Here is a 72,089-nt window from a genome sequence, read left to right as displayed (position 1 = left end):
TGGGCTCAGGGCCTGAGCACTGTCCCTGGCTTCTTTTTGCTCAAGGCTAACATTCTGCCACTTGAGCCACAGCGCCCGTTCTGGCCATTTTCTATATATGTGGTGCTGGGGAATTGAACCCAGGCCCTCATGTATAGGAGGCAAGCACTCTTGCCACTAGGCCATATCCCCAGCCCAGGGCTGCATTGTTGAGTGGCTGTTCTAACTTCAGCACAGTGCACTGACTGGAGGCAGTCTACTGGCTTCTGGAACCAGATGCAAATAGAAGAGTGCGGTCCAGAGTCTCACTTGGCTTACAATGATGGTGGCCCATGTGGTAAGAAGCAGACATGCTCAGAGCACTGAATGGTCATCAGGGAAATAGGTGATGGAGACAGATGAAAGAAAAGCCGTGTAGCCAGAATATTTCCTTGATTCTCATGAGTCCTGGAAGATGTTCTGCTATATTGCTAAAGAGTGTTTTTTGTGCAGCATTCTCAATGAGATGGTGATAATAACTCAATACAACCTGCTTGATAGGCAACATGTTTCCAGTTGTGAAAGCATGGTTTTTACAAATCTGATAGCCACCCCAAGTGGTGGTGGCTTCTTTATAACTCTAGCTACTCCGGAGGCAGTGATCTGACGATCAATGTTAAAACCAAGGCTGGACAGGAAAGTACCTGAAACTCTTATATCCAATTAACCACCAGAAAACTCAAAGTGGAACTGTGGCTCAAAGTGGTAGAGCACTAGCTTTGGGCAAAAGAGCTCAGGGGTAACACCTAGGCCCTGAGTTCTGAGTTCAAACTCCACAGTTGACCAAAGAGAGAGAGAGAGAGAGAGAGAGAGAGAGAGAGAGAGAGAGAGAGAGAGAGAATCTACAAGCCAGACAATCTGATGGTATCTTTATCCCTTTTAGGATGAAAATGAAATTATTGTAATGATGACTTTCCAACAAAAGCAAAATCAGAAAAACATTAAGGCAACATTTTTCTATATCATCAAACATTTCAGATTTTGTTTTTGAGGCTCAGTCAGCATTTGCATTCATTCATCAATGCATAGACTCATTTCCCCAAGATAACCTAGACGAGTCAACATAACTACCCAAAGGTTTCCTAGTTCAAGATTCCATCCTACCTCCAGCTCTGGAATCTAGTTATTAATACAAATCATTATTTAGATTTTGAGGTCTACACAACCAAGCTCGTTTACGTTGTATAAATGATATTCTTAGGTGTTTCTCATCTCATGGAGGTGATGGAGCCCAAAAGAGTTGCTATAGTCTCTCCGTTCTGGTTTCGATGGCTTCTCAGGGCCTGTGAGTTGAGGAAAGCATGGTATGTGGGTGAGGTCTGGCAATACTCAAGCTGGTATAGCCAGCACACAGCATTTAGGAAGTCCTGGGGAAAGGCACCGGTTTTAGCTCTTGACACATCGCTTGCAAATCCAGTAATTAGCCATTTTTTATTTTGGTTTTGGACTTTGGTTTCTGTTTCTGGTGCAGATGGGAAATGACCTGTGCAGGGCCATCACGTGGTATCAATAAAATAGTCACTTTTTTCGAAAATGTTACTTCATTTTATTATTCATTAATTTTAATCCATATCAAAAGCCCACTCTATATATTGCCAGCCCTTCCAAATGATAGGTGTGCACTGGTGATGTATGATTCCCTATAATTGATTGATTCCAATATTCTATTTCTGTATTATTGGGATTTGTCCACATTCTTGTGTCTACACCTAGTTTCATGCTTATAATGGTTGTGCAGTAATTTACAGTGTATTCACATTTTAGTTATTCCTCTAATAACTAACATTCAAATTATTCCTGTCGCAGACCCTTGCAGTTTTGTCATTTCAGGATTATAAAGGCATATGACTCATACAGCATTGTTTTTTGCTTTTCTTTCTGGATTTTGTTCAGGAAATGTATGCAGTTTGCTACAGTAACTAAGAGTTTGCTGCTATTTATCATACAGCATAAATGGAGGGACCACCGGTGCATTATGCATGTGCTCAATGAAGCACATTTGAATCATTTCTATTTTAGCTCATGATAAATAAAATTGAGATCAAATTCATATACAGGGCTTTGTGTGAACATAACCTTTTATTTTGGGCAGGATTTCATTCAGGTGAGTAGCAGGGGTTACAGGTATGAGCCACTCTGCCTGCTTGGTTTCTGCATCATTGTTGAAAATGTGATTGGCTTACAATGTTTCTGTGTGCCTACAGACAGCCATCTACAGTTATGGGCTATCGTGTATCCATTTTGTTCATGTGTTCTGTTGATTTTGTCTTGTTGCAGTGGTTCACATTCATCATGTTATGTTGGGTAACCATGGCCAGGGCAAAAAGCCTTTCCCTGTTTAAATCTTAGTGTGTGGGGTCGTCTCTATCCTTCAGTGTTGTGGCAATAGCTCCAAGGTGTAGTGGATATTCAACCAAGTTTATGTAGGCCTTCTTATTATTCATTTAGTAAAGTTTTTAACACTCAGTATTTAAGTGTCAAAGATTCACCAAACTATTTGACTACTATGACTTTTCTATAGTATATATATATATACATATATGTGTATATATGTATATATGTATATATGTATGTATATGTATATATATGTATGCATATATATGTATATATATATATATATATATATATATATATATATAGTTTTGTGGGGTTTTTTTTTCCATAGCTGGGGACCAAACTCGGGGCCTTGCGCTTGCCAGGTAGGCGCTCTTCCGCTGAGCTAAATCCCCAGCCCCGACTATGACTTTTTAAATGAATCTATTGATTAACTTGCAATTACCAAATAAATTTTACATGCTTAGAAAAAAATCTCAAATGGGTAAAATGGCTCATGCTCTTAATAAACCTATTTGGGTGATTGAAAGAATCACAGCTGAAGGCCAGCCTGAAGAGGGAGGCCTGGGTGCTGTGGAACACAGATGAAGTCCCAGTCGCAATGGAAGCATTTAAAGGAATATCACAATCCATGACAGCCTGGAAAAATGTGAGATGTTCTTTCAAATTTTACAAAGACATAAAAAGGTATGCTGTCACGGCCGGCAGAACACCTACCTAGCAAATAGAAGGCGCTGCAACCAGTGCAAAAAAGGAAGGATGGACAGGAGAAAAGAAGAGAGAAAGAGAGAAGGTAACACGAAAGAAAGAGGAAGGGAGGGAGGGAGGGAAAGAGTGAGGAAGGGAGGGAGGAAGGGAAGGAAGAAGGAAAGTGAAGGAAACTGAAAAGTCCCTTATGGTCTAAAGTTGTTTTTTTTTAATTCTATATTGGAATTGCTTTGACAATATTTTATTCATTACATTTGTGTTTATGTTCATTGGAGATAGCACTGTATTGATTTTTGTCTTTTGGTATTGTTTGTACATGGTTTTTGTATCTAAGACCAAAAAATGTGCTAGGAATTTTTCCCTTTTCTATTGTTTGTTTGGAAGAAATTTTACAAAATTTGTTTTAATTCTATGTTTTAAATAATTGGCTCTGCCAACTTTAAATTTTTTTAATTAGTTCCATCCTTTCTCTTCCTTCTCTTTCACCATATGGTATTCCTTTACAAATATAATTTAGGAAATATTTTTGAACTTGTCTTTAAAAAGAGATACTAAGTCATTACTTTTAGTGCATTGGTCTTTTGATCTGGTTTACTTTTTAGTTGTCAGTCGATAACTATTTAATATTTTTATCTTTTTTCCCCCTTTATTGTCAAAGTAAAGTACAGAGGGGTTACAGTTTCATATGTAAGGCTGTGAGTACATTTCTTGTTCAATTTGTTACCTCCTCCCTCATTTCCCCCCTATTTAATCTTTGTCTCTTATAGAGTTTAATTTCTATTAAGAAAGCCTATTCTGTCACTATTTATCATTCCATATCAACAATACTAAGTTCTCACAAAAAACTGGGTCTGCTACACTCGTCCACTTCACTATGGTGTTTAATATTTGTGTTTATTGTGTTGTATTAGGCATCTGTCTTCATGGATAGCAAACCCTTCCCTATCTCTTGTTTATTTTTGTCTGTTATATTCGTTTACCATTTTATGCTTCCATTAAAATTTCAAGATTTGAGGCTTTCCAACAGGCCTAAGTGAAAATTGTACTGCCTGTGTCATTCCTGGTAATTACTATTATAAAGGTAATGCATAGAGGGGTTATAATGACATAAATCAGGTAAGGAGTGTGTTTCTTGTTGTTTTGTTGTTGTTGTTATTGTTTGTTTTTTGTTTCTTGCCAGTCCTGGGGCTTGAACTCAGGGCTTGAACACTGTCCCTGGCTTCTTTTTGCTCAAGGCTAGCACTCTACCACTTGAGCCACAGCATCACTTCCAGCTTTTTCTATATATGTGGTGTTGAGGAATCGAACCCAGGGATTCATAAATTCTAGGCAAGCCCCATTCCTAGCCACATTCGTACTCCTCCAATCTTCTACTTTCTATAATAAAGCTTTAAAATTCTATCTGTAAAAATATGTATAATGAAGCTTTATTTATTTATTTGTGAAATTATTCATTTATATAGCATATTAAAAATACAAATGATGGGGGGCTGGAAATATAGCCTAGTGGCAAGAATGCTGGCCTCATATACATGAAGACCTAGGTTCAATTCCTCAGCACTACATATATAGAAAAGGCCAGAAGTGGGGCTGTGGCTCAAGTTGGCAGAGTGCTAGCCTTGAGCAAGGGAACAGTGCTCAGGCTCTGAGTTCAAGCCCGGACTGGCAAAAAGAAATACAAATAATGGTATTTTCTTAAACCTACTTTGTTTGTTTTTGGGTTTTTTTTTTTGTGCCATTACTAAGGCTTGAACTCTGGTCCTGTACAGTGCTCCTGAGTTTTTTGTTCAATGCCAGCACTCCACTACTTGAGCCATACCTCTCTGCTCCTGGGAGTTTTTTAGTTAATTGGAGATAAGAGGCTAGCAGACATCCCTGGACTTTGATCCTTGGATCTCAGCCTCCTGAGAAGCTAGGACAACAGGTGGAGTCACCATCTTGGCTTGGTATATTCTTACTCTGTACACTACTAATTCAATCTTTAAAATTACTTAAGATTTTTCCTCACGTTTTACTGCAATAAAATTGTTAATGTTTGGTTACTAATTTATGAAGTAACTCTTTTGGAAAGAACTTTGATTGCATATGACCAAGAATGTAAAGACACAAATTGACTACATGCAGAAATGATCATTAACTCTTGCTTCCGGTGACGGTTTGCTTAATACCAGTCAGTCAGCCTGTATGTACCCTAAGGTAGCAACTTACATAGGCTTCAGTCGTGAAATCCCGGAGTCATTGGCTCACACATGTATTCCTAGTTAAACAGGAGACAGAGACCTGCAGAAACATAGCTTAAACCCAGCCTGGGCAGAATATTCTGCAACATTCCATCTCTAATTAACCAACAAAATGCTGGGCTGGAGATATAGCTCCAGTGGCAGTGCACCAATTGTGAGCAAGCAAGCCAACCAAAAGCTTGAAACGCTGAGTTCAAGGCCTAATATAAACATTCACACACGCGCGCGCGCACACACACACACACACACACACAAATACAGACATCAGCAAAACCCCAGGTAGTTTAAGCTCTTTGCTTTCCTCTTTCATGATAGCTACACGAACATAGAAAACACTTTTTGTAAAGTCAGCTCACTGCCCGAGCTGGGTGGAGAAATGCTGAGAAGCTGAGCTGTGAGCTGATGTCCACTGTCATCACTGTTTGCTCTCTTCATGACCCACGCTCACTGGACCGTCGCTTGCTGAGCTGTGGAGTTTTCTTATAATTGCCCTGTGGCCTCTGGATGACACAGCCACATCTGCTGGCGTCGGTCCCTCAGAAGCCGGAGTCCTGGCTTCTGGAGCATCTCCTCCAGATGCTGAGTTAATACTGCCACCAGCTGCACTGTGTGGAAGAGGTCCAGCCAGCGGGACCAAGGTCCCTCTCCATCAACTTCCTTCCCTTCCTCAATTCCTTCGTTGAAACCTGCCTCTTACAATTGCTGCCTACAAGGAATTTAATGCCCTTTTATTATGTTCTTGATTTTCAAAAATAGTTACCCATTTATTATACTAAATTCTCTTATGTGAAACAATGGTGGTGTTTTATATCCCTTACTAGCCTGTGGCTGGCAGAAAGACCCTTTGGTCCTCATTCATATCCCTTTGGATCTTTCTGAATTCTTCTCTGTAAAAAACATTTACAAATATCCAAGCAGCAAACAAACCAAGGAATTTTTTTTTGGTCAGTTGGACATTTTTTGTTATCTGCATTACATTTTAATCTCTAAAAGTTCCATGTCTCAAAATTATGAGCTATTGGCTGGCACTGGTGGATTATTCTATAATCCCAGCTACTTAGGAGAGTGAGATCTGAGAATCATGGTAATTCTCAGCCCAAGCAAACAAATCCTAGGGATTCTTATTTCCAATCAACCTATAACAAGTCAGACATGGTAATGTTGCTCAAGTGATAGAGTGCCAGCCTAGAGTGAAAAAAACAAAAACAAAACTAAGTGTTCAAAGCCATGAGCTCAACACCCAGCACCAGTAAAAATAAAAATTAAAAGCTATCAAGTATCTCCTTTAAAACTATAGCACTTGTTGTAAAAGTAATCATAAATGTGGCACACATGATTTTAAGGATGCTTAATATTATTCAATCTCTGTAAACATTTCACAGGATTGCCTCCCACAACTCTTATGTTGAAATGTTGCTACAGCTTATTCATGATTGTCCACTCAGAAGGAAGAAAGGTGGAAGGAAATACACATATGCATAATCTTATCAGCATCTCAGGTGAAATAGCCTTTGGAAAGCAATGGTTCCAAACAAAAATTAAAATAAAACTTTTTAATTAGGTTATGCTTTGACCTAGATCAAGTTCCATGAGAATATGTTTTCCATTGTTGACCCAAGGGACATAGTTAAAGTCAGAAACAAACAAAAATGTTTTTGACAAAAGAGATTAATCTGAAAGCCAACTCTAAACCAGCCAAACAAAGACTGCAACACCAAAAATGACAATAAAAAATGTGCCCCATTTTTTTCTGGGAAAGATTTTGGCCTGCTTTCCAACGCAGTTCCCAAACACTCACCATTTGAATTCAGCAGATGACCCCAGTGAGCAATGAGAGTTTATCTGACTACATAGGAGACTTATCATGCAAAATTAAATAGTAGCTGGGCACCTGAAGTCTATGCCTGTTATCCCATCTACTAGGGAAGTTGAGATCTGAGCAAAACAGCCAATCGGAATGGGAGGCTCCAAGTTCAAGCTCCAGTACTGGCCACACACAGAACCCAAGCCCAAACCTAGGAACCACCAGGGAAATTATCCTGACCGCTCAGGAAGGAGCTTTGTGAGGCTGTCAGGAAGCCTAAGTACTTTCTGCTTGGACCATGATTCATTCTTTCCAAGCCACATTTCTAACTTGATGAGTTGAAAACATATTTCTATTACTCAGTTGGAAATTAGACATTTTATACTTTGATCAAGAGAAGTCTTTTCCTGGACTTATTTTACTGGATATTCTATTTGAATACCCCATTGCCAGTTTCCAGCATTTGAAGAAAACAGAGAAGAAATGGAATGTAGGTAGGATGACTTCCCATGCTGAAATCTGTTAAAAAAAGAGGTGACTTGAGATACATTGGGAATGTCACACTGGTTTTGTCACTAGTGTTTCCATGCTGAGCTGAGAAGGACAAGGGGTCAACAAGGGGGGCAGCTGGACAAGGTCAGAAGATGGGCACTGACAACACTGGCCAGTCACAGGGCTGCTGGAGGAGCCAGCTCACTTCCAAGTGAGACAGAAAGAGGGATAAAGCCCAGAAGTATCAGTAGCCTCGGTGCTTTGGAGAGTCTTGCGTGGCCCTGCTTACTGTCTTCACTCATCACAGCTTGAAAAAGTATGTCAATAACAACAAAACTAGAATCACAGTCAGGAGAGTGCTTGCAAGATCCTACTATTCACTCTTGTACAGCAGCTGATGTGAACTATTGTAAAAAAAAATGTGTTTGCTTCCTGGAATTTGTTAGAGACAAGATGGATGGACATATTAAAAGAACTAAGATTTTTATCTCCCTGAAGAAATGCTGAATGGATTTAGATGCCCTCCTTCCTCCCACCCCATCCCCACAAACTAATGATTGCTAATTTGGCTATCAAGCTATGCCTACGGTCCAAATCTATGCTGAAATGAAGGGATTGTATTTGCTGGCTAACCTCATTTTAAATAATAGTTTTTCTTCCCTAGGGGAGACATATATGAAATATAATCATCTTTTCATTATGAGGTTGTAGGTTTCATGTCTTCTGAGTCCCTAGTTTAAACACTCAAGAGCCCTATGTCTGAATGAAAGACTTTTCTCATGGCAGCTCACCCTTCTTTAAGCTCCTTTCAATAAGCATGGCAAGGATGCTGTTTTCAGACTTTGGAAGGAATTTCCTCTCTTGTATCAGTGACAATTTTAGAAGGACATTATTTTAAAAGATTATTACTATTTAAAAGAACAGTACCGGATCTTGAGCTTGGGATCTCATGCAGTCTAACTTAGCTTTATTGCTCCACACTGGTGCTCTACCACTTGAGTCACAGCTCCACTTTCTGCTTTTTGCTGCTTGATTGGAGATAAGAGTCTCATAGGCTTTTCTGCCCAGTCTGGCTTTGAACTTTGATTCTCAGACATCAGCCACCTAAGTAGTTAGAATTTCAGGCATGAGCTATTGACTCCAGCTCAAATTCTTAAATATATTTTATTATTACCCAGATTTATATTTTCTCCCCAAACATCATGTTTAGAAATATTTTGTCTTCCAACTGATTTTCTTTCTTATAGGATCATGGCTGTTGAGGATTTCTTTATGAGGTTTGTCACACCAACTGTAATGTGTCCTTATTTTTGTATCTCTGTACTAGAACTCAGGCTGTGAATTACTCTTGTACTGAGCTCTCACCGGTCCCAGCAGATGTTGAAAGACGAATAAATGTACAAATAAATTGTGAGTTGAAATAGAATTCTTCTTATTCTATGGTAAATATAACTTGCTTTTGAGCCAAACATACAGTTTTAATAAGACAGTTTTACATAGCCCACAAAATATTTAAACAAAAGTCCACACAAGGTAACTGGCATTTGCCTTAGAGGGTGAAGCTGTTTGGAACACAGTCTAGTTGGAAACACTGTTGAATAGGTAGAAAGATTGTTCTTGTAAATTAAGGAAATACTCTTTGTTAGAGTGTTTAAGAAAGGCAGTATTACAGTCAACTCTCAGGCCACATTAACTAAGTAAACCTTGGCAATATTATACTCCAGTCAGATTAACTAAGTTAACTTTGGAAATTAACCAGATGATTGAAGTACTGACAAATAAAACTTGTTTGGTAAATGATGTTGCAAATTACAATAGTCTTCAGTGCCTCCAGATCTAGGCTATGAGGTAAGAGTTAAGGGAAAGAAAGATGTTCTGTTATGTAGGTAGGGGTAGAGAAGGGCTACCATAATGTGTGGCAGATAAAAAGGTGGTCCATTGTGGGGTTTCTTGCTCCCATAGTTCCTTAGGCTTCCCTCCAAAATGCCATTCCTTCCCATGATACCCTTGGTGCCCAAAAGAGCTCAGACAAGCTCAGGCCATCCACCAATCAGTGCTGAGCCAGGGGATAGGCCGTGGGAAGCACTATGGGAAAACCCCCATGATATAACAACAGTTCTCCAAGAGGACACCACTGCACTCCTTTTTGGGAGTACACCCCTCACCACAGAAGTCTTTCCACTTTCCTTTCACTTGTAAATAAACTTGCTCTGTCTGTTCTAAATACTTTCTTGCCTTTTAATTCTTTAATTGGCAAAGAAAGTGAATGCATGCCCCTAAGTAGACAGCCTCAGAGAGGAATGCGCCTATTCCCTGCTCAGTGGAAATTCAGTGGCAATCATAGATTACTTAGAGATGATGGTGATCATTGAGCTTTTTCTCAGTTCATTACTGGGTAAGTACATTGTCTCAATTGTCATAGCCTATAGTACATGAAAGGAATTAATGGACAATTACTCTTTTCCTTTTTGTTTGGTTAAATACCAATGCCTCATCTTTAACACAGTTGAGTTTGGACAATGCAGCTTGAGTTATGTCAAAGCTTTTATGTGGACAAAGATTTAACATAAATCCCCACAAGCTTTGCTCTGTTCACGAGTATATGTTGTAACTTGCAATGCTGTAACTTACAAAAATGTTCATATTATCTCCATAACTCAAAGGTAAACAACACTATGATTATAATAATCTTAAAAAGTTGAAAGTTAAACACAGCTTTCCCACCAGAAACAAATGTCAATCTGATTTAATGTGCTCAAACACAATTTTGACTTCATTAAATAAACATTTTAATGTGGCAATATTTATTCAAAGCATGGTCATATAATAATTGATATATAATATATATTTATAATAGTCTCAATAAGTAAAGTGTAAGAATTACAAAAATCTAATTTTATATGATGATTTTGAAAAAATAAATTACAGGAATATTAAGTCTATTCATCAGCACTGAAAAGTAAAATATATGAATTTTAACATAATCTTTGAAGATATTTTGTCAAAGAATTAACAAACCAGTTGGCACCCAAGAACTAGCCATGTGAGGATTTTTTTCTTAACCCCACAAAATTTCATTATTCTCAATATTACATATTAGTTCTACATTTAAGATTGTATTGTTCCAAGGCTGAATATACTTCTAATTATTTAAGACAGCACTGCTAATTTTTTCTTGTTGGTCATGCGGCTTGAACTTGGGGGCCGAGATGCTGTCAAAGTTACTGCTCTACCACTTTGAGCCACAGTGCCACTTCCAATTTTCTGATGGTTACTTGGAGATAAGAGTCTCAAGACTTTCCTGCCAGGGCTGGCTTTGAACTGTAATCCTCAGCTCTCAGCCTCTTAAGTAGCTAGGATTACAGGTATGAACCTGTATTGGTGCCCAGCAGCAATAATTATTTCCTGCAATAGAAAAGTATATGGCAGTATGATTGCAATAAAATCTCACTTCTTACAAGATGTCAAATGAATTTCATATTTTCCCTTACTTTTTGTGCAAAGATGTTACTTTAAGCATCACCTGAATACGTCTTTGATTCTATACAGTTTATACAACAAAAGCAAACCACCAGAGAACAACCCTAGGTAACTCTAGATCTCACCAAGTTTCTTTGTATGTGAAAGACATGTGTAAAATAATTCACTGACCAAGGAGAAACTTATGCAACCAGTGTAATATATTGGTGAGTTGAGAAAATACCTTGTTTTTTTTTAAGCCTACATCGCATTTGAACTCAGGGCCTCTTGCACTCTCGAATTGCTTACCTGTTTTGACAAGTAGTTTACCACTTGAGCCAAACGTCCAGCTTTGCTTTTTGCTGGTTGTTTGAGAGATGGAGACTGTGATCTTTTTTGTCCTCGCTGCTTTGAACTGCAATTCTCCAGATCTCAGCCTACTGAGTTGCTAAGTTTACACGTGTGAGCCAAGGGAACCTGGCTGGGAGAATCCCCTCTGGCTGGATGTGGAAGGTCTCACTGAGCAGATGTTACAGTAAGCATTCCAAACTCCTGGTTTGGGCAAAGTTAACCTCTATTTCATTTTAATATGCAGGGACAGAGACAAGAAGCCAGCGGGAACAGAAAAGTTCATGAGACTCTATCTCCAGTTAACCAGCAAAATTCCAGAAGGTGAGCAGTCTTAATGGAAAAACTAAGCAAGAGTGTGAGGCCCTGAGTTCAAATGCACTCAAATGCACTACTGGCACATGTTTGTGCACGCGCACACAAAGACATTAATCATATCACATGACAGTATTTCATTTTTAAAAATATTTTATTGTCGGGCTGGGGATATAGCCTAGTGGCAAGAGTGCCTGCCTCGGATACACGAGGCCCTAGGTTCGATTCCCCAGCACCACATATACAGAAAACGGCCAGAAGCGGCGCTGTGGCTCAAGTGGCAGAGTGCTAGCCTTGAGAGGGAAGAACCCAGGGATAGTGCTCAGGCCCTGAGTCCAAGGCCCAGGACTGGCCAAAAAAATATATATATATATTTTATTGTCAAGATGATGTGCACAGGGGTGTTTACAGTTGCATACTTAAGGTAGTGAATACATACACATTTTTGTCATACTTGTTATCCCCTTCCTCATATCATAAAAATAGTATTAGTTATCCATATTGCTAAACATACTACTGCTATGAAAATTCATAGAGGATTTATTTTCAACAGAAAAACGTGTCAAAATTTTATATATGTGATTGTTTTGTAAGATAGTTATTAGATTGAAAAATTAGTCACCTTCACCACCATTAATAATCTAAAATTTATCTGAAAATTATAAAGCATTTGGGTGGGCTCTTGCTTGTTATGTATTTTTATCTCCAGACAAAGTACAATAATGAAAACCTATGAATTTAGGATTCTAAGAGCAAATGATAGTCCTCTGTTTACATCTTATATATTGAGATTTTTATTCCTCACAGTTATTTCTTTTAATATTAGAAATGCTTACTTAGAGGCAATGTTATCCTAGGAGGAAATCATCAACTACATGTAAATGCAAAACATGATAAAAAGTGCTTAGGCTGTAAGCATTTTCCACTTGGATTTCAGTCATTAAAACAAATACAAAATAAGGACACTATAGTTACATGTGCAAGATATATGAAAATAAGCCATTTATCTACATGTTTGTCTGGATATATCATAAGATAATCTCCCAAACATAGTTTGAAAAATGGGGAGAGGGAACGGGCATTGAGTGAGTACAATAGTCAGTGGTGTGGCCCAAAATACACCATGCCCAACAATGAGATGATCGAAATAAAGCCCTATTATTAATTCATTATTGTTCATGTATGCTAATAAAATAATTATATGTAAATATATCCACATGTCTTAGGTATCTCCTTAATAAATATCAAATCTTGCTTTTCAATTTATTTTCCATTTATACTATGTAATTTCAAAAGGGTGATACGTTTTAAAATGTCCATTTACACGTGCACAGCATCTTGGTGGTCCTCACCCTGTCCGCCTCTCTCTTGCTAGTTCCCTTTACGCTCAGCCCTTCAAGTTGCCTTGCGCCATCGCCACACCACCATGTAAAGTCTTTTGATTTTATTCTCCCTCCCTGACCCTCTTTGTTCATCCGGTCTCCATGCAATGAATGGTACCTACACCATAGGAGAGGGCAAATGTTTCAATGACTTGTTATCAGAGTGCATGTTAATTATCCAAAGAAGTTTTGTCATGTACTTTCACACAAGTCCAAATCATACTTTAGTCCAATTGATCATGTATACAGATATTTACAAGTATATATCTACACATATACACACATATAACCTTATATGCTCTTATTTATACATCAATATTAGAGGGGAAATATATGTTCTTTGTCCTTCTGATGCAAGCTAACTTCAGCTAATATAATGGGTTTTTTGGTTTTGGGTTGGTTTTTTTGTTTGTTTGTTTTTACCAGTCCCGGGGCTTGAACTCAGGGCCTGAGCACTGTCCCTGACTTCTTTTTGCTCAAGGCTAGCACTCTACCACTTGAACCACAGCTCCACTTCTGGCTTTTTTCTATATATGCGGTGCTGAGGAATTAAGCCCAGGGCTTCTTGTATATGAGGCAAGCACTCTACCACTAGACCACGTTCCTAGACCCAATATTATGGGTTTTGATTTCATCTAATACCTTGGAAATGACATAATTTCATTCTTCATGGCTAAATTATATTCATTCTCATATATATATAATTACATATTTATTTAATGTATTTCCATTTTCCAAAAAATGTGCTTATAATTATCTGCCATATAATTGTTTTACAAATTATAGACACAGATATAGATGATATAGATAAGTACCGAGATAAAGACATAGATAGATGGTATACATATAGATAGATAGGGAAAAAAGAGAGAGACAAAGAAGGACATAATGACACAGATATGTGTGTGTACATATATTTATACACATGTATCAACTTAATCCTTTCTGTGAATAATTCATAAATATGCTTAATAATATTTTACATTGTTATTGTAAAGGTGATACACGTAGGGCTTAAAAATATTTTTGTATTTTCATTTTGAAAGAAGTGCTGGAGACTAACAGAAAGTTTAGCGATGTGAGATGATTTCATCATGTTAATTGTTTTTCTTTTAGATTTTTTTCTTAAGCTGCCGAGATGCTGAGTAAGTCATTTATAATTACATAAACACATCTTTAGAAGACATTCCTATGCAAAAAATTAATAATCATATCCTTCAGAGCAAACCTCCTTGCAGGAGTCAGACAAGGAATGGACAAACTCAGCACTGTGCACACAGCCATAACCTTTCTGGTTGCTCTATGGGAGAGAACGTTTCCAATTACTCCTTTCCCGATTTGTACCTCAGACTGAAAGATTTGTTCTCCGACAACGCCCCTTCCCAGGACAAAATCTGTGAATCACATCCATACTTCCAGTAGTGTCACAATAACTTACTGGTTGTATCATAAAACTTTAAATGGCCTATCTCCATTCGGAGATAAGCTGCTGAGATGTTTGTGTTTCTAGCAAAAGCTATTGTCGTTATTAATGACTTCAGCCTCCTTTCTTAACTCCGTACTTTGTCATTTAGCAAATCATATCTTGGAAACTACTGCAGTGAGGGAATCGTTTATACTTTCTATATACAAGGCATAAATCAGAACTAATGATTGTTTTAAAGCACTTAAAGAACTGTATCACACACAAAACAGTGCTGTTTCAATTGCTGAAAGTGAATAGTGGCTCTTTGCTTCCACTTGGGTGATGAAAGACAGGAGTTCAAAAACAATATTGGTAAACCCAGCAAGGTAAGGTGGTTGATATACCTGCCTGCCTGCCTGCCTGCTTCCCCCCCTCCCACCCTGCCTGCCTCCCTCCCTCTCATCCTTCCTTCCTTTGCTTCTTCCTGTCTTTCTCTCTCTCTCTTTCTGTCAGGACTGGGTCTTTAACTCAGGGACTTCACACTGGTTGGGTTATTTCAGCAATGCTGTTCTACAGCTTGAGACACACCTGTCATCCCTCTTCTTAGTTTTCTTTTCTTGTTTGGTGATCCGTTTGAGATGAGGTCACATGATCTTCTGCATTGGCTGGCTTTAAACCTGGATCTTCCAGGTTTCAGCCTCCTAAGTAGAGAAGAGTATCAATGTGAGTCCTTGGCACCTGGTGAGGGTGTTTTCTGACCTAGTGATATAAGTGTTACACTTGCATATAAAATATATTTTCAACCTTCACTCTACTCTAAGCTCCTGAAGTACAGACTGGGGTTGATCTTCTTTCCTATAGTCTATTTTCAGGTTGTATTTCCTGATAATATATCCTACCCAAATAATATCATATTTTTAAAAATTATTTTATAGATAATTCAAAATTCCAGATGAAAATTCATTTTCTTTCTGGACGCTGCTGCCTCCTCCTGCCTGCCACAATCCTGTATGCATGGCACAAAGCCAGCCCAGAAAGAAAAGTCCACAAACCTCTACTTTTGCTGCCGGAAAACTAGTTTCAGTGGGGCAAGACTGTGATTCCGACACTCAACCATGCGAGGAGTCTAAAACCGATGAGCTATGGCTTTGCATGTGCTGGGATGGGAAGCGAGACCCTATCCTATATCAACCAGTAAAGAACAAAAGAAGACAAGGATATAGCTACACACCAGTGGCTCACACCTGTAATCTCAGCTATACAGGAGGCTGAGATCTGATCAGTGCAGTTTAAAGTCAGCTGAAAAGAAAGTTTGTAAGACTGCAATCTCCAATTGACCACCAACAACAAGGAACAGTAGTAGAGCCATGACTCCAGTGGTAGAGCGTCAGGCCCAGAACTCAACGGGCAGGACTGGCACACAAAGAAACAGTTGTAATGTGTCTGCCTAGCTAGTGAGAGGTTTTTTAGTTCAAACCCCAGTATCACCAATAAACAAGTTTTTTAAATAATAATAAGCAAACAATTCAGACCTTCTGTTTGTAAAGTTCTTATTCCTCCTGATGATGCCGAGCCCACCTGCAATTTCACGTACTTGGCCTTCTTAGATGTGTCACCCTCAAAATGCCTCACTCCCAAAGGATTAACTGCCAGGAATTTCTCTTCTTCATCTCAAGCTGTTGTAGTCCTACCTCCTCGCTTTCTTTTGTAGCTAGTCAACACTGTACCATGTCTGTGTTGTCTTTAGCAGTCTACATTTTGTCTATTTGAAAAGGGAATATTGCTTTAAAATTTTAAGTAGAAAACCATGAAAGATGTGTAACCTATGAATGTTCTAAAGGAAAGAATAGTATAGCCACTACTGTCTTGCTCTGTGTGTGTGTGTGTGTGTGTGTGTGTGTGTGTGTGTGTATGCAAACATGCCAGTAATGGGGCTTGAACTCAGGGCCTGGTCACTGTCGTTGAGTTTCATTGCTCAAGGATATCCACCATGTGCTACAAAATTACTTCTGGCTTTTTGATTCTGAATTGAAGATCGGAGTTACAGAGACTTTCCTGCGGTGGCTGGCTTTGAACTGTGATCCACAGATCTCAGCATCCTGAGTAGCTGGGATTACAGGAGAGATTTAGTCCTGACTTCTGGCTGCTCAGGGTGAGACTTCTCACAGTCGCCGGAAACATTGCTCTCTCCACCTGCACAGGCCTATGCTATGCTGGGTTGTCCTCTTTCTGGAGCTGGATGGCCTGGAATTGTAGTTCACTTTCTTGTGTGTCTCTCCTTGAAGTTGGAAGTAAATTTCAACCGCTGGGAGAGTCCAACTCAACAGGAAAATGTCTGCTTGAGAGAGAGCTGAGGTCAAAGGAGAGGCGGACAAATGGAAAGAGGAAGGGTAGGGGCATCTAGTTACAATGTTTCATGTACAGATGTGAAAATGGAAAGGTGACTTGAGGGGAGAGGCAGGGTTGGCAGAGCTGGGGAGAACGATGAAATTGGTGCCACTGATCAAGATGCCTCGGACTCATAAACTGACTTGTTAATGTGAAACCCCTTTGTACAACTACTTAAAGACAATAAAAATTTAAGTGGATAAACAAATCAATGAATCAGACCATTTTTTCAAGGGAGGCTCAATATTTTCAATGTGTTTTATGAATATCAACATTTGTGATGAACCAGGCATCAGGGGTTCACACTCAAATCTCAAATTCGGATTCATAGCTAGCCTTGGCAGACAAACCTCAAAGATTCTTATCTCCAATGAACCAGAGGAAAAATACAGAAGTAGAGGAGCCACTCAAGGGGGAGAGGGCCAACTTTGCATAAAATAGCCAGGCAAGAGTATACAGCCCTGAGCTCCAGTACGTGCACAAAAATAAATTAACTAATTAACCTGGTGAATGGTAAATGTACTTAAAATGTGATCATTCAGGTCAAATTTGTGTTTTTTTTTCATCTTCTCTCAGTTCTTGCAACACATATAATTAAATGGAAGAACAGGGGACAGAAGAGGGTTGAGAAAATGCAAGTTATGATCAATTCAGCCTTTGAAAACTGAAATTTCACTCTGTTCTATTGTCTACCAAAACCTCAAATATCAAATGAATGGATAAATAATGGTGTGTTCTTATAGCAGGATCTGGCCTTTTAAAAATATTTTGTCTAATAATTTTTATCTGGCTGATTACATGCATCCAGTGGGAATTACTGTTTCTAGCTTATTTGGAAACACTTGTAGATGTTTACAAAGTAAACCAACAGAAATAGCACACAAAGATATGCATAAAATATCCTTCAGAGTGAATAATAAACAGAGTGCCGAAAAAAGCAGCAAAGTAGTTGAAACTCAAACTTGTAGTGTACCAGTATTATTTCTGTAGACACAAAATGGGGGAAATACATTCATGCTATTCAATGTCAAGTATGAACATCGAAGCAATTGATGTGAGGCAAGAGGAATGGGGAAATGATGGAAGGCTAATGTTGTCAAGATGCATTGTGCATATAAACTAACATATTGGGTTGAAAACGCTTTGCACAACTACTTAATGGTAACAGAGAAATAAATTAAAGAATTATTTGTAAGTAAAGAAAGGAAGAAGAAATAAAACTTGAACTGTCTTATGTTGTAAATTACCTGTAAACTTTATTTATAGAAACTAAGTAATCATGACATGGGTAATCATGACATGCCTCACTCTTAGCTAATCCAGTAAAATTTTTCAATCAACTGTTTTATTTTGATTAAAATATTTATTTTTATTTTACTAAAGGCTGTAATCCAAAGCCTTGTATATTCTACAGAAGAGCTTTGTTATTGAGCTAAACACTCAAATTAGTGTAGATATATTGTATGTAATATAGTATATATACTATATGTGATATAGTATGTCATATGTATGACAGTATTTATACTATCCAAAACAAATTCCCAGAACACCTGTTAATCAATTTAGAAATTAAAGTCCTTTTGCAAGTAGAATTAAAACTGACCCTAAGATGCATTTTACTCACAAAGTAATATGTTAAAACACTATTATATAATTATTAAAGACTAAAAACAAAACGAAATTGAAAAGTAAAAATCCCTGCTTCAAGCAAGTAAAGGAGGTATGTATGGCTCTGTTTAAATCATGCTATCATCTTCCGGGTTTTTATTATTTAGAAGAGGTTAGGTTTTTGTGTTAGGGTTGAACCTGGAGTGTGACATATATGTCTACACCAGACTACTTAATGTATAGTCTGTTCTCCTGCACAAAAGGCTTCCTTTTTGGAAAGCCAAAAGCCCAGACTCTCTCTTACAATGCATTACATTTTACTGTTATCATGTAAACCACTAGTTAAATCCAGTCTGATCTGGCTGAAACTTGGAAGTAGCAGACTGCATTGTCTCACATAGCATTTTTAGTTTTATTTTCACTCCCCACCCCCACCTCACCACAATTGTTAAGGACTTGTATACTGAAGGTTCTAAGTGTCATATCTCCCTCTGGTTGCTGCCAATATTTTATCTAATGAATTAATTGTTTAGAGCTGGTGATTTTCTAAAACTACTGTGTGCTTTCTATTTACAAGTGTGAGCACACTGTGGGTGGGCAGAGCACTATCCTGAGAGCCAGTGGCTGGAGACTCACGACTCGCGGTGGGTGTCCAGCAAACTCAGCTGCCACATGACAAGAAACAGGGCCCGACCCTCCCCGCACTCCTGCTTGTAAAAACTAGCGGGGCTGTAAAAATCCCCCCAATTTCAACAGTAGGGTTTGTGCAATGAAACATTCCATGCTTTGGCTTATTTACTCTATGTGGTCAGCAGCGCTGTGCCCTGTCAACGTGCAAAGTTGCAGACACGTTTAAGAAAGCCTGGAAGTTGAGTCAGGGCGACTCAAGTATTTCTTTAGACAGAGCAGCTAGAAAGTTGTTCTTGGAGACAAGCTTTACATTGGACTTGGTCAAGGCATCGTTTAAATTTCGGCTCTCACTTCTCCTTTGTGCTGAGCTTTAGTATGTAGGCTACAGGTAGAGATATTCAGACTCTGAATAACTGGGACCTAGATAAAATTTTAGAGACCCAGTTCTGAACTTTCTCACAATTCTGAGTGTACAAGACTATATAAGCAGGCATGTGTCTAATTTGTGGTGATAGATGTCAGTATAAATGCCAAGACTTCTTCTCTCACATCTTGTCAGAATATTTGGATTTATTTTGAATAAAAGATGTTTTAAAGCATTGCTTGAAAAATACAGGATTCAGTTGCCAGTGGCTTATACCTGTAATCCTAGCTACTCAGGAGGCTAAGATTTGAGTACTGTAGTTCAAAGCCAGCCTGGGTAGAAAAATCCACGAGACCCATATCTCTAATTAGCCACCGAAATGCGAGAGGTGGAGCTGAGACTCAAGAGGTAGAGCACCAGCCTTGTGCAAAAAATCTCAGGGATAGCAGCCAGGCCCTGAATTCAAGCCTCAGGATTAGTACAAAAACTGCAGAAGAATCAGTGGAAGAATTACAAAACAGTAATTGTGAGAGAAATGGCTAAAGAGGAGAAGAAATAAAAAGAACATGCTTTCTCAAAGCTGAACTCTTTAAAGTTGTTTGGAGACAGAGACTGAGTGCTGTTATAGAAACTGGAAAAAGATCCAGATGCATTAATAAAAGTAAAATACATTAAAAGAGGTAGATTAAAATAGCACACACTGGTTATTGGTGTGGCTACAAAATTATCAGAAATACAGCCTCATGCTAAGAAGTGAATTAATGGTTAGACAAATAACTGATTTTTTAATATTGAAGTAAAAGAAAAACTGTATATTCATAAATATTGTAGATTTCTATTCCATAACATGATAGAATGGAAACTGTTTCTAACCAGGCTGTCCTGAAGTGGAAAACAGAAAGAATGAAAAGTGTGTTTATATATTTTTTCATATGTAATATCACACATACATGCAAACCCTGAAGGGTTGGAATAATAGACTAAAATCAATAAAACATTTTGAAATATAAAAGCTGAAAATAAGAAAGCATATCATCAACAGTATATAAAATGAGGAAGGAATGTCTAACAAAAAGAGTATTCATTTATAATTTATGAAATTAAAAAAGTAATTTATTTATGAAAGTGAAAATAATAGTAGATGAAATCCACACTGACCAATGGTCAACTGTACAGGTTAACTCATCATGAAACCATTTCTGTAGAAGATGTTCGTGCTGCTGTGTTTGTGAATCATTTTCTTTTGGGGAGTATTCCTTAATAATGCAATGCATGCCAGGTTACTTCAACATTGTACAAATACAAATGAGAAAAACATCATTTAATTTCTGCTTGAGATGAGTTCTTTACATTTTTCTAATATGGATAATGCTAGGTCTTCATCTTAACAAATTTCTTATCACATTTTGAGAAGCTAATCAATCATTTTCAAAAAATCAGCTGGGTGCTAGCTGGCTCATACTTGTGATCCTAGCTACACAAGGAGGCTGAGATCAAAGCCAGCCAGGGAAGGAAAGTCTGTGAAACTCTTCTCTGCAGTTAACTACCAGAACGGCAGAAATGGAGGTGTGGTAGGGCTGACAGAAAAGTGAAAATAGAAATGTAATTAAAAATAAATAACAATTGTTTTAAAAGGTATTGTTCATTTTTAACAACTTTTAAAAACTGGTAGGAATTTGTTGGTTCTGCCAATCTGTGGCTGTGGGGGGCTTTTCTGATCCCAGATATCTGGCCCTTGTCTACTTGAGCCACAGCTCCACTTCTGGCTTTTTCAAATCCTGCCTGTCAGTTCCACTGGTAACCCCTATTGATCTTATTTGCTAATCTAATGAAGTTCTATCTGAATAGTTTTACTGTGGTAAAAACTTTCAAATTAGTAACTTCATAACCAAAATATTTAAGCCATTTGCAAAAATATGAATTCATGATGTAGGTAATTATTTTAAAATATTTATTCTATTGATTACAATGTGGTTTGTGAGAATATCACTAAAAATTTATTTTATTTCCTGAATGTTCAGTGAAACAATTGGATAGTTTTACTGTGGTCAAAGTATGTAAAGTAGAAACTTAATGACAAAAAGTATCTATGCCATTAGTAACAGCACTAACTCTTGTCAAGTTTTGGGATCATATTATGGGAATGTGACCAGAGATAAGCAATTGTATATTTTCTCTGTGAGCAAAGCAAATATATTAGCAACACCATAAGAAAAATATTGATGCCACTAATTTACAGATTAATGCACAAAACTACAATGGTCATCCATTAAGTAAATGAAATCAAAAGTTAATGATATATGCAATGCCATCTTTAAGTTTTCAGGTTGGAGACACAAAAACTGTGATGGCAACTGCCCCAAATTTAGACATCACCCAACACTCTGAGCCACAGTGGGACCAGGAATTCTCCACAGTACACAAACCAGGCTGATAATGATGGACCCCCGGTGGTATTTGTTCATTTCATGGCATTAGCCATCCATCTCTGTTGCAGGAATGTGGTATAGGAAGAAAAATTCAGTAAATATATATCCCCTTGGGACCGTCACAAAGCTGGGGGTTCTTTCTGGACCCCCCACACTTTGTAAAGAAATAGATTTAATAAACAAACCATTTCTGATCTCAGCAAGGAACTTAGCAGGGATTTTGAAAGTCAAACACACAGGAGCCGTGCTTGACTGTGGTGGTAAAAGTAACATCTGCCTGGGAGATTTAAACAACGGACTCTTTAAATCACTTTTAAGGCCTATGTAGGAACTGGAACAGCCATAAGCGATAGCTCATTCCAGCCAGAAACATGAAGGCTGGAAGCAGTCACTTGCACTCAGATACTAAAATAACCCCCAATTAAAGGGAAAGTAGAGAAGTGAGTTTAAGTCCTGCTTATTTCTGTCCACTTTAAGCTTTCTTCCACCCTTCCTGGTGTTTAGCAATGCATGCAACCTTCTTGAAAGAATGAAAATAGTGGTATATTGTGACCGATAAAATATTAACTTCAGACTGTTAAATCACTTTACAGATTTATTTCAAAGTCACATTTCCCTCCAAATTCATTATTTCAATGAAGAGAATTTATGGGATTTATAGATCAAGTTTCATGTACAAACAAGTACTGATATGAATGTATAAAGAAGAGCCACAGTGGAATAATCAACAAAATAAATTGGAAAACTGGTGTGAAAACATAAATAAATAAACCAGTTCTGATCTCAGCAAGGAAGTCAGATACACAACGTGTGTGAAACACATGCAAATACATTGAATCTTTTATGAAGCAGCCGCCAGGTAAGGAAAGTCTACACCAGGCTCCCTTCCCCACCTTGCTCTGGACCACTAACCCTGTGAAAGAGGAGTTCACCTCCTGAAATGCTTCCTTTTCTCATTCCTCTCCACCACCAGCTGCATTCTGTGATTGACTGGACATTCATTCATCTTCCCATTTTCCCGTTATCTCTAGTATTTACCCACACATTTTCCTTTAAGGGTCTTCTCACACTGCAGTCCACAGGTTCAGATCAGCACTTCAGGGGCCAGTAGGAAGTTTCTGACTCTTGTTCTTTTCCCTTTACCTTCCCCCCTCCCTTTTGCTGCCTAGTCTGGCAATTTGGTGTCTGAATTGCAGCTTCTTAGCCACAGAAGAGGGAGAACACAGTGTGTTCCCACTCCCTTCCCTTTGTGCTCAAGGCTGGTGCTCTACCACATGAGCCACAGCCCCACTTGTAGCATCTTGGATGTTAATTGGCTATAAGAGTCTCATGGACTTTTCTGCCTGGGCTGATTCTAAGCTGTGATCCAAAGTCAACTGAGTATCTGGGGTTACAGGAGTGAGCCACCAGCACGGAACACAGTGCTTTCTTTTATTCTGAGATAGGGCCTTCTTGGCTTTCCTGACTTTACCTGGGCTGTGCTTGAACATGTAGTCTCTGCCTCTGCCTCCCAAAGAAACATCTCCAACCATGCCCAACCAGTGCAGTTTCTATTAGATCCTAAAAATTAGTTCATTCATTATAACTAAAATATCTCAAATATTGTAACGTACTGATGCAACAATGGACACAAGAATAGCATGATAGGAGATCAATGAAAATAGAGCTTGTAATCATTTCCAGTTTTTAACACAGGGTTCAAATGAGATATTTATGAATCCTTAGGGAGAATAGGAGAGTTTACCTAATTAAAATGTAGATGCAATTTAAGCAAAAACCTAATCAGAGGGAATACTGCAAAATCTCTACTCATGGAAACTATTGAAGAAATTCTTAAGAATTTTAAATTTCAGGGAATATGTTAAATTGGAATCATTTTTTACCTATCAAGTATTCAGTCACAATATACTAAATATTCCAAAGACATTTCTTCCTTACAAGTCCTGATAAAATATAGTATGGAGGTGATGAGACAAAATGACCATATGCTCTCCTATGCCTTGTTTGTCTGGAAACCTCTTTGTGAGTTTAATGTCTCTAAAGATACCTAAGTGTGTTGGCATACATAAATCTTTGAAAGATTATAATATTTTATGAAACATGTTTGATTTAAAACTCATCAATGAAGTTAAAAAAGTAAGGAAGATTCCAGAACTTATAAATCATTTCAGAATTGTAAATTTACCCTGCTGACTTTAAAAATCAATAACAACACATGAAGATTATTTATAGGAAATACATTTACCTCTGGATTACAGAACACTCATGAAGCAATAGCTTATGCTTGCTTCTTTACTATGAAAATTGAAAAAATGAAGTTGTTTAAAGCATATGTAACTGTCTGAGAATGCAGGGGTCAAACAATGTACTGGGCACCGCACAGCCATGGGCTGTGATGTAAGAACTGCAATAGATAACACCTGCACTGCAAACAACACAAATGCAAACATTTCAATTGCTCTCTCTTCCCCTCCTGCATCTGGAGTAGATGTAGGTTGGAAGGCCTTGGTGATTTCTAATATAAACACACATATCATTCTTATCATCAATATTTCTATTACATGCTGCAGATCTAAAGAGAAATGTAATATGTAATCAAACATGAAGGATCAAGAGATGACTACCAGAAACTCAAAACAATATATAAATAGATTATAAGAAAAAGTTACCAAATAATAGTTCCTTTAGGAGCCAACTGCATCATCATCAATGCTCCAGGTAGGAATAAAGCTTTGGCAAGTTGGGCATGGTGGCTCATGTGTGTCATTTACGAATCAGCAAGCTGAGATCTGAGCATCGTATTCAAGGACAAATCCAAGGGATTATTATCTCCAGTTACCAGCAAAATGCTGGAATTGGAGGTGTGACTCAAGCGGTAGCATAGCAAAAAAAAGTTGAGTGAAAACACAAGGCCATGAATTCAAGCCCATAAATAAATACTCACTTGCAATCTCAGAAAAATCAAATTCAATTTAAACAATAACTATTATAATATCTCCACTCATGTAAACCTTCAAAGAAACTCCTAGAGATTTTTTTTTAATATTTCTGGTTTACATAAAAGTAGAATCATGCAAATGATGCAGCTAAGCTTATGCTGTTCTCTTCATGCAAAACTATTAGCATACATATTTAACTCTTCTTTATTAGTGTAAATTAATTATCTGACCAGCAAAATTAGGAATAAGTTGGAAGTCATTTTTCATATATTATTGCCCATTTTTTAGACAAAAAATATTTATACAAAAATTTTATATATGTGTCATTGAAGTTAGCCAATATATTACATAGTACAACCAAGGTTCATTTTGTGTGCAGTATCTCTTTAGTGACTTGCTTAGTCTCCATTTACAGGAAGAATTTATATTGGGGGGAATTTTAGGTGAATATAGCAGGTGAAGGTTGAAGTGGGTGTCCAGGGCACACACACAGTGAGGAGGAGAGAAAAACCACAGCAAACGTCTGAGAAAAGGACCAGCCAGAATCTGGTGGCCCTTGACTGTAATCCTAGCTCCTCAAGAGGATGAGATCTCAGAGACACAGTTCAAAGCCCGCAAAAAGCCAGAAGTAGAGGTGTGGCTCACATGATATAAAGCCAGCCTTCAGCAAAAACAAACCAAAACAACAACAACAAAAAAAAAAAACAAAACAGCTAAGGGACAGCGCCCAGACCCACTGTTCAAGCACACAAAACAAACACACAAAAGCAGAGGATGTGTTTGCTTTCACATGAGGCCTTTAGGAAGTTCCTAGGAAAGTCACTGGACATGCTATTGGATTTGAAATAGAATGATTTTTTTTTTTTACCACACAACATGTAACTTTTATTTTCACGTGATTTCTGTACATGAGGAATATGAGAACTGTTTTATAAATGGAACCAATTTTTCTAAAGGAAACAACAAACCAGACAGTATCTGATACGAATCCATAGGCATTTATGATTCAAAACCAGCCAAGAAGTTTGTTACAATCTCTTTCAGCTTTGCATCTGATTCCTCTGAGATCTTCCCATTAGCCCTAATATTGGCCAACAAGGACTGGTGCTGGCTGATAACATGTGACAAGAAAGAATTCTCAAATTTTGTGATCTTGCTGGGCTCCAGTTTATCAAGATACCCCCTTACACCCGCATAGATAACAGCCACTTGTTCTTCAATAGCCATGGGAGAATACTGTCCCTGTTTCAGCAACTCAGTCAGACGCACACCACGACTGAGGAGTTGTTGAGTGGCAGCATCAAGATCAGAGCCAAATTGGGCAAAGGCAGCAACCTCAAGATATTGAGCCAACTCTAGCTTCATGGTACCTGCCACCTGCTTCATGGCCCTGGTTTGGGCAGCAGAACCGACACGGGACACAGACAAACCAACGTTAATAGCAGGGCGAATACCTTTGTAGAACAACTCTGTCTCCAAGAAAATCTGTCCGTCAGTGATGGAAATGACATTCGTTGGAATGTAAGCAGACACATCACCAGCCTGTGTTTCTATAGCTGGTAGAGCAGTCAAGGAGCCGCCACCAAAAGAATCATTCATTTTGGCAGCTCTCTCCAGCAGCCGGGAGTGTAGGTAGAACACATCGCCAGGATAGGCCTCACGGCCAGGGGGCCGACGGAGCAACAGGGACATTTGACGGTAAGCAACAGCCTGTTTGGATAAGTCATCGTAGATGATCAAAGCATGTTTGCCATTATCTCTAAAATACTCTCCCATAGAACAGCCAGAATAAGGAGCCAGTTACTGAAGTGGGGCAGCATCAGAAGCAGTCGCAGATACCACAATGGTGTACTTGATGGCATCTGCATCTGTCAGTCTCTTTACCAACTGGGCAACAATGGATAGCTTTTGACCAATAGCAACATAGATACAGTATAGCTTCTTCTTTTCATCAGTCCCTTCATTGAAACGCTTCTGGTTGATGATTGTGTCAATAGCAATGGAAGTTTTCCCAGTCTGTCTGTCACCAATAATCAGCTCACGCTGACCAAGCTATCCACAGCCTTAATGCCAGTCTGCATGGGTTCCCGCACTGAGATTCGAGGAATGATTCCAGGAGCTTTCAGGCCTACTCGCCTAAGGGTCTTAGAACCAACTGGACCCTTTCCATCAATGGGATTACCAAGGGCATCTACCACACTACCCAAGAGCTCATCGCCAACTGGAACATCCACAATGGCTCCAGTCCTCTTCACAATATCTCCTTCCTTAATCAGCTTATCATTCCCAAACACGACAACACCAACATTGTCGTGTTCCAAATTCAGAGACATGCCCTTTAATCCTGAAGAAAACTCTACCATTTCTTCTGCTTGAACATTCCTTAGCCCATGTACACGGGCAATACCATCACCAATACTTAAGACTCGTCCAGTCTCTTCAAGATCAACAGAGGTATCAGCTCCAAGAATAAGCTCTTCAAGAATAGAGGACACCTCAGCAGTGCCAGTCTTCTGAAGACGGGTGTTAGAAGCATGGAGGTTCCTTGCAGCAATGAAAGATGATCCCAAAGCATTTTTGGAGACCAGCCCGGCACGCCGAGGGAGGGCGCGGGCCACGGCCGAAGCGACGCCACGGACAGCATCTCTGCAGCTTCTCGCCAAGTGGGTCCTCCGCAGCCGCAGCCTCCGGACTGACTGGGAATGATTTTTTTTTTTAAGTTTGAATATTTTGTAGGTCACATGTGACATAAAGAGCTGGCAAATACTTTCCTCATCAGTAGTTTCTCCTGACTCCAGATCACCTGGGCTTGGGTGTGATGGGATTGCTGCAGTGTTCACATGGCTGTCACGCTTTCACACACCGATTTCATGAGGCCCGGAACTGGAGAAGAAAGTGCAAAGCCTCGGGGAGGAGGTGACCTAACTCCAGCCAGGCGCCATCGATGGGCCTATCGATGGGCCTATCGATGGGCCTGGCACCGGGCCTCACCCCTGTAATCCCCGCTGCTCGGGACACCAAGGTCTGAGGACTGAAATGACAGCCCAGTCCCAGAGCTGCAGCTGGGGATCTGCACGCGTGCACACACACACGTGCAAGAAAGCACACGCACATACACGCGTGCGCACCCATGCACACACACGCACACCCACCACCTGATCAATGAGGTTCACAGTGCGTGTCTCCTAGGTGTTGGGAAGCGCGGAATGAAGCCAGGGGGGAGCTGAGCGCCCTGCACCCGGCCATCCTTGCTTATGGAACTCATTTGCATAGTATGGAGCAGGAGGGGAGAGATGCTTCCATGGACCTGTCGCCCGTGGGTGGGGCGGGGTGGGGGTGGGGGGGAGCACGCGCCCCGCTTCCCCCAGGGCGGTGTACCGTGCACTGTGCGCTCTGAACCAGCCCTGCCCCGACCAGGCTGCCGATGGGTTCTTTGTAGCAAGAGGCTGGGGGCACGGGCGGCATCTCAGCTGTGGACAGAGGGGAACAGATGAGTTCACTTTGAAAGACAACTTGGCAAAAAGTGTTAAATGTAAAATTGTATAAAGGCACTTCGATCTCATTTCTAGAACTTGACAGCAGAAAAACATATTATGCAATTTTGTAAAGCTATGGAAAGAAATTTATTGGAGCTGTTTGTGATAATCAGATCATCATAGAGAAATTTACCATTCCAACAGTGGGAGTTACATAATTTATCGTTATCTGAACAATATGAAGTTTAAAAACTTATTCAAATCAAATGTGAGGCTAGCTAAAAGTGACATGCATAAAGAACAAAACAGATCACTCATACTGATTGAAGTATGATCCAATCTTAGAGAAAATGGAAGCAAATAGATTTTAGAACATTCATAAAGTAGAGTTGATGGAATAAGCAACAATTCTAATGTCCGGAGAGTTTTCGTCATTTTTAAAACATAATTAAAACTAGTGCCTCACACCTGTAATCCTAGACTGGGATATAAGTATAGCAGCTCATAATAAGCAGGTTCAAATCTTCACGTCTTGAAAACTCTTATCTTCAATTAACAACCAAAAAGGTGGAAGTGTAGCCGTGGCTCAGGTGGTAGAGCTTTAGATGTGAGCAAAAAAGCTCAGAGTCAGTGCCCAGGCCCTGATTCAGAAAGATCTAAGTTTACAAAGTTAGTTTTGCTATTTTGATTTTCTAAATTTGCACATTCTTTCAGACTCAATTTATCAACAAATGATTATAGTAGTAAGCTGATGGATAGCTCAAAACCAAGTTGAGTACTAGCCTTAGCAAATTGCTTGCCAAATTTTCAATTAATATTAATGGCTACTGTGTTAAAATGAATTAGCAGCAAGAATGTACTAAAAGAATAGTAATGCTTAATATTTGTAATTTTAAATAAACCAATATTGCACAAAATTTAATATTAAGCTTTTCTTTTGAACATGCTTAGTTTTCTTTTCAATGTAGTCCATTGAAGATGAAGTTTTTTTTTGTTTGATTGGAGTTATGTGTCTCATGTTTTTCTTGTCATAGCTGGTTTCGCACTATGGTTCTCATCTCAGCCTCCTGAGAAGCTCAGATGACAGGCATAAGTCAGTTATACAGGCCCAGCTTAAAATATGCTCTGGAATACATTATATCTTAGTTGTAATTAAGTTGTTTAGTAATAAGAATAGGCCATGTTGAAAAGTTTAAGGTTTTTATTTTACTTCCATTTTATTTAAGTGTTATTAGGTAGAAATTTAAATTTTATATTATACTATTTAAGTAATTTAGCTAATAATCATAATTACAGTTATTTTTTATCAGATTTCTGTTCATTAAATGTCACTATACTCAGTTATTTCCGTTTTAAGAAGGAAAATATCACTGTAGTTTCACCCTTGCTTTCTAATTCCTTGTGAGAAATGTGCATGACCTACATTTAAAAATAGAAACACTTCAATTAATATCAATTATTAACCATTAATCAACATGAGTGATTAATATTTAATAAATATATTAAATGTGTTAGGTACTAGATTTTCTTGACTACAGTACAATGGATTTACTTATTCAAGAGTATGTTCGTTTTGTTTTTGTTCCACTGGAATTGGAGCTCAAGGCCTCATGTTTGGCAATAGAATGGCAATTTTAATGAGAGATGTAGGTTTACTATTTTTCTGTCTGGAGATTAAAAAGTGTATCTACCAGACTTAGTATTTTGTGTTGTGGATGGTTCAAAGTTTGTCTGTAAACCAATCAATAAACAGCCGTAGTTCTTCTTTACTTTGATGTGATGAAGCCCCTGGCTTGCCTGTCCTTCCAGCCTGCGGGCTGGGCCCGCCGGTGGTGCTTACTCACAGTCCACCCGGGTTCTGCCCAGTCTCGGGCTGCGCTAAGTGAGGGCTTCGCCACCCAAGGGCAGAGACCCAGCGGGCACCGCCATCTCAGAAGCCACCCTGCGAGCTTTGTGTCTCCTTTCTGGGTTACATTTCAGTTAGAAAACAGTCCAAGAGTAAATCTATAAACAATGCATGCATTCCAAATTAGTACTAGAACACAATTACCTTCATAATTATCTAGTAATTACTCAATACGTTTGTTTGATGTCATTCCAAGTTATAAACGGAAGCTAGGGCCTCCATGTGTGTAACCCCAGCTACACAGGAGGCTGAGATCTGAGGATCCTGAAGGCATGCCGGCCCAGGCAGGAAGGCCCACGAGATTCTTATCTCCAATCCACCACCCAGAAGCAACAAGTGCAACTGTGTGTGGGCCACGGGCTAAAGTGCTAGTGTGCTGGCCTTGAGCAAAGAAGCAAAGCCAGAGCACAGGCCCCGAGTCCTGAGTTCATGCCCTCGTACCAACACACACACGCACACACACACACATCTATATACACATCTGACGTAAATATATACATATGCATATATAAACTGTATAACTACAGTGAATATGTCATAAACCATATAAATATGCATATACACATATATATCCATTTGACCCCAGCCCTCCACAAACCTAAAAGTTGAAAACAATAATACCTGTCTCAGAATTGTTATTAAAAGCGTGGAACTGTGTGTGTGTGTGTGTGTGTGTGTGTGTGAGTTCCAAAACTTTTGAATACCTTCTTTTTGTAAGAAACAAGAATAGTTTTCATAGCAACACACTAAAACAAGATGACCTCATCTGTAGCTGTGTTTATGTACTGACACAGATAAAAAAAATTCGAATAAAAATCGAACCAAGTCCTTTGAACAGTTGACTTACAATTTAATACAATACATACCATGAAGCTGGAACTTGAGTTTAGGGAGGGTATGTGGAGGAAGGGTGGGCAAATTCTGTCACCATATTCAATGTAGGCAAGTGAAATGGAACTTGAGAGGAGGGGTGGGGGAGGGAGAGATGGAAGAGAAGGTGGAAGAGGACATTAAGATACAATGTACTCTCTTTTTGTAAATTGTATTTTATTGCAAGGGTGATGTACAGAGGGATTACAGTTACACAAGTAAGGTAAGGAGTACACTTCTTGTTGAATATCCTTGCCTTGTTTTCCTCCCACTGAAGCCCCATCCCCACTTCCCCAGTTATAAGGTTCATTTCTGGCATGGTGTCTTGTGAGTATGGCTGTTGCATTGCTTCACCCTTTGTCCTTTGTCTCACCATTTTGTTTTTTCCCCTTTCCTTCCCCAAATCAGATAAACATATATACAAGACACGGGGTATGTACCAAGATTTTAAAAAACTGTGACAACAGGGGAAAAACTGAAGCAGAAAAAAAAAAAGAAAGAAAAAACTCCACACAGTACATTAAAAAACTGCAACAACAAAAACCTCTTGTTACCATATTTGGAGTTGATTTTGATTAGTATCATTTTGTAAGGTCATATGTACATAGCTAGTGAGATGTAGTGATTCTCTGCTAGGACTATCCTAAGCATGTACTTATTATTACATATGAGGTCTGGCTTATGTCACTTAATATGACTTTTTTCCAAATCTTTACATTTCCTTGTGAATGGTGCGATGTCATTCTTTCTGATAGAAGCATGGGATTCTATTTGATGGACTATATTTTTAAACTATTAAGTAAGTTGAAGTGTACCCCCAGTCAACTACTTGAAGCCAATTTTTTTTTTAAATCTTATAAAGCAAAACAACCTCCAGCACACAGACAACATATAATTACCCAGAAAAGTCAAACCTTATCTGTAGTTTCCTTTCTGGGAGTGAAAAGCTAAGATTTTATTGGGTATGCTTGGGGGTATGCTTTTCCTCTAGCTCAAAATCTGAATCAGCCTTCTATTCAGGGACCTTCACAGATTCTAATTTCTCACTGAACTCAGAGATAATTGACACATACTTTTTGTCTCATATTCTAAGAGAAATTCATGATCTGGTAAATTCACTGTTCTTACTCAGTAATGGTGATATTCTATAACAATTTTTTCTCTATAGATTACTAAGAATTTTGGACACTGTACTTGGCCAAATTAAAATTTAAAGAAGCAGGGTTTGGTGGCTCATGCCTGTAATCCTAGCTGAGAACTGAGAGTAGTGGTTTAAAACATGGCTGAGGGGCTGGGGATATGGCCTAGTGGCAAGAGTGCTTGCCTCCTATACATGAAGCCCTGGGTTCAATTCCCCAGCACCACATATACAGAAAATGGCCAGAAGTGGCGCTGTGGCTCAAGCGGCAGAGTGCTAGCCTTGAGCAAAAAGAAGCCAGGGACAGTGCTCAGGCCCTGAGTCCAAGCCCCAGGAATGGCCAAAAAAAAAACCAAAACAAAAACATGGCTGAGCAGAAAAGTCCAGCAGCTTCATGTCCAATCCCTTAACCAGCAAAACACAGAATGGAGGTGTGGCTCAAGTATACAGCACAAGCGCTGTACCTAAAAGCTAAGGAAGAACTCCAAAATCCTAAGTTCAGGCTCTAGTACTGGTATCTGTGTGCACACCCCTCCCCCACATACTTAAACAAACAGACAAGCAAGCAAGCAAACAAAACAATGGAGAAAAATTCCAGGGTCATTAGAGGCAGACAAGTCTGGATCCTCTGGTGATGGTAGATTATTACGCTGTTTTTCAGTAGACTTGAGTTTCAGTCTGACTGACCTACAATATTTCGAGTTGATATTATTTCAGCCTATCAAGATACTTGGTCTCAGCTCTGTAAGTCAAGCAATTACTCCCCACACAGTGTATAATCCAGATATTGACATTTATTTTGGGATTATGATTCCAAAGATCTCAAAAAATCATAGTTTCATCTTTTCCTAGACCAAATGTACCCATTTTATGCATTCTATTTACTGACACTAACAAGAAGGGTTTATGTAGTTTTTAACATATATGGACATCTAGACCCCACCATTCTGGAATGTTCTTGGGATATTATTAAAACAAGATGTTTACAAATGTCATCGTGTGTAGACTGAAACAATTTTAAAATGAGAAAATGAGATTTTTTTCCAGATAATTTTTGTTCCACCAGGTTCCACTGGATATTTCTTATTCCCAATAGCATGAGTTTATTTTGTGACTCAAAATATTGATTTATTTTAGTGCTAAGTGCAATATAATATTGCCCAAAAGTGGTTATAAATAGCACCAACTTGATTATAATAAGTGTGTTTTGTGTAAGTGGTACCATTTGTCATTTGGTTTTTATTTGTAGAAATTGTAATTTTTGTCCAGACTCATAACTTTACTGATTTAACCAAGTAAACACTGTTTGTGGTAAATGCTAGGAATGACGACTTGTTCCTTTCTTTTCTTGTTATAATACAGAGCTTAATAGAGTTTGACCACTACAATATGTCTGATAGGAATTCTCAAAAACTACTCTAGTTGTATTCATGTGTATTTCTCGTACACATGAACTATCGCATGCTCTTTAAATGTTTATAGATAGTCACTGCCTAGCTAGGAAAGCCACTAGTGACTTTTGTTTGTTATGTATGTGCTATATGCTGATAAATATCTGATTTTCATGCATTCCATATGTAGCTATGGCTCAGTAAAATATAATTATATGTACAATAGAGAAGTAACTAGGAGGGAAGCAAAAAAAAACCTGTGGAACTCAGATACAAAGCCAGCCAGAGTTCCAGAGGCTGTCAGATTCTGTCTCAAAATTTAAAACGCTGCAAAAAGCTAGACTGGAGACATGTCTGAAGTGGTTGATCCCAGCTTGTGACCAAGAAAACCAAACAAGAGCCTGAGAAACCTGCTGCACACAGACAAGGTAATCGTCAAAGCTACTGGACATTCTTTTTCTAATGTTAAGTCAATCTGAAGTTTAAATTACTTGTAATCATTGTAGGAAAATGAAGCACAGCTTTTCTTCCTTCAAGATAAATATATTAATGATATAAAACAATAACCGAATAGGAAAACATTTTAATGAACAATGCAATATTACTTCTGAATATTTGGCCTGTACTTGTTACTTGGAAGGTTGTATTAAATAACTAAAACTAAGCATCTCACCATTTTATTGACGGATTGTAATCAATAAAATCAATCAAACAAAGACCTTGCTCCTTTTATCAAGAATCAGATCAAAGAAAGAAAACTGCTGAATTATTTTTCCTGATTTTTAAAGCCCTATTTTAATAATATTAAAAAGAAGACACAAAATACAAAAATTTGAGATAACAAATTTATTTAAAATACCTTGGGAAATAATTTTAAAACTTTTTTTCTCCATGAGAAATATGATTTTATACATAAAGTGGATGAAAATACATCTCTTATAAAGAAAATAATAAAATATTACTTATTTAATTACTTTAATGCACATATTTTCAAGTTTCTTTTGCTATTGAGAAATTATTACTGTCTAATAGATTGTCTAAATATACATGAGAATAATATAAATATTATATTTAAAACTTTCCCTTTTTCCTTTTTGATTATATCTTAAAAATAAATACAAGTGAAAGATGCTCTGAATATATTAAATGAAAATATATTTTCTTAAAAAAATGGAGACTTTAAACAAAATTTTATTTCCAGTAGTCTTCTTATTCTAAAACAGCCAATGTTGGACTCCTTCCTGTATTTAATTTCATATTCTAAGAAAATTTCATGACTTGTGGATATGTATTTGGAAAATGGTCAGAGCAATGTTGTCTTCTTTGTCCCTACTGAAGAAATATTTCATACACCAAGGAATGAATTCATTTTCTCCTACCCATTCTTTGGAATTTCTCTGTATATTTTTTCATCAACATAACCCATGCAAATATTGTTAGCAATATTTTTCAAAAGTATATTAAAAATAATATATTGTTAATGTTATTATACATCTAGAACATATTTTAAAGGGTGGATGTTTCAAATAAGGAGATCACAAATAACTCTACCAACATACATTGAAAATGTGCCAGCATGTTGAACAGAAGAATTATATTTCATATGAATGAATACAGCACCTTTTGTTTCAGAGTTTACTAGACTTACGAAATACATTCATTTTAAGTGGTAGCCTTTCACTTAACTATAAGATAACAGAAAACTCAACACCATTATATGTTTTAGAGAAAAAATATTGACATATTTTATTACTGACTTCCTATGGGCCATCTCTCTTTGTGGTTTTCCAAATTTACATTTTCAGTATCCTTTCTGTAATACACCTGTATTCCACATAAGGAAACATACGATTCAATCATTGTCTTAGTCTATTTGTGAGTCTACACAGAAGGCCAGAGACTGAATTGTAGGAACAGCAGACCTGATTGCTTCTAGTTCCAGCAATTCAGAATCCACAAACCAGGCACCTTGAAGTTTAGACCCTGAGAAGGGGCCTGCTCCCTTCTACACGACTGCTTTCCACAACAAAGCTTATTCTTTAAAAAAAAAAAAATTATTGTCAAAGTGATGTACAGAAGGGTTGTAGTTTCATACGTAAGGCAGTGAGTATATTTCTTATCCAACTTGTTACCTCCCTCATTTTCCCTCACCTTCCCTCTCTCCATCCCCCACCCCATGAGTTGTAGAGTTGGTTGACAGCACATAGTTTTCTAAGTATTGCTGTTGCATTGGTTTGTCTTTTATCCTTTGTCTCTCCATTTTGATGTTCCCCTTTAGAGAGAGAAATGCCACATCCTTCCATGATGGAAGGAACTGGAAGAATTAAGAAGAGAATTCCCTCTGTCAATTTGTTCTATGGTTCAGACCCTTATCATGAATCCCATCTGCAACAGGGAGCACTTTTATTGATGATGCATCGGTCATTCACTGTCAATGCATGCATGAATGCTGAAAGGGTTGGAACAATGGTAGAATTTGTTAGAATTTGTTGGCATGATGTATTTAGTTCTGGGTCATCTTACTAACAAACATTATTAAGTATATGTGGTAGAAATAGTTAAAAAGGGAACTGAGATTATTATACACCAAAGAAGCTGAAATGGTGCCAAGTAAATCACAGAATGGAGCACGTATTCCATTCTAATGAGCTATGAGCTAGTTGCTCAACAGAGTTTTGCTATTAGAGTCCTACTATCAATATATCATACTTTGGTTAATAGGTTTATGTATGTTTGTATGTATACATGACATGACTCTCTGTATGTTTTCATGTGGTGACGTTGACTAAAATGTATTGTACTCAAAAACTGAAATGTTGAATTAGAACCCCTTTGTACAACTACTTAAGGATAATAAAGAAAAATTAAAAAATTAAAAATAACTACAAAGGCGTTCAACACCTGCATGAGCACTCCTCAGAAGTGTTTCACAAGGAATTACTAATGAGTCTTTGAGAAAGAAATGAAAGGAAATTGACATCCTTCCTAATGACTAATTTAGGGCACAGCTGTGGCCCATAACCCATTTAAGAGAAAAACACAAGTAATTGTTCTTCATACTATGCCTCCTAATTTTCACATTTCAGTGTGGAATCATTACAGATATTAATAGGGCATATGCAGTCTTGGGAAAGAGGAGAAAATATTTTATATTTGAAAAAGAGACTGTTCAAGAAAAGTTGAAGAGGCTTGTCAGGATGAAGGCTAGCCTGCTTCTCCTTCCCTACTTCCCCAAGCGCTTGGTAGTTCACACTATCTGACTCGTGGCTCGCTCCATGTTGCGGGAAGTGTTGTGTGGGCTTGTTTTGATATTAACTTCAACAATACTTCAGTTTGCATGCTTGAATTATATAATTCCTGGCAGCAAAGTCAGCACATTAAATGTTTGCATTCATCCTACTTAAAACTCAGTAACAGAAGTGGGGTTCATATGTCCCAGATAACTGAAAACTAAATGTTTTTGTGCTTAAATAAACCTTGTCAAACATGGCACAAGACACATGGGTTCCCAGGGGACCTGGCAGCATTGGTCAGCTGGCTGGAACTTGAATGTGTACAGTTTTGTAGTATGAGCAGAGTTTTTATAGTTTGAGGACAGTGTTTTTCTTTAAAGAAACTTGAGAACGTTTGGAAGAAGTGGTTTGCTAACATTAAAAAAAAAATAGATAGGATTGCCAAGTTGCAGACCTTGCATTAGATTCCTAATGTCTCCTGTAATCTTTTTGTTAATAGTACCAATTAAACACATGTTCCTCATTTACGTGATCATATACTTTTGGTAGGCTACTAATATATAAAGCCAGGCTGGGATGATTGGTTATGTTACAGCTTGCAATAATTATTTCTCATATTAGACATTAGTTGGGTAATGCTCTTAAAAGAGCAATGTCTATTTTCCACATATTCAAATAGAATGTAATATTCATGTTTTATGAAGCACAGCTTTAAAAAGAAGACAATAGCTTCTCAGGAAGCTGACATCTGAGGATCTCAAGGATCTGAGTTTGAATCCAGCCCTAGCAGTAAAGTCCATGAAACTCTTACCTCTAACTGCCGAAGTGCTGAAAGTGGAGCTGTGGCTCAAGTGGTACAACACTAGCCTTGGGCAATAAAGTTCAAGGATAGTCCCCAGGCTCTGATTTCAACCCCCAGGACTGGCACACACACACACACACACACACACACACACACACACAATTTTATAATATAATATGTATATTGTTACATATAATAAATTCTAACTTTAAAAACAATCAAATGACTTTTGACTAAGATTATTAACATAACCAGACAAAATGATGAGTATTTTTTAACATTCCAGTTTGTTTTATTTTATTTATTTTTTATTAAATTTTATTGACAATGTGATGTACAGAGAGGGTACAGTTACATAATAAGGTAGCGAGTACATTTCTTATCATATTTGTTACACCCTCCCTCATTTTTCTTTCCCTTCCCTAGTTTAGATAATCATATATACAATATCCAGTGTACCAAAATCATATACAGTAACCACATGGGGTACGCCACAGGAAATTCACCTAGTACATAAAACCTAATGACAATGATAAAAACCTCCTGTTTCCATCTCTTGGAGTTCATTTTGCTTAGCCTCATCTTATATAATCATATGTACATAGCTGTTGAGCTCTTGGGAACCTCTGATAGGTCTATCCTAGACCTTTTTATGCTTATTCAGTAATTGTTGGGTTTTTAAAAACATAATGTAAAGTCGCTGACCAACACATGTGGACTATAATTAGTATTACATAATGACTTTTAGTGAAATGTTTAAAATGTCATATATTATAAGATATTTTATATGAGTAGGAACTGGAATTTGAAGCAACCCAAATGGAGATTTTATCTGAATATTTGGTGCCAGTTTGAGTGAAGACAATTTGATGGTTACATCAATATGGCTACATATTTTTAGATCTGTGGTAAAAAGCCATAGTGGTTTCTGAAAATAAGCATTGATGTTTGCGAATGTTAACTTTTATTTTAGTGTTATCAGGTTTTGAATGCAAAATTTTGTGCTTGCTACACAGGTGCTCAACCAGTTGAACCATTACTGTACCTCTTTTTGTGCTGGTTATTTTTGGAATAGAGTCTCAAGTTTTGCTACGTTCAGCTAGAGGTTCAATCCTGTTTGTCTTCTCCATTGTGACTAGGGTGATAGGTCAGCCACCCCATCAGGCTTTTGCATAGATGGTATAAAAATGTCCTTCTTGAGCAGGACACCAGTGGCTCACACCTAACTAATTAAAGGCTGAGATTGAAGGATGACAGTTCGAAGCCAACGCGGGCAGTGTAGTCCACGATAGTCTTCTATCCAATAAACTACTCAGAAACTACTCAGCCCCGGAAGTGGGGCTGTGGTAGAGTGCCAGCCTTGAGCCCAAAGAGGCTCAGGGACAGTGCTCAGACCCTGAGTTCAAGCACCAGGACCGGGAAAAAAAAGTCCTCTCTATTTCAGCATCCAGAATACCTGACATTACAAACAGGAGCCTCAGGTGCCCTGCTACTTTTCTGGATCTTAAGCGTCGTTCAGCAGAAAATATTCCACTGCATCAAAGCTACACCTATTCCTATTTGATGTTTTAAAATGTTTTTCATATGTCTATTTAGCAATTTTTGAAAAGGCAAGTGATTTTTGTTGTTTTTTGATGTGTGCATGTGTGTGCGTGTGTACTCTAATTCTCACTTAGTCTTTTCTCCCAAGGCTGGCACTCTACCAGTTGAGCCACAGATCCACTTTTAGCATTTTGGTGGTTAATTAGAGATAAGAATCTCATAGGCCTAAATTTTGCCTGGACTGGCTTTGAATCCATGCTCAGATCTCAGCCTCCTGAGTCGCTAGGATTACAAGTGTGAGCCTCCAGCATCAGGCTCTGGCGCCAGGCAGGAAGTGTTTCGATTCTTTGGGGATACTGTGATGATTTATTACTGTTAAGTGCTACAACCCTTGACAAAAGCAGTGTTTGTTCTGGCTCTTGTAGCCAATATTGGGAATACCTACTCTAAAAGTATATGGACTTACTTAACATCTGAAGTCTCAGAGAGAAGTTGGAGTAGTTCCAAACTGATATAACATTACTCTGACCTTGGGGTAGAAGAAGAAATTAAATATAGGAAATACTCCCAGTAAATTAATACCCAAAATCTTATTAAATTTTTTCCTTCAAGCTACCCTACTCTTGCTGTTGAAACATGGTATTTGTTTCTAATCTCAACACACAAACCTGATCTTTTCCATTCTCACAATGTTAGAGAACACAGGGTTGTGATTGTAATACTCAATATGCCTTGGGCAGCATCTGATTTGGGACAAGATTTTCTACACGGTTTTGTCTTTGTGTTAGTCCAACTCATGTGTTGTATACTGCTTCAAGTAGAAACTCAATATTTGGGGATTGTTTACTAACCAAAAGCTGAAGTTGTCTGCTTTCAGTTATATGTTCTTGGGAACTAAAAGGGGTAACTTGATGACTCAACTAGTTAAAGTAATTGCAAGAAAGATACTGGTGGTAAAAACAAATAAATCAATAAATCATTGTCTTACCCATCAGCACACATGACATTTCTATTAAATGTATTTTTAAAGTGAGAGCATTGCAGCTTTGGGAGTGCCTACAGGAAAAGAAACCATTTCTTATATTGTAGTTTTTCTTAAAGATTATATAAGTGTGTATGTAGGTATATATGCATATATGTATTTATGTATAGATTATCATGACATCATGTTTGTTCCATCCATGTGCCCATTTGTGATCACTTTTATAATTGTTACAACTTTCCTAGGTGAAGTACAACCTCAGCATCAACTGCTACTTTTGAAAACTGGGAAGATGAAAAACAGAGATGTGGGCAGAGGGTCTCAGTGTATTTGGCCAAAGCTACTTGTCTTGGTCCTTCATCTTTGCCTAACAAGGCAGCCATCATTCAATGATTAGCATAGCGCAAGAGGTTAAGGTTTTGTTTTGTTTTTATTTGTTCCTGTTACTAGGATTGAAATTTAGGGTTTCATGCCTTATCAGCTTGCTCACTCTGCTGAGATCCTGTCTAACTCTTTGTTGGTTATTTTGGAGTCTTATGATTTTTTTACCCTTGGCTAGCTTTGAAACTCAACCATACAGTTCAGCAGCCAGAATATCTAGAATTATAGGCATGAACTGGATAGGTGGCTGGATGGGATGGGATTTAAAATTGTGGAGTGACAAAATAATCTTGTAAAAATATGGCTGGGATTGGGGAAATCTCACATGGGAAATGTACACATATTTCTACGTTATATCATATCACGCTTTATTTATTATATTACATGATTATTATATTATTGGTGTGGGCTCTACTGGCTCTCAGAATCCTAGCAACATAAAAGGCTGGAATCTGGAGGAACGTGGTTAGAAAACCAACCTAGGAAGAATAGTTCACAAACTCCTATCACCAATTAACAACCAAGAAAACAGTCTGGAGGTGCGGCTTAAATGGTATGGTACAAGCTATGAGGCACCAAGCCAGGCGAGCAGGAGACTGAAGTATGCCTCAGCATTACAAATAAATAAGTAACAATAACTATATCATTGCTATCATTGCTATTTTTATTATCACCACCAAGAATCACATGAGGACATGCTCCCGCTGTTGCTCTCATTATTACTAAGCGTACAACAAGCTACATTCCTTAGTGTTTTCATCCTGTATTGGTTGTATCTTCTGATCTCTTCTTGTATCTTTCTAAGCAGCCTCCCTTTTGTTTTTTCCTCCCTTTTTCCTGGTGTGTTTGTACTGGGGCTTGCACTCAGCCCCATTCTGACTTTCGTTGTATTTTTTGGAGGTAGGAATCTCTTGGACTTTCTTGCCCGGACTCTCTTTGAGTCACAGTCCTCAGATCTCAGCCTCCTGAGTAGCTAGGAATATAAACATCCCAACTTTAAAGTAATTTTTTTAAATAGTCAATGCAACAATTTTTAATTGAATAATTTTGTTGCCATTAATTTTTTTTTTAGTTTTAGTATTAGTTTTTGTCTGCATAGATCCCTTTAAAGTTGTGGGATAATAGACATTATTGAGACATCAGTGAAGGGACTCCATGCATGTAAGAGATAATAGACATTATTGAGACATCAGTGAAGGGACTCCATGCATGTAAGAACAAATCAAATCCTTTGACGACACCTGATTTCGCTGCGGGGCCAAGACCACCTTTCCCCTGGAAGCCAGTCATGATTTTCAGAACCAGGATTGCATTGCTTCAAGCTGGCTCACAACGTGGAGATCATTCATTCAGGCACAGCTCTGGAGTTCCGAAAGTCATTATTTTCTTAATCCAACATATATGTATGAAGTGTTAATAATGTGTCACACATTACCTTAGGTGCTAGAGGATAACAGCTTATTAAGACAGCTTCTTCCTTCAGGTTGCTTACAATCCAGTTGAGGAGACTAAGTAAACAAATAAGTGAGTGAAAAGTGACTCCCAGCTCCAAAACCTTCTTTTTTTTTTTTTTTTTGGCCAGTCCTGGGCCTTGGACTCAGGGCCTGAGCACTGTCCCTGGCTTCTTCCCGCTCAAGGCTAGCACTCTGCCACTTGAGCCACAGCGCTGCTTCTGGCCGTTTTCTGTATATGTGGTGCTGGGGAATGGAACCTAGGGCCTCATGTATCCGAGGCAGGCACTCTTGCCACTAGGCTATATCCCCAGCCCCTTTGCGGTTTAAAAAAAAAAAAAAACTTTTATAGATGTTTAAAGTATTAGATGAGGCAAATCCTACTAATTAATGATATAGATCACATTCTTTTATCAGTAGTGCAGTAAACATGCTAACAAATGTTTTGCCACCGAGTTCCATCCCCAATACAGTGAGAGGAGTACAATAAAAGCATAAAGTCCTGAAAAAAATACCAAATTGAAATTTTGGAAAGGAGCCCAGTAAGTTAAAGTAAAAAGATCAAATGTATGACAAATTATCAGGGATTGACACCACGGAAGATGAATTAGCGCATTTAAGACCAAAAAAGAAAAAATAAGAAAATACAAATAAAGATTCATATAAGACATCCAGGATATCATGAAAAGACAAAATCTATGAATCATTCACTTAGAAGAGGAAGAAAAGAAGAGGTACAAGCTAGGTGCTGGTGCCTGTCATCCTAGCTACTCAGGAGGCTGAGTTATGAGAACCGTGGTTCAAAGCCAGCCCTGGCAGGAAAGTCCCTGAGACTCTTATCTCCAATTAGCCACCAATAAACCAGAAATGGCACTGTGGCTCAAAGTGGTAGAATACTATTCTTTAGGAAAAAACTCAGGGACAGGGCCCAGGGTCTGAGTTCAAGCCCCACAGCTGACAAAACAGTAAAAAAAGAGGCACAAGTTAAAGGCATAGAAAACAATGAAAACCATAGTTTCAATAAATAAATATCAGAAAATTGGCCAAAACATAGTAAAGTGATTTTTATCTGGGTACAGTAACATGTTACAATGTAGTATATTATGGTTTTCATTATAACAAATAATGTTTCCAACCCATATTATGGTCAAAACAGTAAATGTACAGGGGCTGGGGATATAGCCTAGTGGCAAGAGTGCCTGCCTCATATACACGAGGCCCTAGGTTCGATTCCCCAGCACCACATATACAGAAAACGGCCAGAAGCGGCACTGTGGCTCAAGTGGCAGAGTGCTAGCCTTGAGCGGGAAGAAGCCAGGGACAGTGCTCAGGCCCTGAGTCCAAGGCCCAGGACTGGCCAAAAAAAAACAAAAACAAAAACAAAAAAAAAACAGTAAATGTACAGAAGAAATAATGTTGAAGGATGCAGAGATAAATACAAAAGTCGTATCAAAAGAAAATGCATTACAATAATGGAAGACTTCTCTTCAGAAAGTCTAAAAAGGCAGGAAGGCCTGGAATGATACATTAAAGTCATGAGGGCTGGAATATGGCCTAGTGGCAAGAGTGCTTGCCTCGTATACATGAAGCCCTGGGTTTGATTTCCCAGCACCACATATATAGGAAACAGCCAGAAGTGGAGCTGTGGCTCAAGTGACAGAGTGCTAGCCTTGAGCAAAAAAAGGAAGTGAGGGACAGTTCTCAGGCCCTGAGTCCAAGGTCCAGGACTGGGCAAAAAAGAAAAGAAAAGAAAAGAAATAGAAATAGTTTATTTAGGCTGGGAATATGGCCTAGTGGCAAGAGTGCTTGCCTCGTATACATGAAGCCCTAGGTTCAATTCCCCAGCACCACATATACAGAAAACAGCCAGGAGTGGCACTGTAGCTCAAGTGGCAGAGTGCTAACCTTGAGCAAAAAAGAAGCCAGGGACAGTGCTCAGGCCCTGAGTCCAAGGCCCAGTACTGGCAAAAAAACAAACAAACAATCTCATTAAAGTCATGAGAGAAAATAGCTGCAAACTTAGGTCTTATGTACAGCAAAGCTATCCTTCATAATTGAGTAAGAAATAAAATAATTTCCTGATAAGTAAAAATGTAAAAAAAATCATAATCATGAACACAGCACTTCAAACAGCTCAGAGAAGAAGATATGACAGCCATAAGAATATATAAGAGAATGAACGTAACTGGAAGAAAAGACAAATAATTAGGAAAGGACAGAACACTAAGAAACAATAAAATAACAGGATTTTTACAATATCTTTCTATAATAACTGTCTATTAGTCTTAATTTTCCAAGAAAATACACAGACTGTCAAATTGAATTAAAAAAAAAGATCCCACAATTTGTTATACATACAAAAAATAATCTCACAAAGCATAACACAGGTTAGATATGAAAGAATATAAAGGTAGTCCATGAAAATAGAAGCCAGAAACAAGAAGGAATAGCTACATTCATGTCTGAAGAAAGCAGATTTCAGTCCAAAAGTTATCAGAAGAGACAAAGACTTTCACTTCATATTGGTAAATAGAATAGAGCAAAAACAGTATATAACTCTGCTGAACATAGCAGTACTGGCCACTCGATGTGATGAAATGAACATGACCAAACACTTAAGCTCAGATAAGGTCTGGGGCCATGACTGGAATGATAGAGGACTTGGCTTGCAAGTTCAAACCTCAGTACTAAAAACAAAAGAAGATACAAAGAGTTCAGATACACCCCAACAAAACAACAGTGGCTGACTTCAATGCCAAACTTTCTCCAATAGGTACGTGGTCCACACACCAGGTCAACAGAGAAACTTCCAAATTCAAAAACAAAAAATAAACTTAACAGAAGTCTACACAAGAGACAAAAAGCAACTTAGATAGCCACACAACACTGCACCCACTCATAACAGACCCCTCAGCAGCTCATGAAGTGTTCCCCAAAACAGGTCATATATGAAATAAAGCAAGTTGTACTGTATTCCAGAAAACTGAAATAACTTCTTGTGTTTTCCAGATCACAATGGAAAAACAGAACAAAACAAGTTGACAAGAAGCAAACTTTAGAAAACAGACACACATATACTTTTGAATGATTACTGGGTCACTGAAGAAGTATGAAAAAGAATATAATGTCCTAGAAATAAAGGAAAATGAAGACAAAGGTATATTTAATTCATGAAAAACAGTGCAGTGATTATTGACAGAAGTAACACAGTCTTTATTTCTAGGATGAAAAATAAAGTTCAGAGAGGTGAGTTTCCACAGATATTAAGTGGCAGAAATGTATTTAAAATGAAATTCTTCTGAAGCCAAGAAATTTTCTTTAATCTTTAAGTTGCATGAGATGCCAAACATATCAGTAAAGTTGATGAAGTGCTTAAACAATTATTTCAGTGTCACTTTATTCTGATTGTTGGTTTTCACGGGTTTATTTGTTTTTGTTCCTTATCCCTCTGGAGAGAAGGGCCACACTGTCCAGGGTTATGCTCTGGAGACACATGTTTATTGTTTACATGTCCTGAACCCAGGATTTAAATTCTCCATGTCTCCCTTTGATCATTTACACAATGAAAACCATAATATACTGCATTGTGGCATGCCTGAGGATTAAAATATTCACTGTTTTTCAAGCCCTTATAAAATTTTTCTGGAACATAAATATTCTAGAAGCAAATTAAATGTTAAAAATGACTATTTTCATTTAATTTAGAGCACCATGGAGAAAAATGTGTTCATGATTATAAATGCACTCCATATAACAGAAAATTCTTTATAGATTTAAGATATGGGTGTAGGACTTACATGCTTTTCTCTGCCAGTGGAAACTCCTATAAATTTGATCAAATATGGTCAATATCATTTTTATAAAAATAAACATCTTTTGCAAATTTTTAAATGGACTGCAATAAGTAAATCAAGCTGAGTAACATAGCAATTCTTTTTGGTTTTGGAAAAAAATTTAAATACATTATATATTACTATTAAATTTTTATGATACAAACACTGGACTGGAAACCTCAAAAGTAGAGAGATGTATCTCTCACCAAATCCATTTTCCCCTTTTAAAGATCTTTGGGATTTTCATTGTTTACCCTTCTTTAAGATTGTAGTTCTCTGTGCATTTGTTGTATATACACAGTTTCTCTCACCACTCATCACTTCAGTTACCTTGTGGGTTGTGGGATGCAGACACAGGCAACATGTAGACATTGCCTTTAACAAAAACCTGAGGATGAGCAAGATGGATTGCTAACTGCTTTGTTAAATGGCAACTCCTCTGCATGGAGACTTAAGGTTATAAAGAGATATCTGTCTGTCTGTCAATCTATATCACAGGGTGTTTAATGGCAGATCCCCATTGTTTATGGCGCTTCATATTACTGGAGTACAGCAGATAAAATATGTTTACATTTCCCCAAAGCAAATTATTTGAATTCTCTGTCATTTGTCTGAAGAACACGTCCTGCTTACACACACACACACACACACACACACACACACACACACACACACACACCTAATCTGTGTTTAGTTTTAGGATTTATGAGTGAGCAGATATAGCCTAATCAATCTGAAAGCCAAAAGCCAAAGCATAGACTAAGAGAAAGAAGGAGCTGGAGGGGGTGGGGGTGGAGGCAGGGAAAGGAGCAATTAACCAGGAGACAGCATAATTCAGAATTTCCTATACCTGGGTGTTTGGTGTCTGGCCACCAACATTGCTTCCCCCTCTGTGCAGTCTGGCTTGAGCGTGTCTGGTGTGCATTTGAGCTGTCCTGTGAGGTCTGGTAAAGAGATTTATCTGCTAAATGCCACAAAGACTGCCAGATTCAACATATGACACTTTAAGTACATAACATTCTATGCTGCCAGGAGTAAGTTATTTGATTTCTTTTCCTGTTAGTCTTTTCTTTTGAGGATGTTTCAAGAATATGGATTACCTGCATTGAAAATTTGTTCTCTCCACAGAGAATTTTATTGCTTCTCTCCCATTAGTGACTATATATATATATATATATATATCCTCCAATGTTGTTTTTTAAAATAATAGATAGCTACCATTGAGTTGTGGGTTTGAATAAAATTAATTTGCTCAATAAATCAATTGCCCATTATGTCCAATAATTTCTTGGCACTTTGTGTTTAACAATAATGAACCTAGCACATTGCTTTTTGAAGAGGAATGAGAGAAGTGAGGAAATTAATATGTAATACATACTATGTGTCCGATAATATACTTCTGATGTAATAGATTCTTCTCAAATTTATTTTCTCTACAGAAGTACAGAATAAAAAAAGTAACATTATGAAATGTTAAGCTTCTTTGAGGTTTTTTAAGTTTTTTTTTATTATCTTTAAGTAGCTGTATGAAAGAGTTACCATTAAACAATGTAGCTTATGAATTTTTGGTGACAGTACCGAAGCTTGAACTCAGGGCCCAGGTATTGTCCCTCAACTTTTGTTGTTGTTGTTGTTCAATGTTAGTTCTATGCCCCTTGAGCCATAGTTCCACTTTCAGCTTTTTGACAATTAACTGGAGATAAGAGTCTCACAGTCTTTCCTGCCCAGGCTGTCTTTGAATCTCAAGCCTCAGACTTCAGCCTCCTGAGTAGCTATATTTACTGGTGCCTGGCCAAGTTTAGGTAATTTTGATGTAAGGGTTGTAAGTTGTCAAAATCTATGTGGGTTTTTTTTGCTTTGTTTTTGTAATAAATCTTTTACTTTTAGAGAATATTAATTTCACAGAGGCTTTGCAAAGGAAGTTAAGCTACCTACCGGTTCTCTGGCTAGCATGCTGCAATTGAATGGTGACTTTACCACAAGCAATAAGTTGTTTCAGTACTATAGCTAATTAAACTCTGTACTTCATTCGCATCACTTTGTTTTTACTTAACACCTCTGGTGTGTGCGTGTGTGTGCCTGTGTGTGCATTTGTTGATTCTGCAGCTTGAAGTCTGCTCTTCACTTGAGGTTGGTGCCCTACCATGAAAGCCACAACTCTTCTGCTGGCATTTTGGAGATAAGACTCTCAAGGACATTCTGACCCAGGCTGGCTTTGAACTACAACCCTCAGATTTCAGTGCCCTGAGCAACTATGATCACAGGTGTGAGCCCCATGGCTTGGCCTGTCTGTTTGCCTGTATTAGGATCTACTTTGCCTCTGTTGAATGTTCTACAGGCATGGTACTACATTTAGTCATCCATGTTTTCTATGACCTTTATGTTTGTTAATGACCTTGGCAGTTTTGAGCAGTACAAAGCACATTTTTTGTAGTATTCAACTGAAGCTTATTGGTTATTTGACTCATGATTACTTTGGAGTTTGGAGTGTGGAGACCAGTGGACCATTTTTCTTATTATGACAATATCACCCGCTGCAAGCATGTCTTGCTGTTGTTGAGGTCAAACTCATCAGAGAGCGTGCCAGGCTTGTAAAACTTCCCCCTCCCACTGAGACTCCTCTAGTGATGCACATATGGGAAGTAGTTCCCTCCACAGGGCTGGACTGGTGGGGCGCCAGGGCTGAGGTAGGGGATAGGCTGGAAGCTGAGGCTGGAAATGGCATCGGTTATAGAGCTGGGCCACCTACCTGACAAAAGCTGGAAATCAACCCCCTTGCAAGGTTCTTGGGCTCTAATTTACTTTGTTTTTACTGATATAATACTGATGTTTTTTATTCTTGCCTTCTGATTCTGTAACGGTCTCTCTCTCTGCCCTTTCTGAGCAGAGAAGCACCATCACACACACACACACGCATACAAACACACATACACATGCAAATACACACATGCAAACACATGCACACCTGCAAACACAAACAGACACATACACATGAACACACACAATTCTTCTCCAGTGCACCAGTGAACCAGGTGACCTTATCCACATATATCTATTAGGGTTTTGCGATTTCTTACAGGTTTTTGAGAAAATTCCTTGAGGTAGAGAAATGAATCCCTTCTTCTTTCTCAGCATGGGTTTCATGGACTGAAGTGAAATCAATTAAGTCATAAACAAAACTCCAAATGGAACCCTTAAGGGCCTCTGGAAAGGCTGCGACTTCCTGACATCACTGAGTGGCGAGAGTCGCTGTCCTAGACATACAGGTGTCCTGTGCAGACTTCAGAAGAGAGTAGCAATTATTTTTGGAGAACCAGAAGAAAATTAGAATGCAGAATGATGGGGCAGGATCTCAGGGGGCTTAGAGGAGAGGTGAGCTCCTTGACTCATGAAATGGTGCAAATGTTAGAAGACATGCTTTGAAAGGCCATAATGTTCTGTGCACACAGAAGTTATCATGAGACAAGAAAAAGTTTCCCATCACGGATTGAGTGGGAGAACAGAGGTAGTGAAATGATTTCACCTCGACTTTGACTCGTTGATCTACACACTCGAGGTTTGGCTTCAATGGTCAATACGATACCTTTGTCTTCCTTGCATGGAAAGCCAAAATGTGCTTCTAATCTGGGTATGAACTAATGATTGCCGCACAAAAGATAAAGGTAGGAAGTGAATACAGCTCTGAGGTTATCTTGAGTAGGTGGGGAGTTCTGTTCACTGTAGTTTAAAAAGAAGGTAATTGGGTGTTAGTGGTCACGCCCATAATCCTAGCAACTCAGGAGGCTGAGATCTGAAGATCATGGTTCAAAGATACCTCAGGCATTAAAAAAAAGGCGATGAGACTCTTATGTCAATTTAACCACCGCAAAGCCAGAAGCAGAGAGAGGTGCAGCTTAGGTGGTTGGGCGCCACCTGTGAGGAAAATAGGTGAAAAACAGACATAAGTTGAAGTCCCAGCACCAGTACAAAAATAAAGAAGATAAACATTTTGTAAGTAATCAAGCACATAGGGTGACATTAATGTTTATCTTTCCAAGAAGTCATCATTTCTTGTCCCTAAGGCAACTACCACAACCAAGGTCCTATTAATAAATAAAGTAGGAGGGGTGTGGAATAAACCACAGCTCTTCCCAGCAAGCCTTAATTAAAATCTTACCATCTGCCACCCATGGATAGCGATGGGGCCGGGGTGCCGCTGGGGTGTGAGCCCAGGCAAAGACAGAGACAGATGTCTGGCAAGGTCTGTAGGGATCTCAGAACCCACACTCTCTGAGAGCATTTTGGGACACAGAGGCCCCACCCAAGAATAACTGAAGAGTCTTTCCAAGAGCAAAAGGGACAAGGACAAGGACATGGGGTATAAGATGGCAGTGGAAATCTTCATTAAAAAATGAAGACTTCACTAGTCACCTGTGGCTCGGCCTGTAATCCTAGCTACTCAGGCAGATCTGAGGATCAAGGTAGAAAGCCAGCCTGGGCAGGAAAGTCTGCAAGCCTCTTATCTCCAATCAACCACAGAAAACTAGAAGTGGTGCTGGGGCTCAAGTGGTAGAGCACTAACTTTGAGCAACAATGCTCAGGGACAGTGCCTAAGCCCTGAATTCAAGCCCCACAATGTATAAAAGCAAATTCTGTAGTGCCAGGTGGGGAAGTATCTGGGTCACTTAAGTGGGTGGTGTGTGTGTATGTGTGCATGTGCACGTATGTGTGTGTGCATACACATGTGCATGCACATGAACCTTAGGATTTGAACTCAGGGCCTGGGCATTCATGGCCTGTAAGCGCTTTTGTTCAAGGCTAGTGCTCTACCACTTGAGCCACAACTCCACTTCCAGATTTTTTGGTAGTTAATTGGAAATCTGTCTCATGTCCAGGCCGGCTTTGAATTGAAACCTCAGAGATCTCAGCCTCCTTGGTAGCTAGGATTAAAGGCACGAGCCACTAGCACCTGGCTCAAATATGGATGTTATTTTCTTGTATGCTCTGCATGCTCCAACTGTGGCTTTACACTGGGAATAAACAGAAAATCCATTCTTATACGAGGGAGAGCGAGCCTTGCTTACCTGGGCATGCCTTGAGTTCTAAGACAAGTAGAGAATAATCATAAGAAATTAAGTTGAGAAATTGATTTTGCATAGTGAAGGGCCAAAATACACCTGATAAAAGCAGAAGTGGGCGGAAGCTTTCTTAAGAACAAAACGAAACACTCCAGCAGCAAGAATGTGCATAGGTGGGTGTAGAACTTGGACATCTGAGAGAACGATGATCATCATAGATTTATGATCCTAAATTTGAACTCAAGGCCTTGTGCTTCCTACACAGCCGCTCTACCACCAAGCCTTGCATTCAGGCCTGGTTCTCGTGGGTGTATGTGAAATAGGTTCTTACTTCCTACCCAGGCACATGCCTGGACTGAAATCTGCCTATTCATGCTTACTTTCACTGCTGGGACCAAAGGCATGCACTCCCGTATCTGGCATCCCTCTGTAGAGATGGGGTCTTGAATACTTTTCTGGTCATATAGTCCTGTAACTGTGACACTGCCAGTCTCCTAGAGTTTAGTGATTTCAAGATAATTCCATCGTTGCATTAGATAATTAGTAGAATCTGGTGATTCAGCAAACCTGAGAATGTAGAGTCACTGCTACTGCGAGTAACAGATGAATCTAGAAACAGCTCTGTTACCGTGACTAAATGACATTACGTCTTATAAAATTGGATGGTAATGCAGGTAAAATATTTCATTATGATTTTGTACTATCGGTAGAAAGATATTTATCTCTTATTGATGTATCAATTTTCTACTCAAAATTAACTAGCAAACTTGAGAGGAAAATTAGAATAGGCTTGTATAAAGGCATGCACTGATTTTTATTATTATTGTTGTCATCTGTGTTGATCCATTTTCAGACTCAGTGCAGTACTCAGTGTGGGAATGTGACTTAGAAGTCATTACCCACCAGGTACACATTTCTACTAGTTAGATGGATGAGCTGAAATTATGGGGGAAAATCCCTGGCACTGTAGATTAAGCCTAATTTAAATGAATTGAATATTTTAAATGTTAAACCTAAGACAGACACTTTATTCTGACCCAGACAGATGCCTGCTGTGGTACTTGCTAACCAGATGTTAAATTCTATTTCAGATCTAAAGATAAATAAAAGGAAAATAACAGAATAGTTTTAGTACAGCCAAGGGGAATAATACTGGTTTTTAAATAAACTGTAATTCTTTGGGGTCTGAGAGGTGCCTTTCTTTTTCTTTTTCTTTTCTCCAAATAAAGACAAGATCAAGATTTTAATATCAAACGTGTAGAACTTAACTGAAAGCATCTATCCCCAACATCACTTCGTGAAGCTAACTGCACAGTTCAGAGAAGATACAATCATGTCATATGAAGTCTTCTCTCTCATTTTTTGAACTAAGAAGAAGTCCAGGGAAGCCTCGTGCAGCCTCAGCCCCAGAGCTGAGGCCAGCGGCAAAGCACACCCCGCACCCAACACGGAGGACCTGGAGGCTGCAGAGAGCCCGTCACCCAGTGCCTGCTGTCTCCTGGAGAGACCATTCCAACTGTGTCTGAGAGAGCAGTGAAGAAGGGGGGGGGGGTGCTTTGTGGGGTCCTGTGAGGAGGAGGCTTAGGTCAGAGGACCCTGGAGGGGACCCCATCCTTGAAAATAGACCACAGGGATGCGGACCCTAGGAGTTCAGTGGCCAGAACCGCCCCTCCCCCCATTCTTGCTGCTTCCCCAAGGTCACAGGGTCACGCTCCAGGAGACCTGAGGCGGAGGGAGGATTCCCAAGGAATTACACTATTGAGATGGATATATAGTTTATACAGTTAGGTAGTTTATATAGTGCTATATAAATATAACATTCATTATTTATATAAACAATATTATTTATATATTATTATTTTATTATATCATATAACTTATTGTATATGACATATATTACATTATGTGTATATTATATGTACATATTATATATCATTTCTAATTACCATACTATATATTATATAGTATCATAATATATTAGTATTATTAATAAATTTGTAACATATAATTAATAAATATATTAAATATAACACATATGATAAATAATACATATTAATATATAGAATATATTATGTATAGTATTGTATTATTATATTAAATTATTCTATATTATGTACAAAGTACATATGTTATAGATACTATTATATATTATATTATGTATATTTTACATGCTATATTATATATAAATACATTATTTTATATTATGTCTATTATACACATATAACATATATACTATTATATTATATCATGTGTATATAATATAATTAAATAAAATATATTATATAATGTTACAAACGAAAAAATATATATTTTACATTATATGATCATATAATTATATGCAATAACATTATAGATAATATAATTATATATGATAATATAATTCTATTTTATATTATTTAATGTTCTATATTATATAATAATGTATGATATATGTATGAGTATATATTAATATATTATATAATATTATATGATGTATAGTATATATTTTATATATCCATATATCATATGTAATACTTGTATGATACATCATTGAAGTTATATACAACTATATACTCTATCTTAAAATAAGAAGAATATTTCTTATAAGAAATAAGAAGCAAAAATACACACTACATTCCTTTCCTAAAAATGCTCAGAACACATGCTTATGCACAGTTAAGGGAGCCCAGAAGATAACAGAACTGTTTCTGAGGAGCTGTTGTGGGATTTACTGCATTATCAGTGGAGACGGGCGTGTGTCCAGGGGGCAGAGGCCAGGTCTGGGGATGGGCCAGGTGTGGGATTCTTTACTGAGTGATCACTGGAGATTGGCATGTTCCCTTCAGGGCAGAGTCTGGGTCTGACGATGGGCTAGGTGCCTCTGCACAGTCACTGCACCTCCTTAAACAGCACTGCACAGGTTCTGCTTGCAATCTGAAGCCCGGTAGGAACTTAATTGGAAAATATGCCTTCAATAAATAACATAGAGAGTACAATTATAACCCACTTTAAAACCAATGGACTATGATTAATTCTTTAAGGTTTTGGGGTGTCCTAACAAATGTAAATGATTCTCTGCTGGGCTAGATTTACCTCCCCGGCTAGATTTACCTCCCCTGGTGCGGGGATGCTAAGCTTACTCCCTTATCAGTGCTCCCCTTTTCACCCTCTCCCCTGGGCGCCTGACCTGCGGGCGGCCAAGGTGGAGTGAAGGGACACCGGCAAGCCTCAGGTGCACGTGGCCAAACGAGACCTCTTCCTCCCTCCTTATACCCACCAAGGAAGCCAAGCACGCACGGGTCTCAGAGAGCAATCTGGTTTAATAAGGGAGGGGCTAACAGTCAGATAGCAATGATGATGAGGAAAGGGGGTGATAGACCAAGAACTAATGATAGGCTGGCGAGCTTGTCCGTCCAAGAGCAGCTCCCTAGGACCTCCCTCATGGGCTAATGTCACTTCCCATATTACCGCCCTCTGGGCATTGCCCGCGACAAGGGGGCACACGTGCTAGCTGGTGAGAAGTGGGGGGCTGGTCTCAAAGCTACTCCTTCTGGTTTCGGACCCAGAAGGAGATAGGTGTGGCTAACTTCCACACTGCCCCATGGCGGGGGGAAGGGCGGCGTGTCAGGACCGCTCTCATCGCCCTTTCCCCCTCAGTGCCAAGCTGAGTCTCCAACAATTCTCTTTCCAGCCTGTCAATTTAGTTTCAGGTTTTCCAAAGCTTCAGGGGTCCCAGGCTCCCAGGAAGATCTTGCTAGAGCAAGAGAGCTTGTGGGTGGCCAATTGTGACCCTCCTTCTTGCAGAGCAGGCAGAAAAAGTATGACTGTGTCAGCTCACAGAGCCAGTGCACAATTCCAGCTATTCTCTAATCAATTATCCACTTTGTGAAGATTCTAAGTGTCTTTCTCATGATGTCATATTTAAGTATCTACCCAAACTCACTGGAAGAAAACTCTGCCTTGCTGAATTTTTTTGTGTAAATATTATCCCCGGTAGATTAATTTTTAGACATTGCTTTTGGAGATATGGCAATCACAAGTTCGTCTTTTAAAACACCAGTAATCACAAGATATTTTTTGAAATACTTTATTACAAAGGAATCTTTCTTTAAAAATATATTCCAGAATAAACTGAACATAGTGTAAAATCAAAAGAGAGAGATCAGATACATAGGAAGAAGTCAAAGGAAATGGTTAAGAACTTGACTGTTTGAGATACAGCTCCAATGGACTTCGCTTGGACAAGCTATATAAGTTTAGCAGTACTTGATTCCCTTGCTTCACTGTTTTCTTATTTACAAATCCTAGAAAATAAACTATAGTAAACATATATTACCCATAATAGTCCATGCATATAGCAAACATATAATACCTATTAGATATTAATATACCTAGTGGACATAAAAAATTAAAATAAAATCAATATTTAGATACTGAAAGGAAAAGTTCACAAGTCCAATGAAATAAATGAACAAAAAATGATGATAAAACAAATGAATAATAAGAATAATGGCATCAGCCAGGTGCTGGCGGCTCGCATCTGTGATTCTTGAGCTGCAAAGAACATTAACCCTTGCCTGTCAAAAATGAACACATGGATGGGAGACATAGGCGCCTGCACCGAGGTGGTTTACTTCCATAGAGAAGGATGGCCGGCCCCGTCCCCCAGAGCCCTGCGGGCGCACAGGGCCTGTGCCCCACTGGGCTCGATTCTAACCCCAAGGGTGGTATCAGCCCCTCTCCTTGTTACTAAGGAGTCAAGCACATAGTATGTTTCAGAACTGTTACTAGACTGATGAGGTAATGCAGGAAGTTAGAAAGAGCTCTAGGCACACTGAGGGGAGGCTGTCCTTTGGGTGGCAAAGGCACCCTTCCTTATTTTCATGGCTGGGTGCAAATGGGGCTGGGAATGGGGCAGGAATGGGACTGGGAATGGGGCTGGGAATGGAGCTGGGAATGGGACTGGACATGGGGCTGGACATGGGGCTGGGAATGGGTCTGGGAATGAGACTGGGAACGGGGCAGGAATGGGACTGGACATGGGGCTGGGAATTGTTACCGTTGGTAAAGTCAAGTCCATTGTTTAACTCCACTGACAAGGACTCACACACCTGGTGTAGCTAGCTGATCACCAACAACACACATGACAGTTACAACTGAAGTCAAGAAGCAAGTGATACCAGGAAATATGAGTGCCACACAATATCAGCAAAGAATAACGACTTGCTACAAAATGCAGATCTTTAAGTTTGACAGAAAAGGCTGCTTTTTCTCACACTAGCTACTCAAAAGGCTGAGATCTGAGGATCATGGTTCAAATCCAGCCTGGGCAGGAAAGTACCTGAGACTCTTATCTCCAGTTATCCACCAAAAAAGCCAGAAATGTTGCTGTGGAGCAGGTGGTAGAGTGCTAACCTTGAGCATAAAAGCTCAAGGACCACACCCAGGCCCCGAATCCAAGCCCTGGGACTGGTATTAAAAAAAAAAAAATAAGAAGAATTTTGCTCATGTGCATGTATGCGTCATGGAGAAGGGAACGTGGCTAATGGTGGAATGGGTGTCTCCTCGGTCTGTCCTCTCTGAGTGCCACGTCTCTGGGTAATACAGTGAGGATGACTGACGTAGATGGTAGTGACGGTCCTTATGAATAGAGGGAATGAATAGTGTTAGAATTAACACACTCCAGCCAATGCGTTAGTAAAGTAGCAAGAGTAAATACTTTACATTACTTAATCTAGGGCTTAAATTAGGAATCTAAGCATGTACTTCAGATTATCCTGAAGAGTAAGTGAGAGGGAAATCCTAGGCAATGAGAAAGCATAGGCGAGGTGTAGAATTCGAACCTGGATGGATGCGCACAGCTGGTTTGCTCTTTCTCCTAAGTCGGCCCACACTTGTTCCATTTCCCAAAGGGCTCAATGGCAAGTTCTGCCTTTGTTGTGTTTTGTTTATTTATTTTTTTATCTAGGATGAGAAAAGTCTGAACCCTCACCAATGGAATCCAATAGCTATTTATGAAAAGCTGACTTGGAGTGAATTTAGACACTCTTACTTTGCTCAGAATGACATGAAAATCTCAAGACTTTGGGCTACAGATTGATTTTTTTTCTTTAATGAAAAATGCCTATAATTAGGTTTCTGTGACCTTTCATTAATCCCAGTTGTCTACTTATGTGTGAAATTTGCTAGAACTGAAGATTGATAACCCCCAACCCATTGCTCAAGGTTAGAATTATTCCCACTGTGACCAAAATAATCAAACACATTAAAATACACAGTGTTTTAAAGAATAATCTCACAGTCCTGATCAGTCCTGTTATTTTTCCTTATTATTAGCTGGGAAAACAAAACAAAGTGAATACAACCAGCATAATCTCTTCTTTTTTCTATTTGATAAACATAAGACATGTAAAGGAACTGTAACTGAATAAGTTTAATACATGCTTGTTATTTTGCATGCCTTCAGGCAATGTGTTTGTTTACAACTTCCTTCACCCATTTCGATAGTTAGAATGTATAACACACACCTGCACATATTATGGTAACTAGGGACATTACATAGACAATAAAAATCCATAGCACAGTGAAATTTACCTAATAGCAGACAGAAAATAAAATAATGTAAGCAAGTAGTACCCTGGATGGGAATAATTAGCACAGAGAACCTAAATACAGTAAGTGCACATTTGTGCTGCTGAGAGGGCAGGGGTAGAATTTTTCTAGTAGGGAACTTATGATAAGCTGAGGTCAAGAGATGGCACTCAAAATAATATAATACTGCTCTCAAAGTGTCATTTAATTTTTTCTTCAAAATTAACTCAAAGATTTCCATTAATACTCCTGTTAAACTAATCTATTCAAAAACCCCTATTACTTGTAGAAGAAGAGAAAACCCTTAACTTTATCTGTATGTTTGGATACTGGACAGAGAACTAACATCTTTGTCTATATGGATATCTACATTGGATCAGATCCATACAGAAGTAGAATAAGTGACTCATAAATTAATTAGATAGGATGAGTAAAATGTAACTTTTCTTGATTTTTGTAACATTTATCACACACAATTGTAGACATATTAAAAAGCATATAAATAACACTTTATATTATATTTGATCCTATTTAATAGTATTTATATTCATTTATTTATATATTTATTTAGTTTTGTGCTGGTACAGGGACTTCAACACAGGCCCTAGGTGCTGTTCCTTCTTCCACTCAAGGCTGGAACTCTATTACTTTAGCCATCACTCAACTTCTGGCTTTTTGCTGAGTACCTGGAGGCAAGACTCTCACAAACATACTGTCCAAACTGGCTTGGAGTTGTGATCCTTAAATCTCAGCCTCCTGAGTAGCTGGATTACCGGTGGGAGCAAACAGTGCCTGGTTAATATCAAAAGTTTGCATCTTTCAGTTTTAAAATTTGGCAAATGTACATTGAAATAGCATAAAATTATAAACCACATGAGTGTAACTGACACCTGTAACTCTATGTACTCAGAAGGCTGCCATCTGACAAGGTTCCAATCAAGCTTGGACAGGAATGTCTACAAAATTCCTATCTCCAATTAACCAGCAGGAAGCAAGAAATGGACATGTAGCTCAGGTGGTAGAGTGCTAGCCTTGCGGGGGGGAAAAGCCAAGTGAGAGCAGGATTCTCTGAGTACAAGCTAACTAACCAAAGATAAAAGGATGAGGGGCATGTCTTGTTTAGCTTTAAGAAAGTATGAGGCCCTGAGTTCAATCCTGAGTACCACCAAGAAAAAAGGAGACAGAGACAGACAGACAGACAGACACACACACATACAGAGAGAGAGAGAGAGAGAGAGAGAGAGGTGCGAGAGGCAGGGAAAGGAAGGGAGGGAGGGAGGGAGGGAGGGAGGGAGGGAGGGAGGGAGGGAGGGAGGGAGGGAGGGAGGAAGAGAAGAAAGGAAAAGGAAGGAGAGTGAAGGATGGAAGGAAGGAAAGAAAGAAAAAGGTCCATTTAGTGGTCAGATAATTAACAATCTTTTCTCATGCAGGGATGGAATTAAGCTAGCCAAACTTATTCTTCTCTAATTCTTTTCTCAATCCACCCAGGTTACATAATAGAGACCATGCAAAATGGACCTATTCACAGATACAGGCAAGGTGAGTGATGTGATTCGAATTTCTGTTGATGATAACTTAGAAGTTGTTTGCCCAGAGGTGTTCCATGTGAAGAATTATAGACGTGCCAATATGTTTTCAAAATAATAATGGCCAATGTAGTTAGCCAGTGATGTTCCTTATAAAAGGAATTCCCCCACATTGTTAATTTTGATAGGAAATAGAACTTTCCTCTTACTATGGCAATTAATGTCAGAATCACTGTCAATCTCAGATTTCTAGGTGACCAGGGGACTGGCTAACTGCTTTCTTTCCCTCACAGCTCCTAGGTCTCCTGCTTGCCTTGGTGTTGGCTCTTCCTCCATCCTAAAAACACATTGTCCAGGCTTGTTCCATCATCATATCTCCTGATTCTGACTCCTTCAGTAGACTCCTTCTAGAGACTTTGGTGGTGGGCAACGAACTCCCTAGAAACAAGTTGATAGAAGACAACTCCTCCCTCAGAGCAAAATCCTTCCCTCAGTCACTGCTGCCTTCTATGGAACACAATGGCCTCTGCCATGGACCTGCAGCCACAAGAGACTCCACTCAGCTACAGTGAGACATTCTATCTAGAAAAGAAAGTCCATCATTATCCCTCCCTCTGCCCCTCCCTCTCTCTCTCCCTCCCTCCCTCCCTTCCTTCCTTCCTGCCTTTTTGCTGCTACTAGATTTTGAACTAAATCAAACACTATCACACTTGAAACATGCCCCCATGACTTTTTGAGTCATTTGTTAAATTCTAGCTCTGGTTTTTTACCTCTCTAGCCTAGACTACTATCTTCTTCTGTGTAGGGGGAATTACAGTATTTTAGACATTCACCACCATACTTGGTTTATTAGTTAAGCAGTGATCTCAGTAACTTTGGTGGGCTAGCTTTGAACCAGGATACTCTACCTCCTCAGAAACTGGCACTCTAGGCATGAGCCATCATACTCAAGAGACCAGCAAGCCATCTTTCCTTGGACTTGCAAACAACCAAAAAAGGTTGTCCTCAAGCAAATAATGCTCCCAATAATGAAATAAATGCAAAATAAGCAAGTTCAATAGCACCTACAGGGCCAGAGTATTTGGACTTGCACTTTTCCTTTGAGTCTGAAAAGCTGACAATAGGAATTGCCTGTGTTTTTGTAATTCTAACACTCTCCGTTTGATGAAAGAGAAAATAAAAGCAAATTGAACTTCTTGGCAGACATTTAAGGATTGTTTGGTTTTAAGGGTTAGAACAACAATTGGGCAGGAATTGAAGTGGGGATGCTGGGTCTGGCCAGCACAATCTTGGCCACATGGCCGATAGGTAGAAAGTAGATTCTGGCCAGCACCATCTTGTCTTCATGGCTGATGAAGGGGAAGTCCCACCTCCTAGGTAAGGGGCATATCTGACTTCCTAGAGGCAGGGACTTAGACAATAGGTTACTGGACCTGTCAGTTCAGGTACCTGGAACTCGTGAGACTCTCAAGTTCCCTGTGACCCTGCCCCCTGCTCCTGACTCTAGCCCTGGCCCAGCTAAGGGGCAAGTACCCTGCCTCATGTTCCTGTGCATGTCTCCTGGCTCTCCTCTGCTCAACATGGCACCCCACTTCAGTTCTCCAGTAGGGTTTATCTGGACTGTTAGTATTGTTCTTCTTCTCTCTTTCTTTTCCTGCTCCCATGACTCAGTTTTCTAATACTGTTAAGAGTATTCATTGGGCTGCAGTTCTTTGTGACATGAGTCCACCTGAAGATCACCAGCTCCAATAAAGGCAATTCAACCTTTCAAATTGTGGCATCTCCATATCTCACTGATCAAATTCCTGAAAAACAGAATTTTATGCCATCCACTAATATTTAAGGGGATATCATAGCTGGATCTTTCTCTGACTTGAAGAAACTGGAAAATGAAATCACAATGGTAACTTACAAGAATATTCCATTGTTCTCTTACATTTTGGGGGTTGTTGCTATACAACTTCAGTCAGCTAGGTGTTTGGGGAAACTTAACCTCCAAAAGAAGCATAAGAGTTATTTACTTATCTCTTGTATATCCAAGTTTTGATAGTGTTTTACAAAACCTGAGCTATATGTACTTGTGTTGTTGGAGAAGAGAAGAAAATTGAAAATAAGATCATATAATGTAGACATTTGCACCAAATTTCACAGTACCTATCTGACAAAGTTTGCATATGGCCAAAATCTGCTTGAAAATCCTTTGCTTTTGCAATGGCTGCAGGGTTGAGCCATGGAGACTAGGAGTGTTTTCCATATTGGAGGATGCATGCAGAGCTCTGGACACCCTGCCTGTTGTAGGCCATGTTTCCAGTTCAATTCACAGTCATCCTCTCACCCTCAATCCACCATTTAGTGGTGGTTGATAGAGATGTGGTTGCTCATTGCACCTCATCTGTGAGGGGTGTGCTTTGTTTCCCTAATGGGGTCACTAGTGACCACCTTGCTCTTGGTAGCTGTAGCCAGGATTCCTCATACAGTGTGCAACAGATGGTCTCCACAGGGCAAAAACCAAGGTGAGCCCAAGAAAGGAAACAGATCTTGCTTTCCTTGAGTTCAATTTGGGGTGCTTCACAGATAGCTCACCGTGTGTGTGTGTGTGTGTGTGTGTGTGTGTGTGTGTGTGTGTGTGTCTGTCTGTCTGTCTGTCTGTCTGTGTGTCTGTCATAGAGCATGCACTCAAGTGCCTGGGGACTGTCCCTGAACTTTTTTGCTCAGAGTTGGAGCTTTGTTTCACTTCTTGTCTGGCTTAGAACTGTAATCCTCAGATCTCAGCCTCCTGAGTGACTGAGCCAGCAGTCTGCCCACATTATTTAAGTTTGAATTTTATTTTTTACCAACACATACTCTTCCAGCCAAATATTAAGAGTGAATTTTAGTTAGTTACATAAATTTCTAGTCTGATTAAAATGTTTTAACTATGAAGTACAACCTAGTATGAATCTACATTTTCTTTAAATCCTTGAAATATGGAGCATGTAGAGAAAAATACAATAACTAATCATACATACAAAACTGAATACAGAGCTTTGCAGTGTTGCTTCGATACTAAAAGGCATCAATGACCAATTTTCACTAGGTTCTATAAATATACCTTTGAGCAACCAAATTTGATTGTTTTATTTTGGGGAAACAAAAGTTTTAGAACAGGAAAATTTCGCTGGATTCAAAAAAATAATAATTTAGACTCTATTGCCAAGCATCAGTGGTTCACTCCTATAATCAAATACTTGTATGAATAAACATAATAATTTTTATGACCAAATATGGTATAAATATACCAGCAACTTGTATGAAGCAACCTGTTCCATGTACATAGAGAAATTCAAGTGAAATAGAAATTTCTGGTGTGTGCATAGCTTTACTAATAATCCAATAGAAGTAGCAGGTAAGAAAGGTGATTTTACTAATTAGCTAACACATACCTAATATTTCTAAAGTAATTATGGAGCCACAAAATACCCAGTTCAAGCCAGGTACTGGTGACTCATGCCCATAATCCTAACTATTCAGGAATCTGAGATCAGAGGAACACAGTTTAAAGCCAGCCAGGTGAGAAAGTCCATGAGACTCTTATCTCCAATAAATTATTCAGAAAAATGTAGCACTGTGGCTCAAGTGATAAAGCAATAGCCTTGAACACAGAAGCTCAGGGACATTGCCTAGGCCCTGCAAACAACAACAATAAACCCCAAATACCCAGTTCAGTGGAAGAGAGAAAAACTCTTCAACCAAGTTAGGCTGAGAAACAGTGCAGTAGATAAAATGAAAACTCAACCCTTTTGTACAAATAAATATATTGAAGAAGGTATATAAATTTTTTAAAAACCCTCAGAGCATGAAGTACAAGGTGGCTATTGGAAGAAAAGCACTTGGCCATTGCATATGTGAATGGGGAAATATGCCACTACATCCCAGATGGTCCAAAAGTCCTGTCTGTGATGGATGTTACAGCATATTAATATACTAATCGATATGGTTAGAATAGATCCTACCATACAGTATGTAAGTATTCAGTCAACATTCCTTTTATTGCAGCAATATGGCAAATGATATTGGTTTACTTTATACTGGTACTGAGACTTGAACTCAGGACTTATGTGCTGTTAGTTAACTTTTTCACTCAAGGCTAGAACTCTTCCAACTTGAGCCACACCTCCACTTCTGACTTTTTAGTGGTTAACTGAAATTAAGTATCTCAGCCTCCTGAGTATGTAGAGGCCTGAGCCTCTCGCACATGCTAACCATATACTTTCTAACAATAATTTATACTGCTCCAATTTGTTTTCCACAGTTACTCCAAAATAAAACAGAAGGTATAACTTTGGAAGATTAAGTAATGTTATTTCCATGTCATATGTTTCCCTTGGGCATCCTCAGAAGCTTTTACGTTTGAACTGTTTCCATTGTGACTCACAAAACATTGCACTCATCAGAGTTTCAGAAATTTCACAAAGTCTCCTCAGACTGTAAGATATCATGTTGTTTTGAGTGTTGAGCACTGGTGGCGCATGCCTGTAATCCTAGCTACTCGGATGTTGAGGTCTTACTTCAAAACCAGCCCAGACAGAGAAGTCCAATAGGCCACCAAAACACAAAACTAAACCAAAAGCCCCAGAAGTGAGCTGTGGCTCAACTGGTAGAGCAGCAGCTTTGGATGGAAAAGCCAGGTCAGGGGGCAGGATCTGGAGTTCAAGACCCTGTATCAATGTGCACATGCACAAAAATGATCTTCTTTATAGTGATGAATGTAAGAAGAATTATTATTTTGGTTGTTTCATATTCTCTTTAAAGTGTTTTTAGAATTACAGACCTCTCGCAAATAGTGCAATTCTTATATATGTTTTTGTTTACAATTCCCATTCCATTCTTTTTGATTCATAGGTATAAGATAGAACAATTATTAACAAAATCAGTCTTCATGCAATGCATCATTAGTGCCAAATTTTAACTTTCTCTAGAATTCCAACTTTCTGTTTTAATAAATATAACTGGTTTGACATAAATACCAAACAGACAGGCACAGAATACATCTTAGTTACATATAAACTCGCATTTCTTTCATTGTGCTACAGATGGATTAGTGAGGAACATAGTATGGAATTTATAAAGAAGGAAGTCATCAAGAGGAAAAAGCATCAGAATTCATCATTATCATTTAAGGGCAAACAAAGAAATCTGCCAAGGATTGTTAATTACTGGTGCCATTCTGGCTGGAATGAAAAACCATGGGTAGAGAACATTTGACATCACACTATAGGAAAAATAAATAATCCAAGCACAAAATAAAGAATGCCAGTCACTAAAATGAAACTGAAATGGGGAGGAGAATATTACCAATGGCAAGAAGAGATCAGGAAATATCTTAGCAAATTAAAGTCTCTGTGGAAACTGTGGGTCTCAGAAAATCATTGGTTTAGAGTTGGAAAATTACAGTGGAGACCACCAGTGGGTGTCCTGTTTTTGTTTTAAGCATCTATTAAAATGTAAGACATTGCTGCTTTTGATAAATGGGTAGTTTCCATGTAATGTCACCTGAATCATTTTTTTGGATGTAGTACTAGCTTACGAATGTCAGTCTTCTGAAAGGAACTGCATGCAGCATAGATTCCTTTTTGGAATACATGTATGCAGATAAGTACAATTGTTTTGAACTTATGAGGAAACATCTCTAATATAACATAACTTTGTTTCATTTTGTGACAAAGAAAAAATTTTCTGGGCATATATTCTCACATTGATCAACTACATGCAGAGAAGTAAACAATGTTGTTTTTTCTTTTTTAATTTATATTTTCTTGTGCCATTTCTGGTGCTGAACTCAGGGTCTGGGCATTGCATTTCCTCTAAACTAGAGCTCTACCACTTGAGACACAGCTTTACTTCCGGCTTTGTAGTGGTTAGTTGCAGAGTCTCAGATTTTCCTCTTTAAGCTGGCTTTGAATTGAGATCCCCATAACTCAGCCTTCTAAGTAGCTAGGATTACAGGTGTGCACCACCTGCACCAGACTTAAATATGTTTTTCCTTATTAGAAATCACAGTACCCTTACTCAACAAGGTTTCCCCTATTTGTGTTGAATATTTTCCATTTCTTTGTTGCGCCAGTAACTTTGGCTTGAATACAGGGTCTTCTGTTCTTGCCTGGCTTTTTTGCTCAAGGCTGATTCTCTACCTCCTGAGCCATACCTCTGCTTCAGGCTTTTTTGGATTAGCTGAGGTTAAGAATCCTGTAGACTATTCTGCCTTGGCTGGCTTTGAACTCTGGTCCTCAGCTGTCAGCTGAGTAGCTAGGATTACAATGTTATGCCAGATTTCTGGTCCCCAAAGACCACCAAGGAGCCAATGCCAATGCAAACGTATGAGAGTCTTTATTGCAAGCTCAAGCCTGGACTCCCAACCATCACTGACACAGCGGATCTGGATTGAGAGCCCAGACCCTCAGATAGGCAGGGTTTTTATTGTGATTACAACAGGGGCAGAGTATTTCCAACTTGGCAGATACTTGATTGGGTGGCATTTAGCAAGCAAGTCTTGTCCTATTTCTATTGGCTATCTACCCTTTCATTTATCTATTTTGGCTTTGATATCAGGAACTGGCCTTGATATCAGGAAATGACAACAGGTGGTCATGTAGCACTGATGCAGGGGGTTAGTGCAGGGGGAAGAGCAAGTCACAAATGGGTTAAGCAAGTTGTTTACAGAAGCAGAATATGTGGTCAGGCTGACCTAGTACCAACTTTATTTTAACAATTGAGACCATGTTTTCCCATTACCACTAAGCAAGCTTGAGCGGGCTAAAACAATCCAGTTCTCAATCATAAGTAAACCAACCTGACAGTTACCATGGCATTTCTACGACTATTATGGTTATTTCTATAGTACATGACTATGATCATTTTTATTGTCTGTTACCATGGTTGCTTCCCAGGTACAGAGGTGAACAAGTGCTCCCTACATTTTTAAATGTCAAACTATAAGAAACTAGTCTCACGGGTGGGGTGCAGCCCTCTATCATGGAGTCATCACTAGAGTTTAGAAGCTGTTATAATTTTAACACTAAAACTTATATTTAGTTACTCCAGTTTTCAGGTCAGCCCTTACAACAAGTGTGTAATTGACAATAATATTTGTTCATATTTATGAGATGGGGTGCACTCTTCTTGTGTATGTGATACCTGGTATAAGATTAACTGGGGATGTTTAGATTATCTGTCACCTCAAGCACTTGTCATTTCTTTGAAACAGGAACTTCTAAGATGCTGGCTTCTAGTTCTTTCCATTTACACTAATTGATAGAACTCTGAAAGAATAAAATCTTGACAATTTGCTTTCCTAATGAGTCGTGGCATTCAAAGAAGACAGTTCATAAATAGGCTACTATTGAGCTTGAAAATTTCCATCCTTCTCCATCTCTCCCAACCCTTTAAGCATAAATGACAAAGAAAAACCTTAGTTTGCTAGATTATTAGCAAAAGCGTCGGTTCCTGGGCTATTAGGCTAAATGGCTACAGGCAGCTAATACAGAAACATCTGGATGGAATAAAACAATTCTGAGTCACAAACATTGGTGAGAGTTGAAATGAGGTCATTCATCTGGTGTTGAGCTGGGATCTCTCTCCCCAGGCCTAATCGAGAGCTAAGCAGCGCTAGATGAAGACATTCCTTCAAAGCTATGTCAGTCAGCGAAACCACCATTATTTCTGTGATCCAGTGATGAATGTAGGATAATGCATGCCTCTGATTTGCAATACAAATTGTTGGTATTGGTTTAAAATGGCATCTTGGAACATTATTACCAGAAGAGAGTACTTTGGAGCTCAAAAGTATATTCATTATTGATTTTTAAGAAGACCACAAATATAAAAGATAATTGATGTTCTGTAAAAAATAATTAAATACTAATTTAAGATCAAGGATTAATAAATCAGAACAGTGACGAGTGGTTTGTTTGTTGTTGTTGTTGTTGTTTTTTTGAAGAGATAGAATTTGAAATGAAATTAGAATAAACATGATCAATTTTGGTAAAATCACCTACCAATTTGAGAAAAAGCAAACTAAAAATATTAATACTCTACAATGAGCTATTTGAGCATTAACATTTTGTTTCATATTCTTGTCTTTGTTTTTTTTTCTGGTACTAGGATTGAGCTCAAGGCCTCATACACTTGTTTGGCTCTTTCACTTAGGACCGGCATTCTACTGTGTAAAGCATAGCTCCACTTCTGGCTTGTTGCTGGTTAACTGGAAATAAGAGGCTTAGAGAGTTTCTACCCAGCCTGGCTGCAAACCAAGATCCTCAGATCTCAGCTTCCTGTGTAGCTAGGATTAACTATGGGAGACCAGCTCCAGGCTACTTCCTATTTTCTGTAGGGCATACTAGTAAATCCCAATGCTTAATGCTTTAAGTTGTTTGACTTCCCACACAAAGGAAGACTGGCTGTACCCCGGTCAGAAAAAAACTGTCAATTTTGGAGTAAGAGCACTGAATTAAGTTAGAGGGAAGATTGGACCCGGCACAAATTTGTAAAGGGAACAATCTTTTCAAACACAAATATGCTCTTTCAAAACAGAACATCAAAAGCTCTACCAACTTTCAGTTAATTTTTGAGTCCTTAGATATGACATTTTCTATAATTTCAACCCTTTGAATGAATCTTGGAAATCTAAATGGCTAAATCTCACAATTATTTAAATATCAGGAACAGAAATTTCAGGCAAAAGACTAAAACAAAGTAAAACTTGATTGATCCAGAGGAAATTAAGAGTAGACTTAAGAAACCATGGGTTCTTTGCTTATATTTGCTATTGTTTTACAGTGTATTGCTAATATAGTATGATTTTGTAAAGCCATACAAAAATAAAAGAATAGTTAAATATGAGTTAAATGACTTTCAGAAATGAATTGTATGTTTCTTGATTAAAATGGCTACCAAGATGTTTCAAATTCACTAAAGAAAGTTAAAAACAAGATCCCTCAGTAGTGCGAAGGTTGCTACTAGCTTTCATTAAAATTGTTTTTGACTCTTCACATTTTCAACAGCCAAATTTTAATTTATTGGCTTTGGAAAGCAGCCAGGAGTCATTTTACATTGCCTTTAACTGGACTCCTGCGTAACTGCAGAATGGTTTATAATGTAAAACTGGATATTTGAGTAAGGATTTTGTAACTATTAATTTGTTGGTGTCTGCTAATTATAGTCTATATAAAGTATCATAATGAAACCTATGAATGGAGGTGTTTTATGCAGTTGACTTTTATAGTACTTTTTTTTGCTGCCAGTCCTGAGGTTTGAACTTTGGGCCTGGGCACCATCCCTGAGTTCCTTTTTTGCTCAAGGCTAGCACTCTACCATGTGAGCCACAGGCAGGTTATTGGAGATAAGATTCTCAAGTACTTTTCTTCCCAGCTGGCTTTGAACCTCCATCCTCAGAACCCGGCCTCCTGAGTAGCTAGAATGACACACGTGAGCCACCAGCTCCCTGCTCACACACACATTTTAACTCACAAATAAATGCATTTGACATTTTATTTGACCAGATCACCATAAATACATTCTTGGTCATCCATCGGGGACCATGGAAAACAGATGGGATGTACATTTTTTTTTGCCCTTGAAATATTATTGTGCAAAGTGGATATATATATATATATTCCAACACAGTGGAAAAAACTACTTTTAATGAGTCATACCAGTACCCCAGTTTCTTACATGAGAACGTGAGTACAGGGGACTCGGTTGCTGGAAAGTGGCCCCTCCCAGATGTCTCTCCAGAGCCAGTGACAGAGGGGTCGATGGCAAAGGAGCCCTGCGCCTCTGGAGTCTGCCCCAGAGAGCCAAGGTCCAGCAGATTTCGGGCCTGAAGAGGAAGAGGACGATTACAGGTCATGTGAGCACAGACTTCACATGTGATTCTTCCTTGTGCCCACAGCCCAGGCTTTTGCCCATATCCTCCCACTCAAGTTACCATTACACAACGTCCACACATCAGAAAAGGAGGAAGTAGGTTTTACTTTAGCCAAAGAAACATACCTTCCTTTGATTTCCATTCAAGCTTCATTGGGCTAGCAAGTATACATCAACAATATGTACTGTACTTTCCTATCTCTAGTAAACCTGCCAGAAGTTGAAGTGGAGGTGCAGCTCAAAGGGTAAGGGGTCATCCTAAACCAAACCAAAACAAAAAAAGATACAGGAGTGTTAAAAATACGCAATTATATTAAGCACGGAGTACAACATGGCTGAAGAAAGCAGTTTACAGATTAAAGAGATGAGGGAAATATAACTACTATCCTATGAAATTCAGAAAATTGAGGGGATAGGAGGGGTTGGGAGAGATGGGGGCCAATGATGAAGTGGGTGACATTGATCCAAATTCACTGTTTGTAAACTGACATGTTGAGTGGTAACTCCTTTGCACAACTACTCAAATATAATATAGACACATATATATGAATATATGTGTCTGCATATATGAGTTTACACAGAAAATGTGCAAGTAATGATGTTCCTGCCATAACCCCAAGCACTGGAAGGAACTGCATGAGGAACACACACAGCCTCTGTTTTGGTTTTTACTTGAGCATTTCATTGATTACATTTTTTCCTTACCACTGTTCACTATCAGTTTCACTTCCTTGTTTCTTTGTTTTAACTAGCCATCTTAGAGTTTGAAATATATCTTTACAAATCTAATCTCTCTTCAAATAGTATTCTACAAATTCATGGCAAGGCAGTGGTTTTGAGGAACTTGGTTTTTCTTTCTACATTTCCTTAGCATATTATTCTCTACATTATAAATGCATAATGTTCCAGTCTTGTTAACTTTTATTAGTTGAGCTAGAAATAGGAAAACAGATTTAATTTTCCCTACCTGATTCTTCTCTGATCCTCTTCTCGTTTTTCACCTGACCCATTATTTTTCTCTCTGAAAAATATTTTCAAGAGAGTTCTAATGCTCAAAACAATCTTCAGTCTACTTTACCTCTAGAGGATCATTTAATTGTTTTTTTTTATTCTAAAATTACCCCCATGCAGAATATAAAACAAGACACAGGTTTATTGTTTAGCATAAATATTGACTGAAAGGAAACACTACATATAAAAGGAAAAACTACAAAAGCAGAAGAGGATAGCACTTTATGCTTTATTAATTAACCACTTTTCTGTGAAGTACGAGGTGAAAATAATGAAAGCACAATGCAAACGAAAGTACTTTTGAAATGCATATCTGCTTGAACACAGAAAGGTCAACACTAAGAAACCAAATAATGCAACGTAAAAATGAGCAAAAGCGCTGGGTGCTGGCTCACACCTGTAATCCCAGCTACTCAGGAGGCTGAGAGCTGAGGATTGTGGTTCAAAGCCAGTGCAGTCAGGGAAGTCCTTGAGATTGCTATCTCCAATTACCCACTAAAAAGCCAAAAGTAGAGCTGTGGCTCAACTGGAAGAGCACTAGTTTTGAGCTGAAAATGCTCAGGGACAGTGTCCAGACACTATCAATCTCCAAGACCAGCACTAAAAAGAAGGGGAACGGGGGGGGGGGGGGTGCGGGGAACAAAAACCAGAATAGATGCCTCACCAACATAATTGCCAACTTTTTTTAAAGGCAAATGAACACAGAAATGGGATCTGACCATAGATCCTTAGAATGGACAACATCTAAACTGCTGACGCTACTGGCCAGCTCCCTCAGTGCCTCAAACTCCCCTCGGCCACTTCCACGTGGGAGATTGCTCACAAATAGAAACTCAGCCTCACCAGTTATTCTCCTGTGTTTGAACCCACAGAGAGGAAGGGATTTCTACCCAGCAAGGGCTGGATTGTCACCATGGCATCCCGGACAGATGAGGGTCAGTACCATGTGTAGCTTAGGGAGGGGGAAGGGAAGCCACAGAATCTGAGAAGTGCAGAGTGGGGCTCACTGGACACTGATGCAAGTTGACTATAGGACTCAGGGGGGAGGGACTGGGAGGGAGGAAACAGACAACAAGGCACAAACGGAAAAGTACTCATTACCTGACTCATGTCACTGTACATCACCTCTATAATAACAAGGAAGTCAACTTTAAAAGATTGAGTAGTGCAAAAAGTCAAACCATAGAACAGCAGTTTTATAGGAACCAGGCTGCGGGGTCTCAGCCCTGCAATCCCAGCCACCCAGGAAGATGAGATTTGAGGACGCAGAAAATCCGTGAGTCCTCCCTCCAAGTCACCAGCTCTCCAGTGTGCAGGCGAGACACATGGGGAAGAGCAGCAGCTGTTAGAGGAGAAGCCAGACAGGAACAGAGGCACTGAGTTCAAGCCCCAGCACCAGCATTCAGCAAAGAAAAGAAACCTTTTAGTAAAGAAGTTCAAGTTCTTAATAAATCCAAGTACTTAACTCATTACAAAGTTAAATCTAATGATGTAAAATTTAAATTCTTTCATTGCCTTATGTATTTTGGATATATTGTCTTCATATTATGTGTCTCACAAAATTCATGGAAAATTTATTTTTCTTTCTACGTTTTAAATATGGGGTGGAGCTTGAACTCAAGCTCTGGGCACTATCCTTAAGCTTTCTTGCTGAAGACTAGTACTCTACTACTTGAGCCACAGCTCCGCTTCTGGCTTTTTTGGTAGCTAATTGAAGATAAGAGTCTCAGAGGCTTTCCTGCCCAGATTAGCTTTGAACCATGATGCTAAAAAGATCTCAGCCTCCTGAGTAGCTAGGATTACAGACATGAGCCACTCACACCTAGCAATGATTAGCATTTTTCAGCAGAGGAAGGTTTGGGGTGAACATGATACTATATAAAACATGCATAGTAAAATGAACATCCCAAATGGACCCTGTAAAATTTTTAGTTTTCTATATTACCTCAGATTGTAAAATACACTAGTGAAACTTGAGAAACTGTTAAGCAATGGCTTGAAATTCACAGGAGGGAGGTAAAGTCGGATGATGAAATTATATATCATTGATTGCATACTACCAGTAAAAGAGCTTCAGTTTATCTTGTGAGCATGGTTGAAGCCAGTAGGTAAAAAAATAAATAACCCAAAGTGGAAGAAAACAAAAGAACCCTT

The 72,089-nt window shown here is 38.7% G+C and overlaps 1 protein-coding gene across 1 annotated transcript; it reads right to left on the bottom strand.

Annotated features, from left to right (window-relative positions):
- Positions 1-25,717: 25,717 nt before the first annotated feature.
- LOC125341323 (ATP synthase subunit alpha, mitochondrial-like) lies at positions 25,718-50,147 on the bottom strand. The gene is given in 5 exon segments (XM_048333356.1): positions 25,718-26,914; positions 26,917-27,559; positions 28,242-28,333; positions 46,199-46,256; positions 50,025-50,147. Coding segments are annotated over 5 exon segments (1,968 nt in total). The 3' UTR covers positions 25,718-25,862.
- Between the last annotated feature and the right edge of the window lie 21,942 nt (positions 50,148-72,089).

The sequence above is a fragment of the Perognathus longimembris genome, chromosome 24, assembly GCF_023159225.1.
Source record: "Perognathus longimembris pacificus isolate PPM17 chromosome 24, ASM2315922v1, whole genome shotgun sequence".
In the NCBI taxonomy this organism is placed as follows: Eukaryota; Metazoa; Chordata; class Mammalia; order Rodentia; family Heteromyidae; genus Perognathus; species Perognathus longimembris.
The sequence above is the reverse complement of the archived record's forward strand: the minus strand, read 5'-3'. Positions and strand labels throughout refer to the sequence as shown.